This window comes from Daphnia carinata, chromosome 5 (genome assembly GCF_022539665.2).
Source record: "Daphnia carinata strain CSIRO-1 chromosome 5, CSIRO_AGI_Dcar_HiC_V3, whole genome shotgun sequence".
Classification (NCBI taxonomy): domain Eukaryota; kingdom Metazoa; phylum Arthropoda; class Branchiopoda; order Diplostraca; family Daphniidae; genus Daphnia; species Daphnia carinata.
The window spans coordinates 9289040-9361128 of NC_081335.1; the positions used below are offsets into that span (position 1 = coordinate 9289040).

At 40.2% G+C, this 72089-nt stretch overlaps 13 non-coding genes and 4 pseudogenes across 13 annotated transcripts; 8 read left to right on the top strand and 9 right to left on the bottom strand.

Moving 5' to 3' along the window:
* Positions 1-9855: 9855 nt before the first annotated feature.
* On the bottom strand, positions 9856-9975 carry LOC130685790 (U5 spliceosomal RNA). The gene has a single exon (XR_008999678.1). It is a non-coding gene; the product is annotated as a U5 spliceosomal RNA (small nuclear RNA).
* Positions 9976-10451: 476 nt separating this feature from the next.
* LOC130685783 (U4 spliceosomal RNA) lies at positions 10452-10593 on the bottom strand. The gene has a single exon (XR_008999674.1). It is a non-coding gene; the product is annotated as a U4 spliceosomal RNA (small nuclear RNA).
* Positions 10594-10995: 402 nt separating this feature from the next.
* On the bottom strand, positions 10996-11079 carry Trnah-gug (transfer RNA histidin (anticodon GUG)). The gene is given in 2 exon segments: positions 10996-11030; positions 11043-11079. It is a non-coding gene; the product is annotated as a tRNA-His (tRNA).
* A 7790-nt stretch (positions 11080-18869) lies between these two features.
* On the bottom strand, positions 18870-18982 carry LOC130685772 (U2 spliceosomal RNA; annotated as a pseudogene).
* Positions 18983-20473: 1491 nt separating this feature from the next.
* LOC130685775 (U2 spliceosomal RNA) lies at positions 20474-20613 on the top strand (annotated as a pseudogene).
* A 3349-nt stretch (positions 20614-23962) lies between these two features.
* On the top strand, positions 23963-24104 carry LOC130685782 (U4 spliceosomal RNA). The gene has a single exon (XR_008999673.1). It is a non-coding gene; the product is annotated as a U4 spliceosomal RNA (small nuclear RNA).
* Positions 24105-24581: 477 nt separating this feature from the next.
* On the top strand, positions 24582-24704 carry LOC130685791 (U5 spliceosomal RNA). Its single transcript, XR_008999679.1, has one exon. It is a non-coding gene; the product is annotated as a U5 spliceosomal RNA (small nuclear RNA).
* Positions 24705-30169: 5465 nt separating this feature from the next.
* LOC130685776 (small nucleolar RNA U3) lies at positions 30170-30392 on the top strand. Its single transcript, XR_008999667.1, has one exon. It is a non-coding gene; the product is annotated as a small nucleolar RNA U3 (small nucleolar RNA).
* An 844-nt stretch (positions 30393-31236) lies between these two features.
* Positions 31237-31430, top strand: LOC130685794 (U2 spliceosomal RNA). Its single transcript, XR_008999682.1, has one exon. It is a non-coding gene; the product is annotated as a U2 spliceosomal RNA (small nuclear RNA).
* Positions 31431-32070: 640 nt separating this feature from the next.
* LOC130685793 (U1 spliceosomal RNA) lies at positions 32071-32234 on the top strand. Its single transcript, XR_008999681.1, has one exon. It is a non-coding gene; the product is annotated as a U1 spliceosomal RNA (small nuclear RNA).
* Positions 32235-38458: 6224 nt separating this feature from the next.
* Positions 38459-38600, top strand: LOC130685778 (U4 spliceosomal RNA). The gene has a single exon (XR_008999669.1). It is a non-coding gene; the product is annotated as a U4 spliceosomal RNA (small nuclear RNA).
* Positions 38601-39946: 1346 nt separating this feature from the next.
* On the top strand, positions 39947-40169 carry LOC130685777 (small nucleolar RNA U3). The gene has a single exon (XR_008999668.1). It is a non-coding gene; the product is annotated as a small nucleolar RNA U3 (small nucleolar RNA).
* A 4215-nt stretch (positions 40170-44384) lies between these two features.
* On the bottom strand, positions 44385-44563 carry LOC130685771 (U2 spliceosomal RNA; annotated as a pseudogene).
* Positions 44564-45681: 1118 nt separating this feature from the next.
* On the bottom strand, positions 45682-45804 carry LOC130685789 (U5 spliceosomal RNA). Its single transcript, XR_008999677.1, has one exon. It is a non-coding gene; the product is annotated as a U5 spliceosomal RNA (small nuclear RNA).
* Positions 45805-46282: 478 nt separating this feature from the next.
* On the bottom strand, positions 46283-46424 carry LOC130685780 (U4 spliceosomal RNA). Its single transcript, XR_008999671.1, has one exon. It is a non-coding gene; the product is annotated as a U4 spliceosomal RNA (small nuclear RNA).
* Positions 46425-46806: 382 nt separating this feature from the next.
* Positions 46807-46989, bottom strand: LOC130685788 (U4 spliceosomal RNA; annotated as a pseudogene).
* Trnah-gug (transfer RNA histidin (anticodon GUG)) lies at positions 46826-46910 on the bottom strand. The gene is given in 2 exon segments: positions 46826-46860; positions 46874-46910. It is a non-coding gene; the product is annotated as a tRNA-His (tRNA).
* Positions 46990-72089: the final 25100 nt, after the last annotated feature.

Consider the following 72089-nt stretch of genomic DNA (forward strand, 5'->3'; position numbering starts at 1 on the left):
TAAAACCTCCTGAAACCTCAGTCTATAAATTTCAATTAGCCGAAGTGTTTTCTCCATTTTAACTGGGGTATATGTGCTGAAATGAGAATTATTTAAGATTAGAATTTAACAATCAAGTATAGGCATGACAAAATGATAATAACATTTTTTTTTAAATCTAAGTTCCCCTTGGGTGTGAACAATCCTAACGATCTACATGCGTTCAATTCGTCGATACTTCGCAGTGACGTTTTTTTTTTTTTTTTTTTTTTTTTACTGTTAAAAATGGAACGTAGGTCGTACGCCATAGGACCGTCGTCTTGAACGCGGCTTACTAATTTCCCCGTTAAATTAGCGAAAGTATAATCTTTCCATAGAGCTTTTATCCGGCATCGCGCCGCCCTAGGAACCGACCGAATTTTAGAATTTTCCTTAGAGCTTCTGTCGACATCGCGCCACTCTAGGAACCGCCGAACTAGAATTTTCCGTAGAGCTTTCTATTGGCATCGCGCCGCTCTAGGAACCGCCGAACTAGAATTTTCCGTAGAGCTTTCTATTGGCATCGCGCCGCTCTAGGAACCGACTTACTCAGTCTAATAGAGAGTAACTTATAGGAATGATTCTCACCCCCTCCCCTCATGAACCTTCTCATTGATTATTCCGGTTCGACGGACCATGTAAAAAATATCGGGAATTGCCCAGCTCTATGGTCACAATGAGTAGCATTCGTGAAAAAAGGGGGTTTGATTACTTACTTGTAGGATTTAGGGATTAAGCCTAGGAACTTAAAACAACAATAATCCCGTCGACTTTACACCCACGACTCAGGCACCGTGATGTCAATTGATGAAGAACACAATTCGAACATCCAGTTCCCGTCACCGTGGGTGAACGCACACAAGTCGCTCACTATCACCCACGGGCCCCGAAGGGAAGTATTGATAACACTTACGACACTATTCTATTTTAGTTTTAATAACTCTAATCCACCTAGTTAAAGTACACGACTATTTAATAGTTCGCACAAATAACGCACAAGATTCTTTAGTTAACACTATGATACTTCACCTTCTTCCGATAAAGGGTCTTGGTCACTCTGATTTTATCCTCAAGATGCTCCTCTTTATAAGTTCGGCAAGACGCAATGTCGTCTACCGCTTCGCAACGTTCGCGTTGCGTCCAATTGAAGTTGAAAAGGGTCAATGGGGACGCTTTTCTTCACCTCCTCTTCCTTTTTTTACAAACACTTTAGCCACTCCCCCTGCCACGCCCTCAACAGAAAAATCCACAACAACGAAAAGCGTTACGACGACTACAAAGCCCACAATAAAAACAACCTTGGGAACAACGACAAAAACAACGGTAAAAACCACGACAACAAATAATCCAGCTACAAGCACAGCAGCCAACAAACCGACAATAACACATAAAATAACAACGAAACCCAGTATAACAACAACATCAACAAAACCATCCATAACTACAAAACCAATAATCACGTCAACAAGCACTAAACCTACCACTACTACTAGGCCTACGACAACTATTAAAATAACTTCAACTTCAACTTCAACAACCACTACAACCACAAAGCCTACGTCAACAACAACAACGGCTACTACGACAAGCTCCACAACAACAGCAACAACAACAACGCACCAACCAAGCACAACTACGCAAAGTACGACGACAGTAAAAGAGATTCCAATGACCCCACAATCGTCAACACAGACAGCCAGAATGACCCCATTAACTACAACAGAAACAACGTCTACCACAGAAGAAAATCAAATTCGGGCCATCGAGAACAACTTTCCAAATTTACCACCCGCTGAGTCCCTGTTAATGGATAAAAAAACTAAAGAGTCATTAATTAATGATCATGTGGAAAGCGGTCTACCTAAACACATCGAAGAATTCAACGACAAGATTAAATACGAAATAAGCAAAATGCACGACCAATATAAAATCAGCGTTGAAACAGAACACGAGAACAAACTCGCAAAAGAAATTCGAGATGTTTATTGTCAACTATCGACAGTCAAAAGAACACAGGCCGTTATCTTAGCTCAAACCAACGGAATTTTGGCCGCAGCAGTAATAGGTTTACCTATCTCTACGAGACTACAAGGCTTTGGTCAAGCAATGACACTTCAACAATGCGAAGCCAAAAGAATTTTTATATCAGCAAATGAAACAAAATGTGGATTTCAATCGTTCTTTACTTACGAAGGAAAGAACTGTACGATCGGAACAGATGGATGGTCAATTCACCCATTTTCCGATTTTTTTGGAAAACACCGTTAGTGAATTTGAATGGAAATCCACACACCTGGGAACGCAACTCTACAACAGGAGATTGGATACGCCAGAAACCTAGCATTCACGTGCCTAATCTAGACCTCATTACAGAATTTGAAGAACTCCACCTTAATGATTTCCACTTCTCGCTGAAAAGTCACCCAGCACACGAGACAATGGAGATGGAACAATTAAATATCCTAAATGACCTAGTAGGCAGAATGCAAGAAGGAAATTCGAAGTCTGTTGGAGATATTGTGATGTCAGAGCAACAAGATAATCAAATAGGCCACATGTTATCATGGTTCGACAAATTGAAAATAATAGGTCTATCAGCGATTGGACTTGTGCTTTTCCTCGTATGCTTACGGATATTCATCATTTGCAATCCCATCTCGAAGATTAAAGAACATATACACAGAAAACGGAAGTTTACAAGCAGATACGATGATGGCATAGAGGAAGAACACGAACTCAATGATACCAGGACGAGAAACAAATTACCATTCAGACATAGCAATCGAACAACCGTTCATAAGAGCGGCCGCCCCAGCACAACTGACAACAGAAAGACAAGGTCAAATGCGCTCTCCACGGCCAAGCGCACCAAATTCATTAATATACCCATTTGTCGAAGAAACTGACACACCCAAACGATGTACAGGAAAACATACCACGTGCACTTACGTCGTTGGGTATGGGATGGTCTGGGAAGACCTATGTCGTTGCATGTCAGAAGCAGATAGCGGTAATTCAGCCAAAAAGTGAAAATCCCCAAAGTCACTGAAATTAAAAGTAGCCACAAAACGTAGCCCTTGACAAGTTAGTTAATTACATAATAAATTAACAGCCCCCAATAAATAACGCACTTACCAGAATTTAAAAGCTCCAACAATTAAGTTGATTATCATTTTTTTAAATCCTTACCATTATCCAATACTCTGAAACTTTATAGTAAAAACAAACAAACAAACAAACTCAAAATAACAATTATTGTATTTCCAACTAACACCTTATCTCCAAAATCAAAAATTGAACAGGCAAACTAACAAACTCGAATAACAACGTCAAAATCCCAATTAACAGCCTAACTACAAAATCAATAACAAAACCAAATAATAATACAAAAGAAGAATTTAAAAAATTTTTTTATATAAAGCAAAACAACACTTACGAATAATAGTAATCGTTGTGCGCCGGACGTTTGTACCCGAAATCCAGTGTCACCAAACCCGACACTTTAAATGCCAGTCGAAACAAACCGAAGAAGAGGCTCCGATCCTCTTCGCGGAATTTCCAGAAAAGGCTCGTAGAAAAAATCGCGTCATCAAGCCCACGCAAGGCCATATCAATCTGTGGTCGATAATGAAACACGTACACGTTTAGAAACACCCCACTGGAAAACGAAGGAACAAACATAACGACGGCACAAGCAGTGTAATCTTCAAAGTAACGAAGAAAACTAACTCACAAAGAAGAATGAGAACACAAGGACCCCTATAAGAAAATGACAAAGACTAAAAAAGTAATAAAGAAAGTTTGAAACGAACAGGATCGCCCTGCGGCAAATCCGCATGTCAGCGCGACACAAGAAGCAGACAACATATTAAATGCACGAAAACCTGTTATTAAATTAAGAAAAATAGAAACAAGAACTTAAGGGAAAAGAAAAAGCAATGCGACAAACTTTGAAAGATTTTCAAAAATGCGAAACTCTTCCCAGTGTTTCAACGGCATAAATCCAACAAAGTTTCACAATTCAGAGTGTGCATCACATACCATTAATTCATCTCAAAATGGCAAATAATTTCATCACCAAAGTTTACGACTGTAAATGTACCATCATCCCCAGGAAGATGGAAAAGGTATACGAATTAATCACCATCAACGACACCGAAAGTGAGGATAGTCAACAGGACTGCAGAGCAAAAGAAAGTGCGAAAAGTGCGGATGAAAACAAGCAATTAGTGCAATACATGGGATGGAATGGAATAGAAACAGAAAAGAACGACTTCTTCGCAAATAAAGAGAAAGCGAATGACAGCAGTGAATCAAGTGAGGATGAAAACGAGGGTTTAACGGCGTATAGTGGAATAGCACCCGATTGCGAAAGTGTCTACAGTGTTGATTTTATATTAGGAAATGACAGTAACACTTATCTTCAGTGTGAACCTTCCCAAAAACGGAATAAGCCGGACGACCAAAAAAGGGAAACAGAGGCATGCAAAAATTGTCGGATGAAAACGATAGCATCGCTATCAGCAGCCCAAGCAGAAAAAATCCAACTACGAAGACAAGCCATGATAGACTTAGAAAACGGAAAACTTTCATTGACGATGATGGGAGCTCCAATGCAGGTAATAAGAAGGTGCATCCAAAATAAATTCAAAAGGCAACAAGGTTGGCCGAGACAGAAGATGGCCACATTCCTCAATGAAAGATTCGAAGAGACAGACGCTACTCCACACCAGCATACGAAGATGTAGGTACGACATTACCGATCTTTTACTGTCCTTCGGAGCGGACCCAGAGATACTCTATCACGGCAAAACAATTGGCCATATCGCAGCGGCCGAAAATGATCTACTGTTACTGAGGATCCTAAAGTATAAGAACTGCGAATTTACAGCTCGCAACTACAACGGAGAAACTCCCTTAATGTTGGCAATCTCACACGAAAACCAAGAATGTGCAAATTTAATATGGACACCAACTAACATCAACATTGCAACACCTGACGGCAGAACCGTTTTGCATTATTTAGCCATGTATGGCCTAGAGGACCTGGCCACCCAAATTTGCGCAAAGAGAATCATCAATATCAACCAACAAGAAGACTCAGGCAAAACCGCCTTACACGAAGCAGCCGGATTCAACCGAATCGACATGATCGAGCTTTTACTGCTACACGGAGCAGACGCAAGGATGAAAGACTCCCATGGACGCGCGGCTGGATCAGAAACATGCAGCACAAGAGCGCAAACCATATTCCAAAAATGGGAACTAAAACATAACAGTAATTCCCTGGCTAAAACTAGAAGAAAAGAACACCAACAATACAGCCGCGAGGAAAATGATCAAGCCGTAATCAACATAGCCGAAATACCAGGCAGAAAGAAAAGCAAGAATAAAAGAAGAAAAGAAAGAAGACAATACACCAACAACCTTATTAAAATCACATACAACTTTTTTTCTTAAATTTTAGGTGAAGGAACAAGTTTTATTTTTCAACCATAGCAACAACTGTAGTCGGTGACGGAAAATGCAAATTGGAGGACCAATTCTTCTTACCGTAGAGGGGAAGGAATGTAACGAGCCCAAAGGCTATCCAAAGGAAGCCACACCTCATACATCCCTCAAGCGTTTCACAAGTGAAAGTGAACGTATCTCCTCCCACTTCACCTTCATAATTTGTATCCTTTACTAGTATAAATACTGCATGATTGTAACATGTAATTCGGAGTTGTTTCGGCAACTCACTGAAAATACACGAGGTATTAGAAACTTTACAACGCAATCAACGACGTTCGTCTTCCAAAACAGCCTTTAGGTCAGCGGCTTGCACGTCGCATTCTTTAGCAGTCCTTTGTATGCACTTAGTCATCTTTACTAAGATGTTCATTTCTTCATAATTTTCAACGTTTGCAACCTTCACTACCGACGATAATCGGGCTCCGAGTGATACATAACGGATAATGTGTTGAAACGAAGTAACTGTAGGATGTGAGTCCACGGATCGAACTATACCAAATAACCTCTAAAAAGCGATGAAGGAAATTATCATCATAACATAGTCAAGACATAACATTTATGGCAATTACCTCCACAGGATCCTGGTTTAGTTTACCAGTTAGGACTACACTATAATTAGCGTTAAACAATTTTTCGGTGAGTGCAATGACACTCTGAATTGTAATCCTCCATCCGCGAAGTGTTGTATAGGAACAAAACATTTCTTTACTTTTATCCTTTTAATAAACCCTTTCGGTGTGGGCTAGAACTGCTAGCATATTGTCAAGAATGTTTTTCTTCTCAGCCCAATTTGCTATTGTAATACTCTCTTTGCAAAAGCGTCCATTCAGGACATCGAAGATGTCATTCAGCAGTTTCGTTAACCTTTCGATGGTATTTGAATCTGAAAAAATAGGTTCAAAATTGACGAAATACATTGCTATGATTGATTCCTTTTATCTCTAGTTGAAAGGATCGGTTACCTGCAAACAGTGCCGTAATTTTCTCCTCCTCGGGTGATTCGGCAGTCTGATTGTGATACAAATAAAATCCTAGTGCATTGGTGTTTGAAAACAATCGCGCTGCCAACCGAACATTCATTTTTTGAAAATTATTTGGATGTAGCATGTCATTTGTAAGCCGACAACAAACCATAAGTTGTTTTCCTCTCTGAACGCAGAACAATCTTCATAAGACTTATAGTTCACTTCTAATTCTTGAAACCGGAATCAAATAAAACGTTAATACATTCTCGACAGGTATAACGTTGAGTAAGAAATTTTCAATTACCTGAACAATTCTATGCTTCTCCATATGACTGCGTGTACATTTAAGAAGGTGTGGCACATCGGTTAACTAGTGAATTAAGATTTCGTCGTCCATTGGATGACTTATGGCATTATTACCGCCTTTGTCACCAGAAATACAAAAATTACCCATAACTGATTTGTTGGTGAAACACCGTCACAAACAGTAGCTATGGCAATTGCACCGGCACGGTCATCAATTCAAGAAATTCCTTTCGTTATCAGCTCAATCAGAACCATTGCTGGAGCAGCGCCCTCAGTGCCCCCACACGGCACGACTGGCTCCTAAGTACCTCCGCAGAACATCCTACTATCCTCCCCAGTCTTCCCCATAACCGTCTTCAATTCCTCTTAGAACCTTCTTTTTGGTTACCTGGCAGCTGCCTGACAGGCTCTTCAGTCCCTCTTGCATCATCCTCAGGTAGTACCAATAACCTGCCATGGTATTAGCATATAGAATAGAACCAATACAGAAGCAATTATAGAACCAAGCATTTAAAAGTTATTAAAATAAAAAATGAATATTAAAAGGCAATAGAATATTTGAAATGGTTAATTCACATTCAAAACCTTGATCTTTTATTGGAATTGGCGATGAAATAGGACTGACTTAAAATATTTTAGGTCAATTCTATTTTTCCAAGGCATTAGTCCTATTTCTACTTAGAGATGGGACTATTTACACAAATTGATTCAATTGGAACGATGAGCCTCCAATCCGGTAGGCAAGGCGTAAAAATCGTCGGCTTATATGCATCTTCCTTTTTAAAATACCGATGGTGTTTACTCATTACTTAAATGATTCACAAAACCTTTTTTTCTTGTGCTATTTTAATTAAAATTACAGGAGAACATGGACTATGTTGTATTTCCTAGAGTTCATTTAACAAAATACTATTAGAGCAAAATTTGAAATATGTATTTCTTATATTGCACTTTATAGTGGCCATAACAAACTTTTCCAATTTCATAAAATTTTTACTATTTCATACTACTATCGTTACCTAATTCTAAATTTCTAATTTTTCATTCTAATTTGAAATAGTAAACCCAAAATTTACATTATCTAACAATTCTACTTGAAATGTTTTTGTGATACTTTAAAACTCACTAGTTTTACTTTCATGGAGGGATCTCCTAAAGCACTCCTAGCATATCACCAACAATTTCTTGAATTGAAAATATTGGCATGTTTCTCCACAATTTTCCAGCCTCTTGTGGCCCTCCTCAGTACATCTCAACGGTTTGATTGATACGCTGGGGAGGCTAAGAGCCTTTTAGGAGGTTCCCAGGAAGGAGATGTGTCGTGTGGGGAGGACTTGCATGCGGAATGTGGCAATTGAAACAAGGTGTTCCATTCCCACGTGTGTTCAATGTGAATATAGTATACTACAACGTGGTTTATGAAGCAAATCTAAACAGTATCAAATATACGTGTATTCTGTGTGAATATAGTGTGATACAATGAGTTGCGCGAACTACATTGAAATAGGATCAAATATACGTGTGTTCAAGGTGAATATAGTATGATACGATCAGTTTTATGAACTACATTCAAACAGTATCAAATATACGTGTATTCAATTGGAGTATAGTGTGGTACAATGAGTTTCATGAACTACATTCAAACAGAATCAAATATAAAGTACCCACCAGAAGAATTGGATCACCTCGGTCCAATTTTCCTGTTTTAACACGCGTAGGATAGTCCCAACGGTGTCTTATGCAGGAATTTTTTTTTCGTATAGAAATATTTGCACGTAAAATTATCGGGTTTGTTGCATTAGAAAGATAAAGGAATGTTCTTTATCTTTCTAATTTTTTATTTAAAATCCGTTCAGAATTCTATGAAATAAAAAGTAGACAAAATATTTGATCACCCCTACACAGCCACGTAGATTGCCCCTACCCGCGGCTTAGCCTTAAGATATGGGAGGTGGCAAAGGTGGGAGAAATCTATGCTATATAAAAAAACAAGGAAATCGGGAGAGGAGCCTGTCATGCTGTGCATTTGTTGTGATTGGCTGGAAACCACCGCCGGCTGCGGGATGTTGTGATTGTCTGGCGCCAAAACCGGCGTCTGCTACAGTGAATTGGTGGGATGGGGATTTGGAAAACTAAAATGTGGGTTGAAATGCGGTTTTAGGCAATTTTTCAGTCTACGGGCTTGGCTTAAAACGGGTTGGCGCTACAGTAGGTTAGCCGACGGGCAGGGATAGCGGGTGCGTTAAATAGGAAATAAAGAGGGGCATGACGGACAAAAGTTGTGGGATGGAAGATGGGCAGAGGCAAAGAGTGGGTGGATGGGCCACTAAAGCGGGCATTTCGACGGGCTGGGAATGGGAGGGAAGGGCAGGCCAATGCAACGAAAAGTTGATGGACCATACAGCATGTGTGTTGGCGAACAGACAGAGAGTGGGCGGACGGGCCGAGAGTGGGCCGACGGGCAAAGAGTGGGCCGACGGGCCGGGATTGGGTTCGACGGGCAGAGAGTGGGCCGACGGGCAGAGAGTAGGCCGACGGGCCGAGAGTGGGTCGATGGGCAGAGAGGGAGCCGACGGGCAGTTAGGGGGCCGACGGACAGAGAGGGGCCGGTGGGCAGAGAGAGGGTCGACGGGCAGCAACGGCGAGTTTCTTGGTTAGCAAAGTGGGTTGACGGGCAGAGGCAAAAAGAGGGTTGACGGGCAATTATAGCGGGCGTTTGACGGTTTTTTTTTTTTTTGAAGTTTTTCGCTTTCAATTCACTTCCTCGGATGGAACAGCGAATTGTGTGAATGTGAGTTCGATTTGAAATGTAGAATGTTTGAATTTGCGGCCATCGGGCGCTTCGTGCCCTCGGCCGCGTTTTCAATTGCTATTGTGGATAGTACCGTGCTTCACTTTACATTTACGTGAATTTGCAGCCATCGGGCGCTTCGCGCCCTCGGCCGCGTTTGCAATTAGACACCTCAATATTCTTTTATCGATTTTCATCCGAAATTTGCACCCAAGCTACTCCCTAGGTTACGTACAAGAATTTATTTGTGTTTTATTGGGGTGCCCAGTCTAAAGACCAGGCAATTCAAAAATAAGGTCATAGACTCATATGCTTCCACCCACGGAAATCTTTAGTAAAAGGCGAAAGATTTATCCGTTTATTGAGTGGGAGCCAGAGTGAATATCAACTGAAAGTAGTTGGTATTTATTCATTTCACAACTTCAAACCACTTTGGTAAAGTAACAATGGTAAACCCAAAAAATTCAACCATAAAGCAACTGCTGGTTTCTGTTAGATTTGAGACAGTGAGTAAAACAGACGATGCTGTGTAAAGCTCATGTAAACATCATTTTTTCGTTAGATTGTGCACTAAATTAATTCTGGTTAGATGAAACATAAACGAAGTCTAGGGCAAACGAAATCGGTAAGCTGAATTGGGTAAGAAAACGAAGGACAAGTCTTCTGCTAGTTCTTAAACCTTTGTATTGAACTCTTTCGCTTAGTTGAACAAAGTGCGATTCGTTCAGTAATTCTACAAGTTTTTCGGCCTTCGATATCCATGGGAACGAGTAACTAATCGCTTGCTAAATGCTAGAACCTAGCAGACAATGCCCATCACTAACGGAAAACTATGTTAACGTTCATTAAGGGAATAGCCCTCTGAGGAGCTATCAAAAATTGCCGACGACGAAGATTATTTCACTCCATCGTGGCGGGGTATTGGTTAAAGTTTTCAACTAGCAATAATCACATCTCGGTAGACCCTCATTGATTATGATATTGCCACTGCGCAAAGCTAACCACTACATGAGAGGGCTCTACTACTTGAACCTTTCTCTCGCCAATTCTGCACGGACGTTGATATCAAGAAAACCAAGAGAGGTGCTGCTTTTCATTGAAATCTAACAGTTCGCTGCCCTCATTTTTACATTCACATACCTACAAAGATAATAGTTCACTTTACAAATATTCCACCTATGACCACACCACGCCATGGACTGGTAAAATTCATTTAAAGTGTGCATATTACGGTGCATTTCGCCAAATCAAATGAACGTGCAGGAATTGATTCAATTTGGAGTACAATTCCACTGAACCCGTCCCCGTTAACTTGACAATAAAATCGATAAAATTCACATTAATACCGATCGAAACATTTCCAATTACTATGAAATAGTGTTTTACCTTCAAACTTCAGAATGCCGTGACCAGGATTCGAACCTGGGTTACTACGGATTATCGTTTCCCCACAACGTAGGGTCCTAACCACTAGACGATCACGGCCAAATTCAAATTATTTGGCATCTGTAAAATGCTCCACACGATCAAGTTTATGGTTCATCAACAAATTGTATTGGTGGAAACAAAAAAATTACTGAATGAAAGAAAAAGCAATGCCAACAGCATCCCGTATTCCCAAGCGGTCACCCATTTTTTTTTTTTTTTTGTAAAATAACCTTTTATTCACAATTAATTTTCATGGCAATACAGCAATTTACAACAAAACAGGATGAAATACAAATAGAACAAAAACAAAACAAAAAATAAACAAAACAATGTCGGGTTAGGAATCTTAAAAACAAACAAAAAAAAAAAACAAACAAAAAAAGGGTTCTTGGATGCAGACGATTTAAGGGAGCAGAGATAAATAAACAAAATTTGGCAATGCCGGGTTAGCATTCTTAATAAACAAACAAAAACAAACAAATGCAAAGAAAATTTGAGGTAGGCTAATTACAAAAAAAACAAAAATAAACAAATGTAAACAATTGGGAACATCGAAATCCATAGAATAACAACAAAACAACAATATAAACATAATAACATAATAACGAAAAAGGAAAGTCAAGGTTTTTTCCGGGAGAGCATTAAGGGTTTTCCATAAGCTCTCTACTTCTTCTTGACGAGGAGTGCGGTGGTGAAGTCTTGATTTCCAGGTGATGAAGATGTAAGCAGCCAGAAGAGTAAATGTTAGCCGGAGATTACCTATTGGCCCAAAATGGCCACGAATCAAATCTTCGTTTGACGACCTGCAGCCCATTTGACGCATAGTTCCCTCCAACCAGCTCCAAACGATGAGGCGTGCAGGACACTGGAACGTCAGATGCTCATCGGTTTCTGGATGTTGAAGGCAGATAGGGCATGTAGCATCCTTGGTGGGATCTAACCGATGGCATCTGGTCCTGGTAGGGAGAAGTCGCTGGTTGAAGAGGAACATGGTCTCTCGGATGTTGCTTGGCAGGGCTGCAGTCTCCTTCCAGATTCGTGGCCAATCCAGGTGAGGCCTTAGGATCTCCAGCTTTCCCTGAGTGATTACCTCCAGGATCCAATGGTTATATGTTTTCCTGTGAACCATTGGATTCCCCTGCACCAGGATGGAAGCGGCGAACAGTTGTTTAATCTGATGCAGGGGTTCCTGAAGGTAGTTGGGCCTCTTCATGACTGCTACAGGTGCGGTGTTGTTCTTGTAGATGGGAAGTAAGGTGCGGAGAGGGAAGGACATCCAATAACGAAGTAGAGAGCTTTCTGGACTACTGGGGCCTACAAGGATTCTATACGTGGGACAGAGGAAAAGTGAACGGTAAAAGAGGTGTGTGTTGACCATTCCCAGTCCCCCTTGGCTCACAGAACGATATATTACAGTTTTGTTCGGCCTTTCTACTTTTCCCATCCATAGGAATTTCATAACAGCCTTTAAAATCTGGTCAGACATATTTTGATTACATGGTAATACCTGTGCAATAAACACAGTTCCGGAGAGAGCCTTCGACTTGAGAAAAATTACTCTCTGGTAGAGATTGAAACGTCGACAGGCATTCTCTCGCAGGATACCATTTAGAGAGCCGAATGCATCACTCCAAACCCTATTAGCTGTCTCAACTATGGAATGGGAGAACTTAATTCCTAAGAGGGACAATGTTGGTGCTGATACAAGCCACTCAAGAGGCCAAGTGGACCTAGAGCTCCAATTCCCAAGTCCAAGGGCTTTCGTTTTCTCTTTATTCATCCTTGCCTTTGTCCACTGACAGAACAAGTCAATGACTTGTCCTGCCCTGGTAAAATCTTCGTCACAAGAAATGAAAATGGTGACGTCATCAACAAAGGCTCTGACAGTGAGTTTTTCATTAAATAATGATATGCCCTTGAGAACATGAGATAAACGCACTAGCAAAGGCTCAATGTATAGTACAAAAAGATGGACAGATAGGGGGCATCCCTGGCGAATCGATTGAATGTCAGAAATCACCCCAGCCACCTCCGATCCGTTGAGGATTGACATTCCTGTTACAGAGTACATCGTCTGCAACCAACGGACGAAAGTGGTGGGATAGCCCATGACATCCAGAATTCTCCAGAGGACTTCCCTGTTAACCAGGTCGTAGGCCTTTTCAAAGTCGACTCCAACAATGGCAGCGCCCATACCCCGAATCGGAAAGTTGGAAGAGTCATGGCATCCCCGGTCATCAACGTATTGAATGACATCTCTGTAAAGTACTAAATTATCGAAAATCAATCTACCAGGTACCCCACCTTTTTGGTGAGGCCCTATGGTAGATGACAGTGTCTGCTTCAAACGTCTCGCTAAGACAGATGCCATGACTTTGTAGTCACAGTTCAAGAGAGAAATTGGCCGAAAATTAGAAACCCCGCAAAGTCCAGACGACTTGGGTATTAGCCTAATCGCCGCTTGTCCCTGCGAAGACGTCAGAGTTTCCCTTTCCAGGATATGATTAAACATAGCCAAGAAATGGGGTGCGATCTCGTCCCAATATTCTACGTAAAACTCGTAAGGAATGCCATCGGTGCCAGGGGACTTGTTTGATTTCATGGCTGTCAGGGCAGATCGAATCTCAAAAAGGGAAATTGGTGCTGTCAGGTTTGGGTTTGGTTTCAAGCAATCTCTTACTCCCTCTAAAAAATCATTCCCTGCCAGTATGTCAGGAGAAGGTTGGTTTTTAAAAATTTTAGTAAAATGGGAAACAATTTGCGGAAATGTCCTCTTTGGTCGATAAGCAAGTGCCATTTTGGGCAATGATCTTATCAATGCGACATTTGCGGTAGTTAATTCTAGCTCTATTAACATGGAAGATATTAGCTTCCTCGACTTCTTCGCCCTCAAAGCAGCGGGAACGAATCCCATACCCTTTGAGTGTGCTCTCCTCCCAAGACTTTGAGAATTTCCTCAACTGGTGAAAGGCAACCCAATCAAAGGTATCTGCTTCGGCCATCTCCTGAATGCAAGTCTGGTAGAAAAACTTGGTTTCTCTAACCATTCGAGCTCTTTGCCTAGAATAATCTACCGAAATGCGCTTGATACCCGGTTTCAGGACACTCTCCCACCAATTTGCTACATTGCTTTCCCTAAGAGGATGATTGGCAGATTCCCGAATAAAGTTAATGACATATTTCTGAAAACCTTCTTCTGACAGTATGGAAGTATTTAACTTCCACAACCCAGCAGGAGATCTAGTACGATGCGGGAGATCGAGATTGCAAGTAAAAGTAGATTGTACTGACTGATGATCACTAATCGATAAAGATTGCAAACAAATATTTAAAAATTTGTCTGCAAAGGATCGACTAGCATATATCCTATCAAGCCTAGAAGAACCGGTAGGGTAGTGAAAGGTATGACCAGGTTCGTTATAATTTAGCTTTTTCCAGATGTCTACTAGATCAAGACCAGTAACCATCTCTTTCAAAGCATAGCTGACGACATTAGGTGAGATAGGGAGAGACTGGGTTGTTGCCTTATCTTGGATGTCGTCAACGCAGTTAAAATCGCCTATCAACACGAAGGGCAGTCGAGTAGTAAGTGTGTAGGCAGGGACGGTTTGTCGAAAGAAATTGTTTCTCTCAGTCTTAACGTGACTACCTGACGGGGCATAGATGTTAATGAACGTGAAACATTTCACGTCAATAGAAATTAGCCTTCCGTCAGGTTCTAGCAGTAAACGAGAATAGTTCAGACCATGTCTAATAAGAATGGCTGTTCCATTTTTGTTGGGACCGACATTTGCCAACAAATGGTAGCGGCTTTCAATAATTGGGCAAGTATGAAATGCTACCTCTTGAAGTCCCACAATATCTAAGTTTCCGTCCCTGCAAAAGTTAAAAAGAATTTGACGCCGCTCGACTGACTTAATTCCTCCGATGTTGATAGATGCGATTTTTAAGTTTGTAGTCATTTGGTGGGTTTCTTGGGTTGGGTAACGGGTAAGGTCGGTTTAGGGTTCTGGTTGGGTAAGGTGGGTTTAAATCTTTTGTTTCGGTTTGCAGGTGGGACTTTAACGTGGTCTGGTGTTTTGTCGGTTTCCATGGTCTCAATGTCCCCCATGTCGGGTTCGATCGAGTCCATGGAAACTATCATAGGTTCAGAGGTGCCGGGTTGGGTCTCGGGTATTATGGTTTGGAGTGGAATGATCTTTGGTAGGGGATTGTCGGTGGGTTGAACTAGTGGGGCTGGAGAGGATGGGGTTTCAAGGTGGGGAGCCCCTTCTGAGAGTGGGTCTTGCAACCCACACTCGAGAAGGGCTTTGGAAACTATGGGGTCTTCAACTAAAGGAATAGTGACGGGGATTACGGTAATTGTCTTTGTCTTTTTGGTGGCTTTTTCTAATGGTTTTTGGGCAATGGTAGGTTCCTTGTTTCGTCTCAAAGTTGGGCAGTTGTAACTAAAATGGGTTTCTTCGTCACACAGTCGGCAAGTAGGTTTCTGTCCATCATACTTAACCGTGGCACGATAACTGCCAATAGTTAAGTATGATGGAATATTTTTAGTTAATGTCATTCGTGCAATCATCCAAGTGGCAAGGACAGGGTATAAAACTTCGTCCTCTACCACTCGATAGCGTTCCCACCGAGCTTCTATTACTGTTCCAAATTCTTTTAGACGGGTTTGGACTACTCCCAAATCTAGATTCTGTGGGATTCCTGCAATCCGAACAAATTTCTCCTGAATATTACTATCCCTGATAACTACTGAAACTTCTTTCCCCTCCAATTCTGTCCTGACGATGCCACTGTGTTGGGACAAAAAGTTTGAGGTGTATGCCTCTGACGTAAACGTAAGCCTAGCAACCTGATTTCTCGTATCTAGCACAGCAACTAGGCCTAAGAGATCCTGCGGCTCAACTTTCAAACTACGTACGAAGCCATGCACCGCACGCATACTCAATCTCGGGCTTTGAAACCCGAAATCCACATCTACGCTATTGAGCCACTTGGCAGCCATTGTCCCTCAGACAATGAAAAACTAAGTGGCCAAAGTAGAGGGGAAGATCCCCACACACGAAACGAGACACAAAATAAGTAAAAAGGGACACGCGAAAAATAACGACAAAAAATACTTTTAAACACAGCATCAGAAATAAATGAAAGTGCGGTTACATTAACTTTTACTAGAACAAAATAATTTACAGTTTACAGATTAAATGAAGTTGTTAATGTGGGGGCCTAACAGTGACATACGTGTGGGGAATATGAAAAACGAAAAGGGGGTTGACGGCTGGATTGGTTACCGGAAGGCCGACGTCAATTGACGCCGCGCAGTTTACGCCAAACCACACCTTCTCGCCGGCTGCCGACGTAAGCGATTACCCAGCCGTCAAGAATTGAGAGCAGAGGAAAATGTTTGGAAGGAAGTGGGCCAAGATAACTTGAAAAGGTTTCAGGCAATCCGCAACACCACTTGGTCGAAAAATCAATCAATCTTAAATACCGGGGTTCATTTGAACCCGGTATTTATATACCTACTTACCTGACTCTGAAACAGACAATTTAGAATCGGGTGAGGGATCGATCCAAAAGCATTGGAGAGGTCCAACCAGGCAATCACCATCTCCCTCTTTGACTGTTTCGCCTGTTCGATAACAGTGTGAAGGAGATGTGTGTGTTCCTGGATGCCCCTGACACCTGGAAGAAACCCTTTTGGCTCTGGTGACATCCATCCTAGTTTCGTCGCCGTGGCCATTATTCTCGAGGAGAGTATTCCTGAGAAGATCTTGTACATGGTTGGCAGAAGAGATATTGGCCGGAAGTTCCCATACTCTGACGAGTCGCCTTTCTTGTATATGGGGACTGTCTTCGATGTTTTCCAACAGGATGGAACCCCATAAGTCCATACAGAGCGGTAGATGACAGCTAAGAGGTGGCCGCTCGCATCCAGAGCACGTAGGTGTCTGTATTCCAGGCCATCTCCTCCAGGCGCTGTGTTGCAAGCTTTACCGAGTTTGAGCTTGATTTCCTCTGGACTAGGGGGCGAGGAAAGAATTTCGAGTTCCTCTTGAGTCGGGTTTTGCCATTTGCATTCATCGAAGTGAGTCTTGGCGAAGTTGATCTGTTCAGTTGGTGGTGGTTTTTGCGAGTACGTTGATTTGAGGAATGCGGCAGCCGAATCCTTGGTTCCCGTGTAGCCAATGGTTTGCTCCTCTAATATCTTTCTGACGGCTTTGCGAGGGTAAAGCGAGTAGAGACGTTGCAGTTTGCCCTTTTTTGCTGCTTCCTTTTTTCCTGAGCGCCTGATTTTCTGTTGTTGTCGGTTTTGATTACGCTTACTTCTTGTTCTCTCTGTTGAAGCTCTTGGTCTTCTCGGAGCTGGAATCGTGTCTTCTGGATTCGTTGCCAGTCTCAGCCACTCCGTTGTGCATTCGTTGAGAAGGGAATCAAGACCCTCTAAAGTGGTGCACAATTCTATCTTCGATGCCCACAACCCCCTAAACTCGTCTTCTGTTCCCACTATGTCGACGGTGGCTGGTGAGTTCACAAGTTGGCTCGTTGATGATAAAGGGGAAGAGAAGGAGGTGTTTGTACTAGAGTTAGGGGTTAAAGCAGGGGAACTAGAGGGTGTTGCGTTCGGATTGGGTGTTTGGACGCGCAATTCTGGTGGGGTATCCAGATTGGGTTCTTGACTATGGACGTGAGGTGATGGGTTGGCGAGGTGAGCAAGGACGGGTGACTCTGTTACGTTTGGTGAATGGGCAGTTGGAAATGGGGTGCTAGAGGCTGTGGGTGAGGTGGGGGTGGTTGGTTGTTGGGAACTATGGATTTTAAAGTACTCTCTCATGGCATGACCGTGTAGTATGACGTTGCACGCTCTGCATTTCCATTTCCTTTTAGTGGACAAACCGTGTTCGCGCGCTACGTGGTGTTCGATAGATTGCGCTGCCACTGTTCCCCGGGCCGTTGTAGACCAACGGCAAAGTGGACATCTACAGTTTCCACAAGGATAGGGAAGGATGAGATCCTCCCCTGCAATTTCTGATTGCTCTATGGAAATGCTTTCATCGCTACTACTATCTACGCTACATGCTTCGTCGCACACCGCGTGGTGTCTTTTGGCTCTGACTCGTTCTTCACAAATATGATTGCACGATTGGCAATAAAAGTTAGTGATGACGGTCAGACCATGCTTTGATTTTAAGTGATCGACGGCATTTTTAATATGGGTCTTTGAACCATATCTTCCACTTGGGCAGAGAGAGCACTTTAGAATGGAAGGTACAGGAAAGGGAAGCTTGAGAAAACCATCTACGACGTTGTAGAAAAACAACTCTGTTGACGACTCAGTCATTATGGTCGTAACATTGTTATTTTTTGACAGTTTTTGTAAGCGAGTGAGACAAAAGTTATTTGGTTGAATTTACGGTAAGGACAATTTGGAGTTTCAAAACAGACACAAAATTATTCTTTAAAGGTATTCAAAAGTAAGTTCAAGTGATAAATCTACATTTACTATTACTTTTACAAGTACAAATTTATACAGTTTACTCTAGAGCCAATTTGTGAACTTGTTAGTTTGGGGGCCTAACCGTGACGCACGTGAGGGGAATATGAAAAACGAGATGGGAGCTGACGGCCGGATTGGATACCGGAAGACCGACGTCAATTGACGCCGCGTAGTTTACGCCAAACCACACCTTCTCGCCAGCTGCCGACGTAAGCGATTACCCAGCTGTCAAGAATTGAGAGAAGAGGAAATGTTAGTGAGGAAGTAGGCCAAGATTGCCCGAAAAGGTTTCAGACAATCAGCAGCACCACTTGGTCGAAAATTAATCAGTCTATGATACCCGGAGTTCAGTTGAACCCGTATCAGATATTACGCTGACGATTAATTAAGCGTATCAGATATTAAGCTGATAAGAACAGATACTACACTTTGATATTAGCCAAAAGGCCGAGAAGCGATAACTGAGATTCAAGTTACTGGGTATTATATGCTATGCTGTTCTCGAAAATCTGACTGATGTACAAAAAAAGCAAACCCCTATCCAAAAACAATGAAACTCATCAAGAAAACAGGTTGTTGCTAGAGCACCACCTGGCACTGCTAAAAGCCAATACAACTCATAAGTTTTTATCTTCTATTTTGATAGGAATGCTATATTAGGATGAGTCGTTCAAATATTAAGTTATTTGGGAAGCTGTTGAATGCAAGCACCCTGAATTTAAGTCGATGAACTCCACCTAGTAGAGAGTACTGCAGACTTTAAACTGCCTATTAAACAGACAGAGGAAGGTGTTAGTTAGAAACTTGGTAAAACGTTTTGTACGTAACTCAAATCCACGGTAGACGAAACGCAGCAATATTTACAACTAAATTAAAGTTACACAGACAGAAAACCTAACAGCATTAAACAATGTTACATGAACCCAATAATGGACGAAACCCATCTAAATACTATGCCCCCAAATGTGTAAAATTCTCATTAAAAGTGCCCAAGGTTTCATTACTGAAATCTAAACATGGGTGCATTAGCAATTTCGACATCGATTATGATGTAATAGAGTTCGACGGGTTTACGTATGCCAGTAAATTCATTTCTTTTTGGGTTGTTTAAATACCGCTCTGAAAACGCTAATTTCCTTCCAGTGTACCACAAGGGAACATCGGAAACGGTCCTCAATAGCTACGAGTAGGAACCACAGAAGTAGTTACAACTCTCCTGCAGAACACCCCTAACATTTCAAGAATGGCATTACCTCCACCAAGCCAGACTCGGAAGACTACCAGTCAGAGGGTGTCCAGGATCTAAGTCCACAGTCAAGACGTGTCGTCTTGGTTGTGGCAAATTGGAAACAACAGACCATGTCGTCTGCTGTTGCCAAGTCAACTCAGCTCTGTCAATTAATCGACACAATTCTATTCTAGATCTTATGGTGGCAGAGGCGGAGGCACACGGCCACTCCGTCTCTGTAAATCGAGCAGTTGACTCCACTGGAATGCGACCGGACATAGTAGTTACCTCGACGAATCCTGCCATTATCATTGACGGAACGGTGCCTCTAAGCAGCGCAGAAGGGTTAGAGAAGGCGAGTGATAAGAAGATAGAGAAGTACAAACACCTCGGATCAGTACTCCCTCTAGTCGTTGGCTCACTCGGGTCTTGGCTACCGACCAACGACGCAATATCCCTAGCCCTCAGCATTCCTGGAAGACGGTGGAACAACCTGAAGAGGAAGAGCAAGCTCTTAGCTATACAAGGAACTAACAGGATAATAGCCAAACACTTGGCATACCAAACAGAAGAAAGCGATCCACTACCTGAAGAAGATGAAGAAACAGAAGACATCAGTCTTCTGCAACTTTCTCTTTAGGGGTTTTTTAACGTAGCGTCTCGCGTCTCGCGAACTTTTTCCCTTTACATAAAAATGTAAAAATAACATTGTATATAAATTTATTCCTAGTCCATTGGAAAATACAATGCATAAAATCTGTTCTTATCAGCTTAATATCTGATACGGGTTCAAATGGACCCCAGTATTTAAGATTGATTGATTTTTCGACCAAGTGGTGTTGTGGATTGCCTGAAACCTTTTCAAGTTATCTTGGCCCGATGGTCTTGGTGGGAGAGTGTCCTGAAACCGGGTATCAAGCGCATTTCGGTAGATTATTCTAGGCAAAGAGCTCGAATGGTTAGAGAAACCAAGTTTTTCTACCAGACTTGCATTCAGGAGATGGCCGAAGCAAATACCTTTGATTGGGTTGCCTTTCACCAGTTGAGGAAATTCTCAAACTCTTGGGAGGAGAGCACACTCAAAGAGTATGGGATTCGTTCCCGCTGCTTTGAGGGCCAAGATGTAGTAATATCTTCCATGTTAATAGAGCTAGAATTAACTACCGCAAATGTCGCATTGAGAAGATCATTGCCCCTAATGGCACTTGTTTATCGACCAAAGAGGATATTTCAGCAGAAATCGTTTCCCATTTCACAAAAATTTTTAAAAATCAACCTTCTCCTGACATACTGGCAGGGAATGATTTTTTAGAGGGAGTAAGAGATTGCTTGAAACCATCCCCAAACTTGATAGCACCAATTTCCCTGCTAGAGATTACATCTGGCCTGAAAGCCATGAAATCAAACAAGTCCCCTGGCACCGATGGCATTCCTTACGAGTTTTATGTAGAATATTGGGACGAGATCGCACCCCATTTCTTGGCTATGTTTAATCATATTCTGGAAAGGAAAACTCTGACGTCTTCGCAGGGACAAGCGGCGATTAGGCTAATACCCAAGACGTCTGGACTTTGCGGGGTTTCTAATTTTCGGCCAATTTCTCCTTTGAACTGTGACTACAAAGTCATGGCATCTGTCTTAGCGAGACGTTTGAAGCAGACGCTGTCATCTACCATAGGGCCTCACCAAAAAGGTGGGGTACCTGGTAGATTGATTTTCGATAATTTAGTACTTTACAGAGATGTCATTCAATACGTTGATGACCGGGGATGCCATGACTCTTCCAACTTTCCGATTCGGGGTATGGGCGCTGCCATTGTTGGAGTCGACTTTGAAAAGGCCTACGACCTGGTTAACAGGGAAGTCCTCTGGAGAATTCTGGATGTCATGGGCTATCCCACCACTTTCGTCCGTTGGTTGCAGACGATGTACTCTGTAACAGGAATGTCAATCCTCAACGGATCGGAGGTGGCTGGGGTGATTTCTGACATTCAATCGATTCGCCAGGGATGCCCCCTATCTGTCCATCTTTTTGTACTATACGTTGAGCCTTTCCTAGTGCGTTTATCTCATGTTCTCAAGGGCATATCATTATTTAATGAAAAACTCACTGTCAGAGCCTTTGTTGATGACGTCACCATTTTCATTTCTTGTGACGAAGATTTTACCAGGGCAGGACAAGTCATTGACTTGTTCTGTCAGTGGACAAAGGCAAGGATGAATAAAGAGAAAACGAAAGCCCTTGGACTTGGGAATTGGAGCTCTAGGTCCACTTGGCCTCTTGAGTGGCTTGTATCAGCACCAACATTGTCCGTCTTAGGAATTAAGTTCTCCCATTCCATAGTTGAGACAGCTAATAGGGTTTGGAGTGATGCATTCGGCTCTCTAAATGGTATCCTGCGAGAGAATGCCTGTCGACGTTTCAATCTCTACCAGAGAGTAATTTTTCTCAAGTCGAAGGCTCTCTCCGGAACTGTGTTTATTGCACAGGTATTACCATTTAATCAAAATATGTCTGACCAGATTTTAAAGGCTGTTATGAAATTCCTATGGATGGGAAAAGTAGAAAGGCCGAACAAAACTGTAATATATCGTTCTGTGAGCCAAGGGGGACTGGGAATGGTCAACACACACCTCTTTTACCGTTCACTTTTCCTCTGTCCCACGTATAGAATCCTTGTAGGCCCCAGTAGTCCAGAAAGCTCTCTACTTCGTTATTGGATGTCCTTCCCTCTCCGCACCTTACTTCCCATCTACAAGAACAACACCGCACCTGTAGCAGTCATGAAGAGGCCCAACTACCTTCAGGAACCCCTGCATCAGATTAAACAACTGTTCGCCGCTTCCATCCTGGTGCAAGGGAATCCAATGGTTCACAGGAAAACATATAACCATTGGATCCTGGAGGTAACTACACAGGGAAAGCTGGAGATCCTGAGGCCTAACCTGGATTGGCCACGAATCTGGAAGGAGACTGCAGCCCTGCCAAGCAACATCCGAGAAACAATGTTCCTCTTCAACCAGCGACTTCTCCCTACCAGGACCAGATGCCATCGGTTAGATCCCACCAAGGATGCTACATGCCCTATCTGCCTTCAACATCCATAAACCGATGAGCATCTGACGTTCCAGTGTCCTTCACGCCTCATCGTTTGGAGCTGGTTGGAGGGAACTATGCGTCAAATGGGCTGCAGGTCATCAAACGAGGACTTGATTCGTGGCCATTTTGGGCCTATTGGTAATCTCCGGCTAACATTTACTCTTCTGGCTGCTTACATCTTCATCACCTGGAAATCAAGACTTCACCACCGCACTCCTCGTCAAGAAGAAGTAGAGAGCTTATGGAAAGCCCTTAATCCTTCCCGGAAAAAACCTTGACACCCTTTTTAGTTATTGTTATGCTGATATTCGTTGTTTTTGTATAGATTTTCATGTTTCCAATTTGTTCGTATTTGTTTATCTTTGTATTTTTTTTTGTAATTAGCCCAACTCAAAATTCTTTGCATTTGTTTGTTTTTGTTTGTTTATTAAGATTCCTAACCCGGCATTGCCAAATTTTGTTTATTTATCTCTGCTCCCTTAAATCGTCTGCATCCAAGAACCCTTTTTTATGTTTTGTATTTTGTTTTTGTTTGTTTATTAAGATTCCTAACCCGACATTGCCAAATTTTGTTTATTTATCTCTGCTCCCTTCCATCGTCTACATCCAAGAACCCTTTTCATGTTTTGTATTTTGTTTTTGTTTGTTGTAAAATGCTGTATTGCCATGAAAATTAATTGTTAATAAAAGGTTTTTTTACAAAAAAAAAAAAAAAAAAAAGAAGGTAAAACACTGTTTCATAGTAATTGGAAATGTTTTGATCGGTATTAATGTGAATTTTATCGATTTTATTGTCAAGTTAACGGGGACGGGTTCAATGGAATTGTACTCCAAATTGAATCAATTCCTGCACGTTCATTTGATTTGGCGAAATGCACCGTAATATGCACACTTTAAATGAATTTTACCAGTCCATGGCGTGGTGTGGTCATAGGTGAAATATTTGTAAAGTGAACTATTATCTTTGTAGGTATGTGAATGTAAAAATGAGGGCAGCGAACTGTTTGATTTCAATGAAAAGCAGCACCTCTCTTGGTTTTCTTGATATCAACGTCCGTGCAGAATTGGCGAGAGAAAGGTTCAAGTAGTAGAGCCCTCTCATGTACAATTTAGCTTTGCGCAGTGGCAATATCATAATCAATGAGGGTCTACCGAGATGTGATTATTGCTAGTTGAAAACTTTAACCAATACCCCGCCACGAAGGAGTGAAATAATCTTCGTCGTCGGCAATTTTTGTTAGCTCCATCAGGAGCAGATTCCCTTAATGAACGTTAACATAGTTTTCCGTTAGTGATGGGCATTGTCTGCTAGGTTCTAGCATTTAGCAAGCGATTAGTTACTCGTTCCCATGGATATCGAAGGCCGAAAAACTTGTAGAATTACTGAACGAATCGCGTTTTGTTCAACTAAGCGAAAGAGTTCAATACAAAGGTTTAAGAACTAGCAGAAGACTTGTCCTTCGTTTCCTTACCCAATTCAGCTTACCGATTTCGTTTGCCCTAGACTTCGTTTATGTTTCATCTAACCAGAATTAATTTAGTGCACAATCTAACGAAAAAATGATGTCTACATGAGCTTTACACAGCATCGTCTGTTTTACTCACTGTTTCAAATCTAACAGAAACCAGCAGTTGCTTTATGGCTGAATTTTTTGGGTTTACCATTGTTACTTTACCAAAGTGGTTTGAAGTTGTGAAATCAATAAATACCAACTACTTTCAGTTGATATTCACTCTGGTTTCTAATCAATACCCGGGTAAATCTTTTGCCTTTTACTAAAGATTTCCGTGAGTGGGAGCATTGATGAGTCTATATGACTTATTTTTCGATCGCCTGGTCTTTAGACTGGGCACCCCAATAAAACACAAATAAATTCTTGTACGTAACCTAGGGAGTAGCTTGGGTGCAAATTTCGGATGAAAATCGATAAAAGAATATTGAGGTGTCTAATTGCAAACGGGGCCGAGGGCGCGAAGCGCCCGATGGCCGCAAATTCACGTAAATGTAAAGTGAAGCACGGTACTATCCACAATAGCAATTGAAAACGCGGCCGAGGGCGCGAAGCGCCCGATGGCCGCAAATTCAAACATTCTACATTTCAAATCGAACTCACATTCACACAATTCGCTGTTCCATCCGAAGAAGTGAATTGAAAGCGAAAAACTTCAAAAAAAAAAAAAAAAAAAAAAAAACTTCAAACGGCATTCAATATCTAGTATTCAGATTATTGTCTGTAAATTTTCGACATTAACTGTGGTGTTGACCTTGGTTTATTAGCTACTTTTAAGCAGGGGTAACAAAAAAATTTTAACGAGGGAATACGTCCCCCTTTTTACACTCAGACCTTTTTTAGCTCCAGCGAAAGGATGTTGTCGGACAGTAGCTCCTCCAGCGAATCATCTTCAAATTCTAATTCATCTTCAAGTTCGTCAAATAGTACATCATCTAGTTCAGAAAAAGGCAGAGACCGTACCAAGAAATTTTCGCTGTCTTCAGCTAAATCGACTTCAGTGGCAAGATGGATAGTGGCAAACTCTTCATCGCAAGACGCAAAGGTGGCAAGAGAAGCATACAGGCCAAAATTAAGAGGGAGACAAGACTTGCTAGAAAATCCTGTTCTGGACGAATCCCTCTACTTGAGACTGAAAGCGGCCAGGCGTTCACAAGCTTCAAAGGCTAACATCGACTCAACTGAGAGAGCGGGCCGGAAACTTTTCTTTAAAATTTTAGACCTCGCCAAACCTCTTATTTTTCTTTTTAAACGCAGCCACCAAAAGAAGAAGACACGAGAAGATGCCAAAGCGATTCGTACGGCGATGAAGCTGTGGGGCGCGTTGTACGGAGAAGTGTTTTACTCCCGCCGCCTTAATATACTCTCACAGTTTTATCCAGAGTTCGTCAGCCTGTTGGATCAGAAGAAAATGCCAAGTGGTGGAAAGAATTTGTTCGGGACCAAGTTCATGGAACAGTTGGTTACGGAGGCCAAGGCGCAAGCCGCACTAAATGAGATCAGCCCAATAGGATCATCGACCACACGTCGTCCCAACAGGATAAACGAGGGAGCCTCATCGAGCAGAGCAGCGCAACCCCCGTCAAACATCCGCCCCGAGTATCACCCGTCTGAGCGGTATGAGATTTGTCATTTAGCTTTTCCAGGGGCCTTTGGTGGGCAAGTTGCTCGTTTTTTGGATGCCTGGTTAAGGGTTACAAGGGACCCATGGGTCTTGCAATCAATCTCTTTGGGACTTAAGTTGGAATTTCTGTCTGAACCCATCCAAAGCTCTATACCAGAAAATTCAGTATCAAAATTTTCACAATGGAAGTTATGTACTTTGGAGGTGCATAACCTAGTTCAAAAAGGGGCAATCGTAGAAACAAACAATCCGGGCTTCGTTAGTGGGCTGTTTTTAATTCCAAAGAAAATGGGGGGTTTTCGCCCTACCATTAACTTAAAGAAACTAAACAAATATCTAATTTCGCGGCATTTTAAAATGGAAGGGATTCATTCTCTACGCCACATTGTCAGAAAGGGGGACTGGTTTGCAAAACTTGACCTTAAGGACGCGTACCCAACCGTTCCCATTCATTCAGACTTTAGAAAATTTTTGTGTTTTAAATGGGAAGGAAAATTTTTCGAATATATTAGCATGCCCTTTGGGTTGGCCTCCGCACCCCGAGCCTTTACAAAATTGCTGAAACGCGCGGTTGCATATCTTAGACGGGCGGGAATTAGAGTGGTCATATACTTAGACGACATTTTGATACTGAATTCGTCGGAGGAAGGAGCAAAGGAAGGAGTTAAGACAGTAAGGGCACTGTTAGAATCCTTAGGATTTGTTATAAGTGGGAAGAACTCTATAGAAAAACCCGGGCAATCTATTGAGTACATAGGTTTGAACATTAGTTCCATCCCTATGACATTCTCACTGACAGAAAAGAAAATTGAAGACATTAAAGGTCTTTGTAAGAAAGCGCGTAGGTCGGGGCAAGTTTCGTTAAGGGAAATTGCAACTCTGCTTGGAAACTTTAACTAGGCAACGCCAGCGGTTTGTTTCGCCCAAGCCCACTACAGAAACATTCAGGCGCTATACAATTGGAATTTAAAGAAGGTCAAAAGAAATCTACATTGCCAAGTATCCCTTACTCCGGAAGCTAAAGAAGATTTGGGTTGGTGGTATCGGCAGGCAAGATTTTCTGAAGGAAAACCAATATCACAGGCCAGCCCCTCCCTTATCATTTTTTCCGATGCTTCCAAATCTGGATGGGGAGCGGTGTGTGAGGATGTCAAGACGGGCGGCCCATGGACGATGAGGGAAAGTGACTCTCATATAAACGAGTTGGAACTTTTGGCCGCTCTGAAAGGTTTAGAATGCTTTACGGCTTCAAGCCGAGCAAGCGGGGTGGAACTAAGGTTGGACAATACTTCAGCGGTTAGCTACATTAACCGGTTGGGAGGCTGCAAGTCGGCCGCGTTATGCTCAGTAGCTCTGAGTATCGCCACTTGGTGTGAAACAAGACAATTGGAGGTATACGCAACTTTTGTTCCTGGCACAGCTAATGTTTTAGCAGATATAGAATCCAGGAGACAGATGGAGGCTGGAGACTGGAAGCTGTCAACAAGGGCTTTCGAATCGATCCAATTAATATGGAACACGGAGGTCGATCTATTTGCCAGCGACTGGAACCACCAACTACCCGCATTTGTGAGTTGGTTTCCGCAACAGAATGCCTGGAAGACAGACGCATTTTCGTTGAACTGGCGGAGCCTAGAAGGATATGCCTTTCCGCCGTTCGGGCTGATCCCTATGTGCATCTCGAAGTTAATCAAGGACCAAGCTTCAGTGGTGCTGATTACCCCGTATTGGCCGAGCCAGCCCTGGTTTCCTACCCTGCTGGAGCTGGTAACAGAGATCCCGAGACTTTTGAAGCCCAGCAGCTACCTGTTGACGTCACCGTTGGGGGAATGCCATCCGTTGACACAGAACGACTCGATGCGGCTAATCGTTTGGAAACTCTCCGGAATTGCCTCGGAGCCCAGGGTTTTCCGTCAGAAGTTGTTGAACTTCTCTTGGCTGCAACAAGGAGCAATTCACACGCTGCATACCAGTCGGCCTGGTCTGCATGGCGTGATTGGTGCCATCGAGGGGATGTTGATCCCTTGTCGGTTGGCGTAGTCGAAGTACTTAAGTTCCTGACGGATTCTTTCAAAACGGGTAAGAGTTACAGCTCGATCAACATTTATCGTTCGATGCTGTCGTCTACTCTAAAGGTAGCCCCATCCGGCTTGTCGGAGGTGGGCAAACACCCTCTAGTAACCTGTTTGCTTAAAGGAATGTATAACAGACGGCCGCCACGTCCGAAATATACCTACACCTGGGATACCTACACCGGCATTGGTGTTAGACCATTTTAAAGCCACAGAAGCTAGAGTCCTCTCGCCACTTATGTTAGCGCGTAAGCTGGTAACGCTGCTGGCACTGACAACATTGTTACGCTGTGGAGAGTTAGCAGCGGTTCAAGCAAATTCAATTACTATTTCTCATTCGGAAGCTTCGTTTGAACTGGGAATACCGAGAAAGTCACAACACTCGGGTGCCTTAAAGAGAATTTCAATCGCAGCTTGGAGTCGGAACGTCGCTATCTGCCCAGTAGCCTGTCTTAAGGCTTACCTTACGATGACGGAGGCTGTGAGGAACCCCGAAAACGCCCTATACCTCTTCATTGGCTCAACCAGGCCACACAGACCGGTTTCCAGCTCGACCATAAGCCGATGGATAAAGGATCAACTAAAAGAGGCTGGTGTGGACACCAATACCTTCTCGGCCCACTCAACAAGAGGAGCTGCGGCATCGATAGCCGTGGCATCAGGTGTTACCATCCAATCCATCCTAAATCAAGACCATTGGAAGAATGAATCTACCTTTGCGAGATTCTATCATCGTGAAAGGACTCAACAAGATCAGTTTGGATCTGCCATTCTCGGAGATGAAGAATCTTCGTCAGATTGAGCGCTATTTTTGTATTCGTCTCAATGTAAACATTCGCTGGTTGTGTCAGATGCTTTAAAGAAATCACAGTTAATGTCGAACGAATTTACAGACAATTGTAAATTGTTCGAGCGAGCGAAGCTCGCGACGGACAATTGGGATTGTCTTTAAATGAAAGAGAAGACATTTAACTGTCTTAAATTTCCTCCCACCCCACCCATCTCAATCAACAACAAAAACAACAACAACAAAAAAAAAAAAAAAATTTTTTTTTCTTTTTTCTCTTTCTATCTCAGATCGTTTCACCAAGGAACTGGAAACCACCAAACAAGAATGTGGCAGACGCGTGGCGCTTCTCGTGGTATTTTTCGTGAAGGAAGAGGAAGATTTGTTTAAGTTAGCACAATTCACCTAAGAAAAAAGGCCTGAGTGTAAAAAGCGGGGCGTATTCCCTCGTTAAAAATTTTTGGTTACCCATGCTTAGAAAGAAGCTAATAAAATCAAGGTCAACACTCAGTTAAATGTCTTCTCTTTCATTTAAAGACAATCCCAATTGTCCGTCGCGAGCTTCGCTCGCTCGAACAATTTTCAATTATTCCGCATGAGCTTTGCACATATATAACCCTTTTCAAAAGGGCGGAGGTCACTGCCGTTGTAGTATTTCACATCTGAAGTTCAAAGAAACACATAGAAATAACAATTTTCCTAATCGAAAAAAAGGAAGAAAAACGAAAGAGGTTTGACTGTTTCGCCGAGGCTAATCCATGTCGTACATTCACGGGCGCGATCCTACTACTGCCCGACACGGGAACGTTTGGCTGCTAAGTTTCCCTCCTGGCCCGTTTCGCTCCTCCTTAGCTAACCTGCACCCATCAAATTCCTCCGATGGGTCCATGTTGATGACGAGCTTAGTGCGGACGCTCGATCAACATGCACGATCACGAAGTAGGGCTCCTCGTCTCAAGTCATCCACACTATCAAGCCTCCCAGAAGCAGGATTACAGATGCGTGCCACACATCCAGCTGGAATATGTGTGTTCAGCTATCGAATGTATTTCTGCAAATGAGCACGATGAAAGCAATTGGATGCCCTTCAAGAGACTCCTACGTTTAATTTCCGTAGTGGTATAAATATCGTCGTTGTTTTGCCATCGGGTTGATAGTGGTAAATGAACAAAACGCAAAGTGTCGCTGTGTAGCGCTTTTTGACAAGATTCACTTCTAGAATGAACTCGTTAACTAGCAAAACCACGGCAACTTTCGTATAGATACGTTAATGCTGTTTCATTTTGCATAATCTATTTATTCTTTAGCAACTGAATTCAACATTAAGATCATACTTCACAGGATCATTTCTGTAGTATATCTTGACGTGTTTCCCACCAGAAACAATCCTCCATTCAACCCGCGATGACGAGTAATGACGCTGGCTTCTGAGAGTGAAACAGGTTTCGGGTGTAACTACTTCTGTGGTTCCTGCTCGTAGCTATTGAGGACCGTTTCCGATGTTCCCTTGTGGTACACTGGAAGGAAACTAGCGTTTTCAGAGCGGTATTTAAACAACCCAAAAAGAAATGAATTTACTGGCATACGTAAACACGTCGAACTCCATTACATCATAATCGATGTCGAAATTGCTAATGCACCCCATGTTTAGATTTCAGTAATGAAACCTTGGGCACTTTTAATGAGAATTTTACATATTCGGGGGCATAGTATTTAGATGGGTGTCGTCCATTATTGGGTTCATGTAACATTGTTTAATGCTGTTAGGTTTTCTGTCTGTGTAACTTTAATTTAGTTGTAAATATTGCCGCGTTTCGTCTACCGTGGATTTGAGCTACGTACAAAACGTTTTACCAAGTTTCTAACTAACACCTTCCTCTGTCTGTTTAATAGGCAGTTTAAAGTCTGCAGTACTCTCTACTAGGTGGAGTTCATCGACTTAAATTCAGGGTGCCTTGCATTCAACAGTTTCCCAAATAACTTAATATTTGAACGACTCATCCTAATATAGCATTCCTATCAAAATAGAAGATAAAAACTTATGAGTTGTATTGGCTTTTAGCAGTGCCAGGTGGTGCTCTAGCAACAACCTGTTTTATTGATGAATTTCATTGTTTTTGGATAGGGGTTTGCTTTTTTTGTACATCAGTCAGATTTTCGAGAACAGCATAGCATATAATACCCAGTAACTTGAATCTCAGTTATCGCTTCTCGGCCTTTTGGCTAATATCAATGTGTAGTACAGTACAGTAGAAAGAGTGAAGTACAGATGAAGAAACAGAAGACATCAGTCTTCTGCAACTTTCTCTTTAAGGGTTTTTTAACGTAGCGTTGACACGTCGTCTCGCGAACTTTTTCCCTTTACATTTAAATGTAAAAACCTCATTGCATATAACTTTATTCCCAGCTGGATGGAAAATACAATGCATTAAATCTGTTCTTATCAGCTTAATATCTGATACGGGTTCAAATGGACCCCAGAATATTAAACTGATTTCTGAAAATCGGTGGGAACGCTGTGCTTGCATAGCCCCCGCCACGAGTTGACCTGGTATTGCAGTACTTCCAGGATCGGCTCACCCTTTAAAAGGGATATCTCTATGAATGAAATAAATGTATATCTGCTCATCTTTATCACGCATCATCTTGTTGGAACTAATGATGTAACACCAATGTCTGTATATTTACATCTCATACATATTTGTCATCCCCAGTATGTCAATATTGCATCTGCAATCATGTGGCTGCTGTAGTGTTATGGTTGTACCTCTTTTATTAAGTGTCAAACATGGTTAACTAATTGCAGCCCAACGAGTTATGTTCATCTAAAAAGGACAAACTGCCTTTCAGTTCTAACTGTTAAAGTTGTCTCGATTTGAATTGATTGTTCGGTAATCTGTCATGAAACATTTGTCTTACTGAATCTGTCGTTTACATCAGTTGAGCGTCTAACGAGGGTTAAACAGTGCCGTTCGCCGTCTGCTGTTGGGCGCAGAAATTTTTCGTCAAATGGAAGCATTTTTCTTCTCACCTAAGAATGGCTGTAGATTTCCTATTATTTCAACAAGAGCTTTATGGAATCAACTATGCTCAGTGGGATCTTTCGATTCTTTGCGCCATTCTATACGCAATGGCTCTTTGTTAAGCTCTTTGGTTTAGTGTGCTTCGTCAGTATTGTTTGGGTACCAAAAAACTATGAGTTATCGTCAAGTATTCACTAAACTCATACTTACCTGGCTCAGAGGCAACCTTGATCAACAAGGAGGTTCCTCCAGAGTGAGGCCCTACCATTGCACTACGGCTGGGCTGACCTTTGCGATTAATCCAAATGTGATTAACTCGGGAGTACTATTTTTGGTAGTGGGGGACTGCGTTCGCGCCGTCCCCTGATAAGCAGAACCTATAATATCAAGTGTACCATACATCACGGGATCCTGTTCATTAGGCAGATTTGTCAGTTAAGGTATGTCATTTGATTTAATAATGTTTTATTTCTTTAAGTATAGAAATCGTCAAGGAAAATTCTAACATTTAGTTGATCATGCACAATTACTAAGTGTTTTTTTATGTAGTAAACGAGGCCCAAGCGCTAAGCTAGAGGATTTTTAAGGTGACTGCAACTACACAATTTGCAACGAAACAGACGTTGTTACCTTTACGGTCGAAAGTGTCAACGGCCATACCACGTAGAACTCACCCGGTCTCGTCAGCACCCGGACGTGTATTTGACAGCTCCCAAAATATCATAAACTTGAAAATTTTTCCAATTATTTTTCTCATTTCTTAGTTTCTATCTACTTATCTAAATTCTTTTTTCTCTTTTCTTTAGTTTTTGTTTGAATAATATTATTTTCACTTCAAAAGTGAAAATAGTATTACTCTGTTAGAATAAATTCGTCTCTTCTTCTTTTGTTAGTTAATTTTCTCAGTTTTTGCATAAATTTTTGGTTCAATCAGTTTTCTTTCATATCCTTGCATTCTGTTTTCTCCTTTTCTCAAGTTATATTCTTTACTCTCTTACAATCTTGCAATCTTCTGTAGTAAACCTATTTATATCAATCTTCACCTCATCTTCACTCATTCTTACTTGTTTTCAACATATTTCATATTTATATTTCCCTCTAAGTTCACACACAAAAACATAAAAACAAAATAAAATACATATTCATCTTCACCCTAGCACAAAATAATAGCACCCTATTTGTAAAATGGAAATAAAGAGAGAAAGAACAAGTTTCTTCGGTTTCAAAGAAGTCGAATACGTCCCTTTAGAAATTGAAATTCATCGTTGGTTTGGGTATAGTTGATGATCAACTGACGGTAATAGACTTACATTACCATACCAAGCAAGTAGTAGCCAAATTTAAAACCCGAGATCTTTTTGATAATTTTTTACAAAAACATGCAAATGGAATATTATATGAAAAAAGTGGGAAAATTTACAAAATCCCTGTAATTGTTGCTGGAAGCCCGTGGAAAAAAATTCAGGTTAAGTATGTCCCGGATGAAATGGACTTCAAATATATTTACACAGCATTCGAACAATATGGGAAAATTAAGGGGATTGAGTGGGAAAAGCCAAACTTGGATTTATTAAAAACCAAAAGAGAAAAGTTAAGTGTGGAAATGATGATCCATAAAAACATACCTTCATTTATTACAATTATGGGAATAAGATTTTCAGTTAATTATACAGGGCAGATTAAAACATGTGCCAGATGTGACTCTGATCAACATGAAGCTAGAAACTGTGATGGAGTCAAAAGGACCTACAGCCAAGCTTTAGGAAGTAGTCCTGCAGTTACATTAGCCATTAGGACGCTAAAAGAAATTGTCAAGGATGCCGAAAGTATAAAAAATACCGGAAAACATGAGCACAGTGATGTTGAAAAGACAGTGAAAGTGATTGAACAGATTCTGGAGAAGAAGCTGAATGGAAACAACAGAAAAAAAAAAGGGCGTAAAGGGTCGAAAGAAGAAGTAAAAGGAAACTATTATGGAAAAGTAAAGGAATCAGAAAGAAACGAAGTAAAAGGGCAAACGAAATTTATAAATACAGGGACTCGAAGACAACTCAAAAAATTAAAACCAAATTTAACTACATGTCGCCAAAGGTTTACTAAAAGAAATGAGATTCCATGCGAATATAAGGAAGACGGAGGAAATAGGAAAAATGGAACCAGCGGATTTCCTTGGGAAGATAATGGAACTCAAATCATAGGCCCCGGAAAAAAAATGAAGAAAGTAATAGTATTGAAAGACAAGACACCGATGACGACTTATGCTTCATGATGCAAAAACCATGTATGGAAATTGTAGAGGAGATGGAGAGTAATAGAAAGGAATACAATTTTTGTCAGTCTACTCATGAAGAACAAGAATTACAAAGAACGAACCAGAAGCGACAAAAGAAAGTGAGGCGATATCAGATAAAACTCAATTTGTAGGACTACTTACAGGGGGAATAGAGGAACCTCAAAATTATACCAAAAACCAGTTAGACACAAACAAAGGAAATGCAATGGAAGAAGAAGAGCCAGAATTCTTAGAGCCAAACCTTACCCCTTTTTTATAGTAAAAAACCCTGTATTTTATTAAACATATGGTTAGAATAATTACATTAAATATCAATGGTCTTAAATCAAAGAATAAAAAAGAATTTTTAAACCAATTTATAATAAAAAACAAGCCTGACATCTTAGCCTTACAAGAAACTAATATCGACGAAATCCCAGAACTACATACAGATTTTATTGCGATAATCAACAATAATGTTGAAAACAAAAGATCAGGAACCATAATATTATACAGAAAACAGCTAGAATTAATTAATGTAGAAAAGGCAGCAGATGTGAGAATAATAAGAGCACATTTTAAAAATTTTATTGTTGTCAATATTTATGTTCCAACCCAAAATGAAACAACCACCAACCGACACAAATTTTTTATCCAGACACTTCCAAAATTTACCAAAGCAAGTGATGAAAAACTTATTATTTTAGGAGATTTTAACAGCATAATTGACTCAAGGGATAGAGAAGGTGTAAAAAAGAAAATAAATAATCAATTAAAAAACCTAGTTGACAGACTGAAATTGGTAGATGCCTACAGAATCAAATACCCAACAACCACTGCCTTTACTTTTATAAGTCCCAATGGAAAATCTAGAATTGACAGAATATATGTACAGTGTAAAAATAAAGATAATATTCACGAATGTAAGCATTTAAATTTTACTTTCAGTGACCATCAAGCAGTAATGCTAAATCTAGAAGGGACAATAGAAGAACAGAAGAAGAAGAAAAGGCTGTGGAAATTAAATACCAGTACACTTTATGACCCAGAATTCCAAAATATTTTAGAAAATTTTATTTTAAATGCAAAACAAAAGAAGCAAGAGTACAGAAGCATAACACACTGGTGGGAAAAAGAAAAAAAGAAAAATTTTAAAATAGTATGCACACAATATTCAAAAAATAAATGGAAAGAAAGGAACTCAATGAAAAATTTTTATACGAAATGTCTCGACCAAGTAAAAGCCGAGATAGACCAAGGACAAAATAACTTTGAAGATTATTACTTTTTAAAAAATGTTTAAAAAAATATGTATATAAAAGAGGAAGAAGGGAAGAAAATTAGAGGTAAATTAAATTTCCTTATTGGTAACGAAACTATTAGTGTGGCAAATTTAATTAGGGAAAAAACAAATGGAGAAGGCAGAATAATTACAGAATTGGAAGAGAATGAAACATTAACAAAAAACCCAGATGTACACCAAACAATTTTTTCATCCTACCAAAGATTATATTCCCTTGATAACCACAACCCAGTGAAAAGGCAGGAAATACTAAAAAATTTAAATTGTAAAAATAAGCCAGGATATGAATTTTAATCTAGTTAAAAAAATTAGGGAAGAGGAAGTATGGAACGCAATTGAAACAATGCCACAAAATAAATCACCAGGAATAGACGGACTGCCTGTTGAATTTTACAGAAAAATTTGGCCTTGGTTAAAGGAAGAAATTACAATAATGTTTAACCATGTATTAGATATCGAGGAACTTAGCGAAACCCAGACTACCGGAATTATAACTTTACTGCACAAAAAAGGAAGCCGAAGTAATTGGAGACCTATTACCCTTTTATGCTCCGACTATAAAATTTTAGCAAAAATTTTAACTTAGAGACTCAAAAAAGTTTTACCTTACATAATAAGTCAAGAACAAACAGGAGGGTTAGCCAACAGGGACATTAGCCAAAATTTAACCACATGCCGTAATGTTATTGAATGGTTTTCAACGCAGGACACATATAAGGGGGACAAGGTAAAAGAAAAAGGAGCGGCAATTTTAAGTTTAGATTTCGAAAAAGCATATGACATGGTAGATCGCACTTTTTTATATGAGATTTTATCAAAAATGGGATTTAGCCAAATATTTATTAGAAATATAAAATCCTTATATGAAAGGTCTTCAAGCAAGGTGTATGTAAACGGGGAAATGGGAAAAAATATTAAACTGAAAAGAGGGGTAAGGCAAGGCTGTCCATTAGCAATGTTTCTGTATATAATTTTTATCGAGCCATTTTTAATTTCCATCAAAATAAAAATTCAGCCAACTTTTATTGCAAATTCTATGCATCTAGTCAACGCCTTCGTGGATGACGTATCTATTTTTATACAAAATTTTGATGATTTGCAAAATCTAGAACTTTGTATAGAAGAATTTGAACAAGCAACCAACTCAAAAATAAGTAAAAAGAAATCCAATTTAATGAAACTAGGAAGTTGGGTTAAGGAAAAAAACTTGTTTTTAACGTGGATAGAGGAAAGAGACTCAATAAAAATGCTGGGAATAGAATGGCACCAAGACATCGAATCCACCATAAACAAGAACTGTGCTCATTTACTGTCAAAATTAAACAGAGCTTACATGGAACTTTTAACAGAATAATGACGCTGCAACAAAAAGTTGCTTTCTTTAATAATTTTATATGCCCAAAATTTTATCATATTGCAAAGATTTTACCAATACCCAAATTTTACACAGAAAATATACAGCAGCTGGGACACACTTTTATTTGGCAACATAAACTTGAATCACTTGCCAAAAGTGAACTTTACCCAAATGTTACAGAAGGTGGATTAAGCCTCCTGAATGTAAAGACAAAGTACGAATCCCTATTTTTAAAATCAATTTTAAAAGATTTAACAAAAGATCCAGTGAATGAAAATGGGAAACTGCTTAAATATTGGATAGGACTCAAATTAAGAAACATATTCCCAGTAAAAACAGGACCAAATAGCGAAATTAGTACCAAATTAAGTAAAACGGTAACAATAAACCAGTGCATAGAAACCAAAGAAATATACAGTGTTCTAATTTTAAAAGAATGTAAACAACCAAAAATTATTTTGAAAAATCCAGGAACAAATTTTAAATCAGCTTTTAAGGCATTAAAACAAAAATTTTTATCTCCTCAGCAAAAGAAACACCTTTTTTTACAAATACACAATGCCCTTCCAACAAAAGACAGACTTATCAAATGCAAACAACCACTTTCAGTAAAATGTGACCAATGTGAAGAGGAAGAAAATTTATTACATTTATTTCAATGTAAAATTACTCAGCCAGCAGTCAAACTAATACAGAGGCGCATCAGTAATATTTATGAGAAAACGCTTTATCCAAATATTAAACAACTTTTTCTTTTAGATTTTCCAAACACACTGAGGAAAAAGAAAAATTATGCAACATTTTTAGCAGTAAATCTAAGTCTTATAGTCTGGAAAAAAAGAAAGAAAGCAAATTTTATGAATATTTTTGTAACTTCCCTAGCAAACGAGGAAAAAATAATAAAAGAATGCGAGGACTACAAAAAATGGTTTTTAATTAAGTCACAGCAATAAAAAAAAAAGTCAAGCTACGTCGGAAAAAAAAACAGTTAAGCTACGTCGGGTCTCGTTAGTACCTGGATGGGTGACCGTTTGGGAATACGAGATGCTGTTGGCATTGCTTTTTCTTTCATTCAGTTAATTTTTTGTTTCCACCAATACAATTTGTTGATGAACCCTAAACTTGATCGTGTGGAGGATTTTACAGATGCCAAATAATTTGAATTTGGCCGTGATCGTCTAGTGGTTAGGACCCTACGTTGTGGGGACTGATAACGCAAATCCATAGTAACACAGGTTCGAATCCTGGTCACGGCATTCTGAAGTTTGAAGGTAAAACACTATTTCATAGTAATTGGAAATGTTTCGATCGGTATTAATGTGAATTTCATCGATTTTATTGTCAAGTTAACGGGGACGGGTTCAGTGGAATTGTACTCCAAATTGAATCAATTCCTGCACGTTCATTTGATTTGGCGAAATGCACCGTAATATGCACACTTTAAATGAATTTTACCAGTCCATGGCGTGGTGTGGTCATAGGTGGGATATTTGTAAAGTGAACTATTATCTTTGTAGGTATGTGAATGTAAAAATGAGGGCAGCGAACTGTTTGATTTCAATGAAAAGCAGCACCTCTCTTGGTTTTCTTGATATCAACGTCCGTGCAGAATTGGCGAGAGGAAGGTTCAAGTAGTAGAGCCCTCTCATGTACAATTTAGCTTTGCGCAGTGGCAATATCATAATCAATGAGGGTTTACCGAGATGTGATTATTGCTAGTTGAAAACTTTAACCAATACCCCGCCACGAAGGAGTGAAATAATCTTCGTCGTCGGCAATTTTTGTTAGCTCCTTCAGGAGCAGATTCCCTTAATGAACGTTAACATAGTTTTCCGTTAGTGATGGGCATTGTCTGCTAGGTTCTAGCATTTAGCAAGCGATTAGTTACTCGTTCCCATGGATATCGAAGGCCGAAAAACTTGTAGAATTACTGAACGAATCGCATTTTGTTCAACTGAGCGAAAGAGTTCAATACAAAGGTTTAAGAACTAGCAGAAGACTTGTCCTTCGTTTTCTTACCCAATTCAGCTTATCGATTTCGTTTGCCCTAGACTTCGTTTATGTTTCATCTAACCAGAATTAATTTAGTGCACAATCTAACGAAAAAATGATGTTCACATGAGCTTTACACAGCATCGTCTGTTTTACTCACTGTTTCAAATCTAACAGAAACCAGCAGTTGCTTTATGGCTGAATTTTTTGGGCAAATTCACGTAAATGTAAAGTGAAGCACGGTACTATACACAATAGCAATTGAAAACGCGGCCGAGGGCGCGAAGCGCTTGATGGCCGCAAATTCAAACATTCTACATTTCAAATCGAACTCACATTCACACAATTCGCTGTTCCATCCGAAGAAGTGAATTGAAAGCGAAAAACTTCAAAAAAAAACAAAAAAACAAAAAAACTTCAAACGCCATTCAATATCTAGTATTCAGATTATTATTCCGCATGAGCTTTGCACATATATAACACTTTTCAAAAGGGCGGGGGTCACTGCCGTTGTAGTATTTCACATCTGAAGTTGAAAGAAACACATAGAAATAACAATTTTCCTAATCGAAAAAAAGGAAGGAAAATGTGTCGCACATTCACGGGCGCGATCCTCCTACTGCCCGACACGGGAACTTTTGGCTGCTAAGTTTCCCTCCTGGCCAGTTTCGCTCCTCCTTAGCTAACCTGCACCCATCAAATTCCTCCGATGGGTCCATGTTGATGACGAGCTTAGTGCGGACGCTCGATCAACATGCACGATCACGAAGTAGGGCTCCTCGTCTCAAGTCATCCACACTACCAAGCCTCCCAGAAGCAGGATTACAGATGCGTGCCACACATCCAGCTGGAGTATGTGTGTTCAGCTATCGAATGTATTTCTGCAAATGAGCACGATGAAAGCAATTGGATGCCCTTCAAGAGACTACTACGTTTAATTTCCGTAGTGGTATAAATATCGTCGTTGTTTTGCCATCGGGTTGATATTGGTAAATGAACAAAACGCAAAGTGTCGCTGTGTAGCGCTTTTTGACAAGATTCACTTCTAGAATGAACTCGTTAACTAGCAAAACCACGGTAACTTTCGTATAGATACGTTAATGCTGTTTCATTTTGCATAATCTATTTATTCTTTAGCAACTGAATTCAGCATTAAGATCATACTTCACAGGATCATTTCTGTAGTATATCTTGACGTGTTTCCCACCAGAAACATTCCTCCATTCAACCCGCGATGACGAGTAATGACGGTGGCTTCTGAGAGTGAAACAGGTTTCCTGTGTAACTACTTCTGTGGTTCCTGCTCGTAGCTATTGAGGACCGTTTCCGATGTTCCCTTGTGGTACACTGGAAGGAAACTAGCGTTTTCAGAGCGGTATTTAAACAACCCAAAAAGAAATGAATTTACTGGCATACGTAAACCCGTCGAACTCCATTACATCATAATCGATGTCGAAATTGCTAATGCACCCATGTTAAGATTTCAGTAATGAAACCTTGGGCACTTTTAATGAGAATTTTACACATTCGGGGGCATAGTATTTAGATGGGTGTCGTCCATTATTGGATTCATGTAACATTGTTTAATGCGGGTTCTGTCTGTGTAACTTTAATTTAGTTGTAAATATTGCCGCGTTTCGTCTACCGTGGATTTGAGCTACGTAGAAAACGTTTCCAAGTTTCTAACTAACACCTTCCTCTGTCTGTTTAATATAAAATCATAAAATCTGTTCTTATCAGCTTAATATCTGATACGGGTAATTAATCGTCAGCTTAATATCTGATACGGGTTAAACTGAACCCCGGGTATCATAGACTGATTAATTTTCGACCAAGTGGTGCTGCTGATTGTCTGAAACCTTTTCGGGCAATCTTGGCCTACTTCCTCACTAACATTTCCTCTTCTCTCAATTCTTGACAGCTGGGTAATCGCTTACGTCGGCAGCTGGCGAGAAGGTGTGGTTTGGCGTAAACTACGCGGCGTCAATTGACGTCGGTCTTCCGGTATCCAATCCGGCCGCCAGCTCCCATCTCGTTTTTCATATTCCCCACAAGTGCGTCACGGTTAGGCCCCCAAAACTAACAAGTTCACAAATTGGCTCTGAAGTAAACTGTAAAAAAAAAAAAATTTTGTTCTAGTAAAAGTAAAGCACGGACTTTTGAATACCTCTAAAAAATAACTTTACATCTCTTTTGAAATTCCAAATTGTCCTTACCGTAAATTCAACCAAATAACTTTTGTCTCACTCGCTTGCGAAAACTGTCAAAATAACAATGTTACGACCATAATGACTGAGTCGACAACAGAGTTGTTTTTCTACAACGTCGTAGATGGTTTTCTCAAGCTTCCCTTTCCTGTAGCTTCTATTCTAAAGTGCTCTCTCTGCCCAAGTGGTAGATATGGCTCATAGACCCATATTAAAAATGCCGTCGATCATTTAAAATCAAAACATGGTCAGACCGTTATCGCTAATTACTATTGCCAGTCGTGCAATCATATTTGTGACGAACGAGTCAGAGCCAAAAGACACCACGCGGTGTGCGACGAAGCATGTAGCGTAGATAGTAGTAGCGATGAAAGCATTTCCATAGAGCAATCAGAAATTGCAGGGGAGGATCTCATCCTTCCCTATCCTTGTGGAAACTGTAGATGTCCACTTTGCCGCTGGTCTACAACGGCCCGGGGAACAGTGGCAGCGCAGTCTATCGAGCACCACGTAGCGCGCGAACACGGTTTGTGCACCAAAAGGAAGTGGAAATGCAGAGCGTGCAACGTCATACTACAAGGTCATGCCATGAGAGAGCACTTTAAATTCATAGTTCCCAACAACCAACCACGCCCACCTCACCCACAGCCTCTAGCACCCCATTTCCAACTGCCCATTCACCATACGTAACACAGTCACATATCCTTGCTCACCTCGCCAACCCATCACCTAACAAACAACAGCATGTCGTCTGTTGTTGCCAAGTCAACTCAGCTCTGTCAATTAATCGACACAATTCTATTCTAGATCTTATGGTGGCAGAGGCGGAGGCACACGGCCACTCCGTCTCTGTAAATCGAGCAGTTGACTCCACTGGAATGCGACCGGACATAGTAGTTACCTCGACGAATCCTGCCATTATCATTGACGTAACGGTGCCTCTAAGCAGCGCAGAAGGGTTAGAGAAGGCCAGGGATAAGAAGATAGAGAAGTACAAACAGCTCGGCTCTGTACTTCCTCTAGTCGTTGGCTCACTCGGGTCTTGGCTACCGAGCAACGACGCAATATCCCTAGCTTTGAGCATTCCTGGAAGACGGTGGAACAACCTGAAGAGGAAAATGAAGCTCTTGGCTTTTGTTGCCTGAAACCTTTTCAAGTTATCTTGGCCCACTTCCTTCCTAACATTTTCCTCTCCTCTCAATTCTTGACGGCTGGGTAATCGCTTACGGCGGCAGCCGGCGAGAAGGTGTGGTTTGGCGTAAACTGCGCGGCGTCAATTGACGTCGGCCTTCCGGTAACCAATCCGGCCGTCAGCCCCCTTTTCGTTTTTCATATTCCCCACACGTGTGTCACTGTTAGGCCCCCACATTAACAACTTATATTTAATCTGTAAACTGTAATTTTTTTTTGTTTTGTTTTGTTCTCGTAAAAGTTAATGTAACCGCACTTTCATTTATTTCTGTTGCTGTGTTTAAAAGTATTTTTTGTCGTTATTTTTCGCGTGTCCCTTTTTACTTTTTTTGTGTCTCGTTTCGTGTGTGGGGATCTTCCCCTCCACTTTGGCCACTTAGTTTTTCATTGTCTGAGGGACAATGGCTGCCACGTGGTTTAATAGCGTAGATGTGGATTTCGGGTTTCAAAGCCCGAGATTGAGTATGCGTGCGGTGCATGGCTTCGTACGTAGTTTGAAAGTTGAGCCGCAGGATCTCTTAGGCCTAGTTGCTGTGCTAGATACGAGAAATCAGGTTGCTAGGCTTACGTTTACGTCAGAGGCATACACCTCAAACTTTTTGTCCCAACACAGTGGCATCGTCAGGACAGAATTAGAGGGGAAAGAAGTTTCAGTAGTTATCAGGGATAGTAATATTCAGGAGAAATTTGTTCGGATTGCAGGGATTCCACAGAATCTAGATTTGGGAGTAGTACAAACCCGTCTTAAGGAATTTGGAACAGTAATAGAAGCTCGGTGGGAACGCTATCGAGTGGTAGAGGACGAAGTTTTATACCCTGTCCTTGCCACTTGGATGATTGCACGAATGACATTAACAAAAAATATTCCATCATACTTAACTATTGGCAGTTATCGTGCCACGGTTAAGTATGATGGACAGAAACCTACTTGCCGACTGTGTGACGACGAAACCCATTTTAGTTACAACTGCCCAACTTTGAGACGAAACAAGGAACCTACCATTGCCCAAAAACCATTAGAAAAAGCCACCAAAAAGACAAAGACAATTACCGTAATCCCCGTCACCATTCCCTTAGTTGAAGATCCCATAGTTTCCAAAGCCCTTCTTGAGTGTGGGTTGCAAGACCCACTCTTAGAAGGGTTTCCCCATCTTGAAACCCCATCCTCCCCAGCCCCACTAGTTCAACCCACCGACCATCCCTTACCAAAGACCATTCCACTCCAAACCATAATACCCGAGACCCAACCCGGCACCTCTGAACCTATGATAGTTTCCATGGACTCGATCGAACCCGACATGGGGGACATTGAGACCATGGAAACCGATAAAACACCAGACCACGTTAAAGTCCCACCTGTAAACCGAAACAAAAGATTTAAACCCACCTTAACCAACCAGAACCCTAAACCGACCTTACCCGTTACCCAACCCAAGAAACCTACCAAATGACTACAAAGTTAAAAATCGCTTCTATCAACATCGGAGGAATTAAGTCAGTCGAGCGGCGTCAAATTCTTTTTAACTTTTGCAGGGACGGAAACTTAGATATTGTGGGACTTCAAGAGGTAGCATTTCATACTTGCCCAATTATTGAAAGCCGCTACCACTTGTTGGCAAATGTCGGTCCCAACAAAAATGGAACAGCCATTCTTATTAGACATGGTCTGGAATATTCTCGTTTGCAGTTAGAACCAGACGGAAGGCTTATTTCTATTGACGTGAAATGTTTCACGTTCATTAATATCTATGCCCCGTCAGGTAGTCACGTTAAAACTGAGAGAAACAATTTCTTTCGTCAAACCGTCCCTGCTTACACTCTTACTACTCGACTGCCCTTCGTGTTGATAGGCGATTTTAACTGCGTTGACGACATCCAAGATAAGGCAACAACCCAGTCTCTCCCTATCTCACCTAATGTCGTCAGCTATGCTTTGAAAGAGATGGTTACTGGTCTTGATCTAGTAGACATCTGGAAAAAGCTAAATTATAACGAACCTGGTCATACCTTTCACTTCTCTGCCGGTTCTTCTAGACTTGATATGATATATGCTAGTCGATCCTTTGCAGACAATATTTTAAATATTTGTTTGCAATCTTTATCGATTAGCGATCATCAGTCAGTAGAATCTAACTTTACCTGCAATCTCGATCTCCCGCGTTGTACTAGATCTCCTGCTGGGTTGTAGAAGTTAAATACTTCCATATTGTCAGAAGAAGGTTTTCAGAAATATGTCACTAACTTTATTCTTCTAACACTTGGTCAAATATCAATCAGGCTATATATCTGGGGTCCATTTGAACCCGTACCAGATATTAAGCTGATAAGAACAGATACTACACTTTTATCTTAGCCAAAAGGCCGAGAAGCGATAACTGAGATTCAAGTTACTGGGTATTATATGCTATGCTGTGCTCGAAAATCTGACTGATGTACAAATAAAGCAAACCCCTATCCAAAAACAATGAAATTCATCAAGAAAACAGGTTGTTGCTAGAGCACCACCTGGCACTGCTAAAAGCCAATACAGCTCATAAGTTTTTATCTTCTATTTTGATAGGAATGCTATATTAGGATGAGTCATTCAAATATTAAGTTATTTGGGAAGCTGTTGAATGCAAGGCACCCTGAATTTAAGTCGATGAACTCCACCTAGTAGAGAGTACTGCAGACTTTAAAGTGCCTATTAAACAGACAGAGGAAGGTGTTGGTTAGAAACTTGGTAAAACGTTTTGTACGTAGCTCATATCCACGGTAGACGAAACGCGGCAATATTTACAACTAAATTAAAGTTACACAGACAGAAAACCTAACAGCATTAAACAATGTTAGATGAACCCAATAATGGACGACACCCATCTAAATACTATGCCCCCAAATGTGTAAAATTATCATTAAAACTGCCCAAGGTTTCATTACTAAAATCTAAACATGGGTGCATCAGCAATTTCGACATCGATTATGATGGGTTCAGGTTAGCTAAGGAGGAGCGAAACGGGCCAGGAGGGAAACTTAGCAGCCAAAAGTTCCCGTGTCGGGCAGTAGTAGGATCGCGCCCGTGAATGTGCGACATGGATTAGCCTCGGCGAAACAGTCAAACCTCTTTCATTTTCCTTCCTTTTTTTTCGATTAGGAAAACTGTTATTTCTATGTGTTTTTTTTTTTTTTTTTTTTTTGAAGTTTTTCGCTTTCAATTCACTTCTTCGGGTGGAACAGCGAATTGTGTGAATGTGAGTTCGATTTGAAATGTAGAATGTTTGAATTTGCAGCCATCGGGCGCTTCGCTCCCTCGGCCGCGTTTTCAATTACTATTGTGGATAGTACCGTGCTTCACTTTACATTTACGTGAACTTGCGGCCATCGGGCGCTTCGCGCCCTCGGCCCCGTTTGCAATTAGACACCTCAATATTCTTTTATCCATTTTCATCCGAAATTTGCACCCAAGCTACTCCCTAGGTTACGTACAAGAATTTATTTGTGTTTTATTGGGGTGCCCAGTCTAAAGACCAGGCGATCGAAAAATAAGTCATATAGACTCATCAGTGCTCCTAACCACGGAAATCTTTAGTAAAAGGCGAAAGATTTATCCGGGTATTGATTAGAAACCAGAGTGAATATCAACTGAAAGTAGTTGGTATTTATTCATTTCACAACTTCAAACCACTTTGGTAAAGTAACAATGGTAAACCCGAAAAATTCAGCCATAAAGCAACTGCTGGTTTCTGTTAGATTTGGAACAGTGAGTAAAACAGACAGATGCTGTGTAAAGCTCATGTAAACATCATTTTTTCGTTAGATTGTGCACTAAATTAATTCTGGTTAGATGAAACATAAACGAAGTCTAGGGCAAACGAAATGGATAAGCTGAATTGGGTAAGAAAACGAAGGACAAGTCTTCTGCTAGTTCTTAAACCTTTGTATTGAACTCTTTCGCTTAGTTGAACAAAGTGCGATTCGTTCAGTAATTCTACAAGTTTTTCGGCCTTCGATATCCATGGGAACGAGTAACTAATCGCTTGCTAAATGCTAGAACCTAGCAGACAATGCCCATCACTAACGGAAAACTATGTTAACGTTCATTAAGGGAATCTGCTCCTGATGGAGCTAACAAAAATTGCCGACGACGAAGATTATTTCACTCCTTCGTGGCGGGGTATTGGTTAAAGTTTTCAACTAGCAATAATCACATCTCGGTAAACCCTCATTGATTATGATATTGCCACTGCGCAAAGCTAAATTGTACATGAGAGGGCTCTACTACTTGAACCTTTCTCTCGCCAATTCTGCACGGACGTTGATATCAAGAAAACCAAGAGAGGTGCTGCTTTTCATTGAAATCTAACAGTTCGCTGCCCTCATTTTTACATTCGCATACCTACAAAGATAATAGTTCACTTTACAAATATTCCACCTATGACCACACCACGCCATGGACTGGTAAAATTCATTTAAAGTGTGCATATTACGGTGCATTTCGCCAAATCAAATGAACGTGCAGGAATTGATTCAATTTGGAGTACAATTCCACTGAACCCGTCCCCGTTAACTTGACAATAAAATCGATAAAATTCACATTAATACCGATCGAAACATTTCCAATTACTATGAAATAGTGTTTTACCTTCAAACACTAATTGCCGTGACCAGGATTCGAACCTGGGTTACTACGGAATTATCGTTTCCCCACAACGTAGGGTCCTAACCACTAGACGATCACGGCCAATTTCAAATTATTTATCTAGCAATAATCACACCTCGGGAAACCCTCATTGGTTATGATATTGCCACTGCCAGTGTTTTCCTACTTTTTCAAATAGATCACATAAGATGAGATAAGATACGATAATATGATATGTTTTAGCATCTTTCATCTTCTGATTTTTCCTGCTATCTTTAACGTATCTTATTTGCATTTTTCGAGATACCGAAAAGATATTAAAAGTTACGTGACCCCACGTAACCTTATCACGTGACCTTATCACATGACCTCATCACGGGACCTCACACGACCTTATCGCGTGACCCCAGGTGACTGCAAATAAAGTGACTTTGCCTTTTGCTCTCATGTTGCAGTTTAGTCTGCCTACCAACTTTTTCACTGTTCTCATTCTAATTCTTAATGTTTAGTGTGTGAACAATGCCACGACCACCAAAAACCCCAAATCGAGGAAGAGGGACAACAGGTCAACAAGGAAGGTTAGAAGTAAGAAGTGTAGTTCACCAATCTTCATTTAACGTTGTTGACTCACTAGAAGAAATGGCACAAGAACAACAAGATATCGACAGTTTAGAATCAAGCATCACTCCGAATACAGAAAATATTTCTGATCTAGTTGAGGATGATGCAACAGAAAACAGTAGTACGTCTTCAAAACAGTAGCCTTCATTGCCACCAGGAAGCGAGCCAGTGCCATCATTTACTGTTAATTCTTGGCCAAACTGGCGCTCACAGTTTTTTGAAGACTGGCATAAGACCCCTAAAGGAAAAATTTTTGCCTGTTGTAAGCTGTGTCATAAATATTTTGCGGGGGATAAAACTTCCTTCAGCAACTTCAAGATCCACTGTACATTGCTACACAAAGAGGAGCTGGACCGTTTTTCATCTTCTGCTGCTCTACACCAAAGCAGGCTAAGTTCCACTTCTATGCTGGACTTCACCTACCCTAAAAAGCCAATGTGTAAGGCACGCAAGGAATCACTGGATGATAGTGTCATCAGGTTTCTGTGCGAAGAAAATCTTCCTCTAAACCTATTGAAACGTCCTGGATTTCGTGAATTACTTAAGGTATGTTTACTGCTAATTTCATTTGATCGAAGTATTATGTTCTTTTTCCAAAAGGCAGCTCCTGGGTACCAACTACCCTCTCCCCTAAGAATGCGACAGTGTTTTTTTACCAAATTTGATGGCAACCGTCCGAAGACATGTCATGGAAAAACTAACTACAGCTGTTAGCTTTACCATTATACTTGACATCTGGTCATCAAAGAACATGAATGGATACACTGGATTTACGTGCCTAGCCGTGGCCGCTAATTTCCAGTTGTTCAATTGCTTCTTGGGTCTCAAAGAAATGAGTGGTCGTCATACAGCAGATGCTATCATTGCAGAATACGAAGAAATGTTGCTGAAATGGAGAATTCTCTTTACAAAGGTGAGCTAATGCCTCTTATATTATACTTGAAAAATAAATTTTTTTGTCTATTTTTAGGTGCTTAAAGTAATGACGGATGGTGGCAGTAATATGATTGCGGCTCGGTTATGTGGTTTTCCTAGTTGGGAGGAAGATGAAGGAGGAAATCCTGATGAGCCAACTCACGAAGAGCAGCAGCAAGCTCAGGAAGCTGAAAGTGAAGGAATTCATTTATTTACGCCAATTGAATTTGTCGGAGTTTGACAGTGAGATGACGGAACTTCTAGAAGACAGGGAAGACGCTAGTGAAATGGAGGACGTCGAGTCAAGCTTAGAAGACACCTATCTCTTTCAACGACCCACATTGATGGTTAATGCAGACGACCAGCATTACGTTTTGACGTCGTCACTACGATCCACTTGCATTGCTCATACTGTCCAGTTGGTGATTAAAGACGCTTTGTCATCACTGATGGTAATTGTTATTGATATAATCTTATTTCAATCTTGGATTAATATTTGATATCTCATTTACAGGGCGTGGCACGCATAGCTATCATTCGCTCTAGCAAAATTGTCAATTTCATTCGTCACAGTGTGATTGATACTAAAACATTAGTAAAATCGGTAAATTTTCGCATACCTGAGAAGAATTTGACGCGTTGGAGTTCGCAGTACTCAATGCTCAGCAAGTTGGTTGAAGCATTAGAGAAGGATCCGTCTCTTCAAGGAAAATTAAACGCAATGAAAAAGCATGGAAAATTTACAGCGATTGAATTGAAAACTTTGAAAGAGTTAGTCATCATTTTGGAGACTTTCAAAGAAGCCACCGATGAACTTCAAGCAGATCATGAAACAGTTGGGATTGTGATTCCAGCATATCTTGATATTCTTACAAAGGTGTCACTAACAATTCTTGATGTGAACGGGCGAATTGTAGTGAATACTGCGTGCCCACTGCACAATGGGAATTCGCATTGCAAAGATTTTGTTGCAGCCCTTAAGGTTTCGCTTGAGAAAGTTTATCTTATGTTTTGCAAAACAATTTCTATGTCCTTGGTAAGACATTATCACAACTCTATAATTTTCACTTGTGTATTAATGTTTTATGTTAATCTTCCACTTTCAAGGCGCCTTACTGGATCCGCGTTTCAAGAAGACTTCTATAAGACCAACCGGAAACCTCTCTGAGTCTATGGTTTTGGGTGCCGTAAAATCTGAGCTGGAGAAGCTTTATCGCAAACATGGTGAGAAAATGTTAAATGAAGTACCTCTTACACATCTAATTTTTTAAAAATCATATTAGCCATCGAATCACCTGGCATCGACACGCAATGTTAACCATTGCAGGAACGAGAAAAGGATGCGAACGGCCCTACACCCTCTAAAAGGAAGCCGCGCTCTCTATACAGCACGGCTATCAAGCCACGACGATCGAGTTCAGTTGGTAGTACTAGAGCGATTGAGGAACTGGAAACATACCTGAACGAGCCGACTCTGCCTATGGAGGAGTACATTGATGCTCCTCTGACAAAGGGTGCTCCTCCAACAAAGGGAAAGAAACCAGTACGGCCGCTACAATTCTGGAGGATCAACAGCCATCGTTTTCCTATTCTTTCTCCTATTGCGAGAGACATTTTTGGGATTCCTGCGTCATCTGAAAGTATTGAGAGGGCTTTTAGTACGGCCACCGATATTCTATCGGCTAAACGTAACCGCCTTAAATCAGATTTATTTTCGTCGCTTTTGTTTGTTAAAAAAAATAACAAGTGGACCAAATAAATTAAAAAAAGCATTTGATCTGTCTATGTTTTTCTCTAAAAAAGCTCTGAAGTTTTGATACACGTTAACATATTACATTAATAATTCCCGTTCAGTAAGATTCAATTGTTGTAAAAACCAATTAAGCACTTCAATTCAGCTTGATTCACAACACCAAAAGATTCAGCATCAAACCATTTTTCCGTAAAAAAATCGATGTATTAACCTATTTTACCCATCAATACAATACCGATTTAAATTGTAGTATCGTAATCAATGAATAATTCTATATAGAAATCGATAAGAAGTTCGATATATAATCGATTCAAAATTCGATATATCAATCGATTCAAAATCGATTTATCTTTTTATTATCGGTATCTTTATCTTTATTTCACGATTTTTACGTTAACTTAACTGATCTTAATCTTCCAACTTGTCAAATTATCGTATCTTATCTAGATAACGAAAAAAAAGTTGAAAAACACTGGTCTAAGGGACAATGGCTGTCAAGTGGCTCAATAACGTAGATGTCGATTTCGGGTTTAAAAAATTCGAGATTCAGTATGCGAGCGGTACATGGATTCGTTCATAGTTTGAAAGTAGGGCCACAGGATCTCTTAAGCCTAGCTGCTGTTCTAGATACGAGAAGTCACGTCGCTAGAATTACATTTATGTCAGAGGCATATACCTCAAATTTTTGGTCCCGACACAGTGGGATCGTCAGGACAGAATTGGAGGGGAAAGAAGTTTCAGTAGTCATCAGGGATGGTGTAACGAAGCCATGAGAAAATACAATCTTTGAATTATATTGTTGTCTGTTTGTTGTTCTTATTAATATAATTATATGTTACGTCTATTGCCCTTCTTTTGTAAAACTACGTCTAATAAATATCCTATTTCAAGTGTTGATGCCCTTTCGTCGAAATCTATTTTTATATTATATTTGACATCCTGCTTATTGCTGATTGGATGTGCTAGATGCGTAGGACGTCGCGCCATGCATTTCCATGAATACGAAATCCGTGTGCGACATTCCGCATCCGGAGTCGTCTGTCGGAAATGCTATGTTTCCCTCAAACATGTAAAACGTATAAAAGGATGTCCTTTTTGTTCCCAAAAGTTAGTTCTTCAGTTCTTCAGTTATCTTGAGTTCTAGTTCCAGTTCTCATTCTTAGTGCTACAAGTGCTGTTCTAATTCCCCAAATCCAGCAAGTTCAATTTGTTCTTATTCAACAATATTGTGGGTGCTTCTCATCGCTCCTGGTGCGACCGACAAGCCACTGTTTTCTTTATTCTTTCTCTTACAACGTTTGACATCTTTATTCCATCTTCGCCACGGCGGTGACGGTAAGCCTGAATTCGCATAACTCCATTTGTATTTCTGTTTCCCATTTATGCCCTATATCTGTGTAATTCTTTTATTATCTCTTGGCCTATTAGAATAAAATATATTCGGCCTTGTGGTAACGCCTTCCGAGTTCATTTTCTTACAATTTGTCTTAAGAAACCTAAAGTCATTCTTTCAATTGCTAAAAGAATGCTTTACATAATGGTGGCAGCGATCTATCGAACTCATCGACAATGACGACAATGACGGATAATATTTTTGCTAGTCGGCCTAAACTTTCACGCACACCTGTGTCCGCTACTAAAAGTCCTATTGAGCCAGTTGTACAAATTGACGAAGCTGTAGCCAGATCTATTAATTTCGATAAAACTTCCACCTGAAATCTTGCTGAATCTGATACGTTTACGAGAAATAAAACTTCGAGAAGGGCAACTGAAGCTATTAGGAAATCTGCTTCTCCTGTTTTGAAGTCTAGTGCAATTTGACATAACCCCCAGTTAAGAAAGTTGAGATCGAACTCTGCCTATGAGTTGGTGACAGGAGTAGACCTTTCAAACGTTCGTAAACCTCGAGCTAAAAGTAACGCTAACACCTCGACTGTAAGGAACCCTCTTTCGGTACTAGCCCAACTAGTATCCCATCTCTCACCCAAGAAAACCGTTTCCACAAACACTTCCCCAACAACAAACGTTTTTTTGAACACCGTCTCGGGTTTTTTTTAAAAAAAGAAGACAACCAACGGAAAACCAGCTCAACGTCAACCTCCAGCATCTGTTCCAAGAGATCAAGAAGAAAGGGGACAGCATCTTCCAGCTACCGAACAGCCAGCTACCGTTCCTACTGCTAGCCATCAAGAGCCTCAAGGAGAGGGAGAAGGACTTCCAATCGAACGACCCGTAAATCTGGGATCACCTTGTCGCGTTGATGCGCGATCCAGAGGAATTACGACGCCGAAAAGCTAACACTGACGGATTGGAAACAACCGAGGACGCTTCTGAAGTATCTGACATTCATTCTGGAAGTGAAAGCCAGTGGACCTGTCACGAAGAAGACGAAGAAGCAGACAGAGGAAATTGTGGCGGAGCTCAAGGAAATTTTCACGCGACACGCGAGACACCAAAGTGAGCGACACATCAATTCATCTGGAGGAGATCTTGCTGGAGTCCCAACGAACGTTCCTGAAGGAAGTAGTCAACCTAGCGTCATACCTAATGAAACTACAACTCATCAACAATTTGGAGGTGGTACAGCCGGAAATCATATTCCTTTTGGAAAAACTGAACAATTTTCCGGAAGCCAACAACCCATTCTTTGCACAGCAGGCGAGCGACATCAAGCCAATAATCACGCAAACGGAACAAAAATTGAGACAATCGCTGACGGTCATACAAACGAGACCAACACAGCAGCAAAACACGCCAATCCAACAAACATCGCCTGTCGGGCAGCATTCCGAAGAGGAAACGGTCGCGCAGAAGAAACTATCGTTCCAATCCGTCACAAACTCTATACTGTCCTCGAGCACGCCTACTCAGCCGGTCGGATATAACGCAAGAGGATCTAAGGCAATTACGAACGACACTTCATAACACCCTCAGAATCCACAGGGAGGAACTTTAAAATTTTTAAGATTTAATCCAAACATGGCGGAATCTTGCTCTCCATCAAGAGCGGCCACGGTCGATGATTTGAATGATTTCCAAAATAATCAGCACACCTTTTCCCGTTTACAACTGCTTCCTTCTTTTTCTGGTAATCCCCTTGTGCGCTTTGACTCCTGGTTGGAATCCTTTGAAAGTATAGTTGGGGCAAAATTGGTTGATAAAGCTTTCTCGATTATTCAGGCAACTTTGAAGGTTCATCCTCACAACTATGCTCTGATTAAAGAATCTCTTCTTGATAATTTTCATGGTGATGAAAATGCGGACTTTTATCAAAAGAAGTTTAATAAAGCTAAGCGTAAGCCAGGGGAAAAGATTATAGAATATGCACATCGTTTGCAGGAAATTTTTAAACGCGCATATCCTGTAGGCTATTCAGAAGCATCCTTTGCTATAATCCTTATGCAAAAATTTATAGAGGGATTGGATTCCAAATTGCAATCGAAAGTTAAATATAAAAAATTTAGGAATTTTAATGATCTTGTTGCTGCAACGCGAGTGTACGCATTGCGCCTGGAAGCCATGGAAACGGATAGGGAAAAACACGATTTTATTAGGGCAGTGACTCAGCCATCTGACACCAAGGACGCAGAGTTAAAAGAACTCAAGGGAATAATATTGGAGCAGAAAGAATTCGTCAAAAATGCCATAGCAAATATCAGACAGGGAAGTAAACCAGTAGCTGACCCCAAAGCAGAGAAGGATGAAATCAAGAGCGCTCTCCTCGAACTAACGCAGGCGGTGAGGCAATTGCAATTTGATAAAAAAGATAGCGTATCAAGTGCACCCTATAAGAAACAAGTTTCGTTCCAATCTAGTAACAGTAACCAGGATAAAAATTGGAGACCTTATCAGCCGAGTAATAATAACGATGGCGCACAAACCTTCAATAAATTTCCAGATAGGCCTACAGCTCATAAACCCCCTTCTAGCTATAAGCCTACACCGACACAGCTAACTTGCAATTTTTGTGGATATAAGGGTCATTCTCAGACAGATTGTCGCAAATATCAACGGCAAAGTTTGGAACAAGCTCAGCCACCAATATGCTATTCATGTCGGGAAATTGGGCATAAATCAAACAACTATCCAAAGGCAAAAAACCAGAATAGGCCTAACATTCCAGGTCCACCCCCGAATCAGGGAAACCAATAGGTATCAACTGTAACTTCGGGTCAGTTGATAGGGAGCCTGCTTTTAAACCCCGACAAGTCGCAAAATTAACAACCATAACGAATGAATCGACACCGAGAATTCCATTGAAAATTCACCAGATCCCATTTCAAGCATTATTCGATACAGGCGCGTCTAAGAGTATTATTCATGAGAGATTATTTAGGGAATTACCCCAAAGAGGTCAAGTGATCTGCAGTCAACTTGACTTTGATTTATACGATGTAGGGGAGAAAAAATTACACACGCTGGGAAGAGTTACAAATGGTGTTTCTGAGGACTGTATCGTGTCCTTGGATGGGACGCAATCCAGAAACACGGATTTCGGCTTGATGGAGAAGCCAAGAGCATTTATTTAGCAAGAGATAAGCAGGGATCAGCTATTTCTAGCATTCCGGACATGGCAATTACGACGGTCAAAAAGACGACGTTATCTCGTCAGACGTCGCTAGTAATTGCCGCGCAAATGAAAGGGTCATTTCCGTTTGTTCCGCCTAATACAGCTTTTATATTTACCCCAGCAAAAGATTTGCCGGCCGGCGTTTTTATTGAGGAGTTCGTAGGAAAAGTATCGGGAGATGGAAAATGTAATATTCTGGTTGAAAATCATTCGTTAAAACAAGTCAAAATTCCTAGGGATACGAAGTTAAGTGGCATCGAAGTTACTACTCGAGCGATTGGAAAAATTTCTTTAAAAAAAGTTGAGGACAGGCCTAACGTAGTAAAAGAGCCAATTGTAATTCCGGAGGTCGACCCCGAATTTCAAACACAGCTCGCTGAATTATTAAATGACTTACACGAGTTGTTCGCTGCAAAATATTCAGAATTAGGCAACACAGACCTTATAAAACATACAATTGATACACAGGGAGGGGGCCCTATTCGACAATGTCCTTACAGGGTTACAAATAATCAAAGAAAATTATTGGAGGATAAGGTACAAGAAATGCTTGATGCGGATGTAATTCAGTATTCGCATTCGCCATGGGCTTCACCTGTGGTTTTAGTTGAGAAAAAAAGCAGAGAAGTCAGGTTTTGCGTCGATTATCGAAAATTAAATAGTATCACAAAGAAAGATTCGTTTCCTATGCCAAGGATAGATGAAACATTGGATAAATTATATGGGAAGAAATTTTTCACTACTCTCGATTTAGCTGCTGGATATTGGCAAATTCAGGTAGATGAGCCAGCTATAGAAAAAACAGCATTTGTTGTAGAAAATAATCTTTACGAATTTAAGCGTATGGCATTTGGCTTGTGCAACGCACCTGCCACATTTCAAAGGCTAATGAATTATGTACTGAAAGACGTTTTGGGAAGTAAGGCATTAGTTTATTTGGATGATGTGATAATCTTTTCTGATAATTTTGAAGACCATTTGAGGGATATTCGTGAAGTTTTTCAATTGTTACAGGATGGAAATTTAACATTAAAACTTAAAAAATGCCAGTTTGTTAAACGATCGGTAAATTATTTAGGCCATGTTATTTCGACTGAAGGGATTAAGCCAGATCCAGAGAAAATCGATAAAATAGTGAATTATAAAACACCTTCTTCTGTAGACGAAGTGAGATCATTTTTGGGATTAGCCGGATATTATAGGAGATTTATTCAAAATTTTGGATCAATTGCTAAGCCATTGACCAGATTAACTCATAAAGATCTTAGCAGAAAACCTTTTGTTTGGGGTACTGAGGAGCAAGCTGCCTTTGAAAAATTGCGAACTTCTCTAGTTACGTCCCCAGTATTAGTTTACCCCAATTTCAATGAAAAATTTTTACTTTTCACGGACGCATGCGATTATGGAATAGGAGCGGTACTTTCGCAGATACAAAATGGCCACGAACATCCGATAGCCTATTTTAGTAGACAATTAACGAAAGCTGAGATGAAATATGCCACTACAGAAAAAGAAGCTTTAGCAGTGATTGATGCGATTAAACATTTTAGACATTATCTTTTGGATAAGCCATTTGAAATTATTAGTGATCATCGTCCATTACAGTGGCTTAAGGATCAAAAAGATAATAATGGGAGATTAGGACGATGGGCTATATTATTAGCTGCGACCAATTATGAATTAAAGTATAGGCCTGGTCGTATCCACCAAAATGCTGACTGTTTGTCACGTCTAAAGGTGGCTAGTATCCAAACTGGGAGAAATATTAAGTTTATTTGTGAAAAACAATTAAAAGATGAACTTTGTATAGCTATTAGGAATTATTTAGAGAAAGGAGAGTTGGATGAAGTTTTTCAACAATCTAGGCCAGATTGGGTAAAAGAAATTGAATATTTTGAAATTATTGAAGGTACTCTTTATCGGCATGCGTTACCTTTTTCAAATAGCAAGCGCAGCGAAGTAAATTATCAATTGGTGTTACCTGTATCGCTTCGCCATCTAGTGCTCAAAGAATTACATGATGCACCGATGGGAGGACATTTAGCATTTTACAAAACTTATTTAAAAGTTAAAAATCAGTATTAATGGCCTAACATGAAGAGCGATATTAAAGAATATTGCAAAGCCTGCGAAATATGAATAGCTAACACCTCCTCCACATATAGGGCACTTTTGCACCCTCATGAAGTTGCCAAAGCGCCTTTTCAAGTAATTGGAATGGACTTTCTATGGTCTATTACTCCAATTTCGCCTAACGGAAATAGTTATATTTTAGTTATTACTGATTATTTTAGTCGATGGGTAGAAGCTGTCGCTTTAAAAGATCAAACTGCGTTAACAACAGCTGAGTGTATATATAAGACTATTATCGTACGTCATGGGATGCCAAAAGCCATTCTATCTGATCGTGGAACAAATTTCACGTCAAAATTATTTCGATATTTTTGTAAGAAATTAAAGATCGATCAACGATTAACTACTGCGTATAATCCAGCTAGTAATGGGGAGACAGAGAGATTTAATAGAACGTTGACAACAATGCTAAGAAAAGAATTGAAGGATGGAGCGCATTCCAATTGGGAGGATATGTTAGATGACGTATTATTTGCTTATCGTAGCTCAGTGCACGCCTCAACACTTGACACCCCTTATTATTTACTCCACGGTAGGGATCCAAATATTCCAATAAATGAATTTCTTGATGCATCTCCAAAAACATTTAAATCTTCTTCGGATTATGTAGGTAATTTAGCGGAACGTTTGCGTTATAGTTTCCAAAGGGTTAGAGTAGAAAGCGAAAAAGCTAGGGAGCGTCAGAGGGAACAATATAACAAACGAGCCAAAGAAAGACGATATGCGGTAGGCGATAGAGTGTTATTGGATATTCGCGTAGTTAAAGATGGGGATAGCAGGAAATTCACTTCTAAATATAAAGGACCATATAGGATAGTGAAAGTATATTCTAATAATACTGTAGATATAGCGGATAACTCTTATATCTGTCAACGTACTCACGTTAACAGATTAAAACCTTTGTACGAAACAATGCTTTGGAAGACCGAGCATTGTCCACCAATTGAGACTCCTTTTGAGTTTGAGAGTCGATTTCGTAAAACGATTTCAACTCAAACAATTGACTCATCGAAAAACGAGGATGGGCTTATAGATGAGTTTAATGATTTGTGTGATGACCAAGAAACTGTAAACCCTTCAGTCGTAAACAACGCACTTCTGGACAAAGATATGAAAATACACACCGAAAATGGATTTGAAAACCAGCAATTTCAAGCAACGGAAAACAAACCAAATACTATGGAAATACCAATGAAGACGGATTTCATTCAACGGAATTCACAAGATTCTGGAACTTCTTAAGAAAATTTGAAAAAAGATGATCCTCAAACAGTCTCGAACACCGGACGTCCACAAAGAAATCGCAGGAAGCCTATTCGATACACCGCTGTATTTTAATTTGAAACTTTTCATCTCTGATTTAATGATGAAAAAAAGGACTATATAAGCTCGTGACACATAGTGGCAGATATTCAACAGTTTGTGGTTAGTGATCTTGATTACGACATGGATTCGGACAGCACCGTTGAACTGAACGCCTGGGACGTCGCCCTAAACATTGGGGTGGCGGCGATGTCCCACTCACTCGTCGATAAGCAAGAACCGGCGAGCAAACGGCCTAAGTTGGAAGAAGAAGGTGAGCTCGAAAGCACCGACGAGGAGGAGGAAATAAAGCGGGAGAAGGCTGTTGAAGAATTTCTGAATCTGGCAGTGACTGAAGAAGAAAGGAAGAGGAGGGATGCAGCCGACATATACTGCGACCAATTATCGGAGATATACTGGAACCCAGAAGACCATTCTGAGGATTCAGAAGACGAACACAATTGGCGTAAGGAGAAGCGACGTTTTAATCGCGAGATGCGGAAGCGTACTCGGGATTTGGCGGACGAGCTGCAACTTCACATCCGTCAAGAAGATAGGAAAAAAGCAGTGATGAAGCTGAAAAGAATTCTGGATCTGGATCCGGAAAACAGAAGCCCACTTCTCTATGGATGGTTTCCGGAAGATTGGAATCCGAAGTATCGCTGCAGGTTCTGCAAACAAGATTAATGGAAGACACCATCTTGAAATTTTGTCGTCCTTATAATCTACAATTTCTTCTTTATTGTAGTTCTTTTGTGTATGTGCAATGTTATCTTCTTGTTTATGAGTTTCTAGGATTATTCTCTCTTATATTCATGTTTGTATAACTTATATGGCATGGCATCTCTTATACTCGCTCGTCAGACATTCAATATATTTACCGTGTAGTTTTCCGAATCTCATGTAATTTTTTTTTCTTCTCATTATTAGTTACTATTTCCTTGTGATGATAGAAGAGTTTCTTTTCTTCTATGATACGCGGGTAATGAGGAATTAAAAATATATAGATATAAAATCAAATAAAATACAATAATAAGAGTAAATAAAATTGGAATTCGAATATCGCCAGTTGAATGGTAGTATTACACTACTGTAATGGCTCCTGGTTATGACTACGGATACAAGAGATGTGAAGTCATAGACACGTATGTGTATGCAAATATACATGATAAATTGTCTCGTTTAGTTAGGTTCAAGTTATGTTACCCGTTATTTCTACTTGTATATCTGTTTCGCTATTTATATATATATATATAACCCCTCTGTACTGTACGTAGTGTATTTCGTGGAATTTGTAATCCGTTCTTTCGCTGTTGCCTTCTACGGTTACATGTCGCTTGCGTCGCGCTTACGAGGGTTCCGTGAACAGGAAGAAGAAAATTTTTGTTCGCAACATCGAGAAGAAATTAATTAGGGAAGAGACCATACGTATCATTGTGAACGAAGAGTTGGAACTCATTCACAAATTCTGGGAAGCTATTTCACGAAAGCTGGCGGCAACAATATCTTATGATATATTCGACGCTGTTGGATTAACAGGAATCAATCCTTCATCGCAACTTGTAACCTCGTTTCTGTCAAGAAAAGTTTTTTTTCCCTTTCCTGAAAAATGCCCAAGGATAACAACAAAAGTCATAGGTTGCCACCCTACACTACTCGTCGGCTTAGTTCCGACAGTACTTGGCGGCTAAGGCCAATTGATTTCGGTGAGCCGGAAGCGGGGCCATCTAGCCGCATTACCCCTCCACCTCTTCCACCCCGGGGCCGAACCGACCCGCCCTCAACACCGGTGCACCCCAACCGGCTCCGACTAAGGCCGCTCTCTGAACTCCTCGCTCTTTCTCCTACACGGCTTACCCGGCGCGACCTCAACCTGCACGAACTGAATCTTCAGACTGGAATTTTTAAGCTAGCGCTACAAAGCTCTAAACGAAGAGAATTGGCAGCGGTCTGTCGAAAAGCTTCAAGAAATTTTAGAACTCGATCCGCAGAACCGCATGCCTCCACCACAGAATTGGGCGCTATCCCAATGGTGGATACAAGACGTCTGCACTACCTGCGGACGGCCCGGAAGGCGCCCCAATGGACCGGTGGTCATAATCATCGATGATTAACCTTTCCTTGTATTGTTTTCTTTATGCTATTATTTTTCTCCACATTCGTTTCTTTTATAATTGTATCTTGTATTTTCTTTTGTAGTCTATTATCTATTATATACAGACTTTTGATTCTACATTTGTATTTGTATTCTCTTAACATTGAAAAAAAAAAGATAAAAAAAGGATCAAACATAAAGGTGGTCTTACGTCATGATATATATATCACCTGATGTATATACAAATCACCTGTTTGAAAAAAAATAAAAAATAAAAAATAAAGAAGACGAAAGAAAGAAATAATGATAATGGAATGGATAAGAGAATACATAATTGCTTTGATGTGTATTTGCACTTATTTTGTTTGTACATTATCTCTCATTTTGTCTTCCAACTTATTTTTCTTGCGAATTGGCAAACAATAACAATTCTGTCCTATCTTTATTTAAAATATAAAATTATTAACAGCCATTAAATTAGTGTTTAGGGTAGTTTAGAAAATTTATTGTTTCCACATTCCATAACAACACTAACACAATACATATTTTCACACACAATTCTTCTTTCGACTGCACCTCCAAGCCACTTTTTCTATACATCTTCTTCTTGAATGTAGCGAACGCCCAGATTTTTCTCCAACGCGTCTCTCGTTTTCCACTTCTTTTCACTTCTCCTTCCTGTTGAACACTAAAGCTATTCCAACACTACACAGCAAGTGAGGGAATGTATTTTCTTTCGTTTACTTTTATCAACTCCTTTTCACACTACTTTTCACTTTCCCCTTCTATCGAACACTGAATTTGTCCAAACACTTCGCAGCAAGCGACGAAAAAATATTTTTGCTCCCCTTTTTTGCCAGAGGGCAACTAACAAGCCTTCCCTTCGACTCGCGTTCATATTTCCAAAAATTCCTTGTTCCTCTTCAAGCGCGTTAGCTCCCCCACCTGTTCATGTTTCACATCTTTTCCCCTCCGTTTCTAGCAAAGTCCTTTTTCCCTTGCGTTGGACTTTTTCCACCGTAAAAATTTTAAACGTTTCTTTTCTTCTCCGCATAATTAAACGAAACGATCTTTTTCAATTATTTCTTTCTGATAAGTACGAGCATCTTCTCCTCTTTCCAATGATACCACTTTCGATTAAAAATAAATTTTCCTTATGCCCGAAAACACAGTTATAATGCGATGCCCTTTATTTTTCTATCTTTTGCCGTAGCGCAGCTACTGAAAAAGCCGACGGGAAACCGTTGACCTTTCAAAGCCGTCGGAAAATTTTTTCACTTTTACTTTCTTTTCTCTTCTTTCTTTGCCTTTTATTTTATTTCAACTATATATATATAATCAAAAATATAAAAAAAAACAAAAACAAAAAAAAAACCAATGTCGATGTAGAATATTTTTGGCCACTGCTCTGTTTAATTTTTTTTCTTATGTATTGTTTTTTTTTATATTTCTGACATATGTAGAAATATCACATTTTCCATTTGTCTTACTACTATGTCTTTATGGGCTTCACGTTCGAGCCTTTGAAACGACCGTATGCGATTGTACTGAATCGTCGAAAATGGGAATAATTCAATTTTCGGATGACGATTGTCATCCGGAAATAAACGATAAACACTCCATTGACGTACAATATTCAGTGCATAGTGAAGTTCGCGCTGCAGTTCATGTCACCATAAACTTTTTTGGACAATTGATGATTGTGCCTGATAAAATTCCACTTGACACTACACCAAATGAGTGCAACGATATGATTAACAGCCTTCGGTGCGACGATCAAAAAATGACTGCTGCGGAAAATAAATTTGTATTTGACCGTGAACCTGAAATTTTCGGTCATTGGTTACAAACGATCGGTGTGGAAATTACTAATTGTTTACTCGAGAAAATTCGCCTATATCAAGATGTGGACATGAAGACAGTAATTTTTCGACACCGATTGGAATTGCTTCTGCCTCAACAAGTCATTTGTCGCATAATCATCTGACATTAGTTTGGGACAAAACATATACGCAACGATCTGAACCAAAAGCTCATCTTATCGAATCTGGAAATGGGAAATTAATACGAAAAACGGGAAATGATAAAATTTTTCGTCTTCAGGATGACAAAAACAATTGGATTTTCATTTAACTTTTCAACCGCGTTGTATTCCCATACAAAGCTCTTGTTTAAAGAAATCTGATGCCTTTAATATTCTCGGCCAATCAAAACTCTCGTTACAACGGCGGCCATCACGGAAAATTTGTCGACAATAACATTAGCGGACCCCGCGCCACCTGGCGGTCAAAATTTGGACCATCCCGCTACCTTACAATATGTTTGTGATCAACTTACGGACCATGAAAATGAATTATCCCGATTAATTCAAATCTTACAGTGTGATTCCAGAAATGTCAAACACGTAAGAGCAATTATTCCGGCACAATATAATGGTTGGTTAGCTGCTTCGCATCTAGATCTACCCAAATGCATAAAATTGCAAGCCTTCGGAAAAACCGCCATTGTCATCTCGTGCAAACCTTTAAATGTGACTTTCGAAACCGTCGTAACATCTTGCGGACCCCAACAAAAATTTAAAAATTATACAATTAACCTAGACGGTTGAGAACTCGTTAAATATTCGCCATGTTATTGGACAAATGGATTTGTGAACTTCAATGACATACCTTATGCGTTTCGCAATAACACTTGGAAGCCCGTGAACGCAAGTATCGTGTTACCGGTACAAACTCTTGCGGATTCTTTTCGGTATCAAGATGTGAAATTTTTCGACTATGACCATAAAAGTAACCCTGCGTATAGTGAAACTATTATGGATCATATGAGTATAATGGCTGATATTGCCGCAGCTATGAATGAACATTCGCCGAGTGAGTTTTCAGCCAATAATCGACCAAGTGTGACCAACGTTTTGTTATCAGCCTCTGGAGCGAACACTTATACTAGCTGGTGGGAAACTATTAAAAACTATTTCTTCATCGGTGTACTCTGCCTCCTGAGTCTTCTTTTTCTACGCATCTGTTACGGTTGTGGATTTTTTGGACTTATCAGCAACTTATGCTGTCGCCCAATTCAAGAACCGGAGCCGGATTTCGCTTACCAAGTCTGAATACGGGACGTAATCTCGCACCGCCGGGAGTGATGTAACGAAGCCATGAGAAAATACAATCTTTGAATTATATTGTTGTCTCATTGTTGTTCTTATTAATATAATTATATGTTACGTCTATTGCTGTTCTTTTGTAAAACTACGTATTATAAATATCCTATTTCAAGTGTGGATGCCCTTTCGTCGAAATCTATTTTTCTATTATATTTGACATCCTGCTTATTGCTGATTGGATGTGCTAGATGCGTAGGACGTCGCGCCATGCATTTCCAGGAATAGGAAATGCGTGTGCGACATTCCGCATCCGGAGTCGTCTGTCGGAAATGCTATGTTTCCCTCAAACATGTAAAACGTATAAAAGGATGCCCTTTTTGTTCCCAAAAGTTAGTTCTTGAGTTCTTCAGTTGCCTTGAGTTCTAGTTCCAGTTTTCATTCTTAGTGCTACAAGTGCTGTTCTAATTCCCCAAATCCAGAAAGTTCAATTTGTTCTTATTCAACAATATTGTGGGTGCTTCTCATCGCTCCTGGTGCGACCGACAAGCCACTGTTTTCTTTATTCTTTCTCTTACAACGTTTGACATCTTTATTCCATCTTCGCCACGGCGGTGACGGTAAACCTGAATTCGCATAACTCCATTTGTATTTCTGTTTCCCATTTATGCCCTATATCTGTGTAATTCTTTTATTATCTTTTGGCCTATTAGAATAAAATATATTCGGCATTGTGGTAACGCCTTCCGAGTTCATTTTCTTATTACAATTTGTCTTAAAAAACGTAAAGTCATTCTTTCAATTGCTAAAAGAATGCTTTACAATGGCAATATTCAAGAGAAATTTGTTTAAATTCCAGGAATTCTGCAGAATTTGGACTTGGGACTAGTCCAAACCCGTCTGAAAGAATTTGGGACTGTAATTGAAGCTCAGTGGGAACGCTATCGAGTGGTAGAGGATGAAGTTTTGTACCCTGTCCTTGCCAATTGAATGATCGTACGGATGACTTTGGCTAAAAACAGTACATCATACATAACTATCGGCAGTTATCGTGTCATGGTTAAGTATGATGGACAGAAGCCTACTTGCCGACTGTGTGACGACGAAAGCCATTTTAGTTACAACTGCCCAACTTTAAGACGAAACAAATAACCTACCATTGCCCCAAAACCAGTTAGTAAACCAAAGAAAAAGACGGAGACAATTGTAGAAATCCCAGTCACTATACCTTTTGCTGAATACCCCATAGTTTCCAAAGCCCTTCTTGGGCGTGGGTTGCAAGACCCACTCTCAGAGGGGTTTCCCAACCTTAAAACCCGATCCTCTCCACCCCCATTAGTTCAACCCAAAGACAATCCCATACCAAAGACTATTCCACTCCAAACCATAATACTCGAGACCCAACTTGACACCTCTGAATCTATGATAGTTCCCATAGACTCGATGGAACCTGATATGGGGGACATTGAGACCATGGGAACCGACAAAACTAGAGATCACCTTAAAGTCCCATCTTAACCAACCAGAACTTAGATATTGTGGGACTTGAAGAGGTACCATTGCGCAAACCAGTAGAAAAAGCGACAAGAAAGACAAAGAAAATCACAGAAATTCCCGTGACTATACCTTTAGTTGAAGACCCCATAGTTTCCAAAGCCCTTCTTGAGTTTGGATTGCAAGATCCACCCTCATGAGTGACTCCCAACATGGAAACCCCTTCCTTTCAACCATTAGTTGAAGGAACCACTGACAATCCCTTACTTAAGAATATTCCCCTTGAAACGATAAATCCCGAGACCTAACCTGACACCTCTGAGCCTTTGATAGTTTCCATGGACTCGATGGAACCTAATATGGGGGAAATTGAGACCATGGAAACCGACAGAACTAGAGACTACTTTAAAATCCCAACCTTACACCGACATAAAAGATTTAAATCAACCATGACCAACCAGAGTTTCCGAACCGACCTTTTCCGTTTCCCAACCCAAGAAACCCACCAAATGACTGCAAAGTTCAAAGACGCTTCTATCAACATTGTAGGAATTAAGTCAGTCGAGCGACGTCGAATTCTTTTTAACTTCTGCAGGGACGGAAACCTAGATATTGTGGGACTTCAAGAGGTAGCATTTCGTACTTGCCCATTATTGAAAGCCGCTACCATTTGTTGGCAAATGTCGGTCGAAAACAAAAATAGAACAGCCATTCTTATTACCCATGGTCTGGACTATTCTCGTTTACAACTAGAACCAGACGGAAGGCTAATTTCTATTGACGTGAAATGTTTCACGTTCATTAACATCTATGCCCCGTCAGGTAGTCACATTAAGACTGAGAGAAACAATTTCTTTCGTCAAATCGTAATCAACCACATACCTGACAGCACTAATTTTTCATCTAGAAATTAGACGTGCCGTAATTACGACGAAATGAGGTTGCAATGACTCTTCCATCTATCAGATTCAGGGTATGGGTGCTGACATTGTTGAAGGTGACATTCAAAAGGGAAATGTAAAAAGATGGGAAAATTACAAAGGCTGAACTAAACTTTAGTATAAAGTCCTGTATACCTAGGAGGTCTAGGAATGATCACCAAACACCTCTTCTACCGTTCCCTTGTCTTGTGCCCCACCTACAAAATCCTGTTAGACCAAAGTCTCAAGTTCTCAATTTCGTTTTTTGTGGTTTCCACTCCGAAGGTTATTACCAATTTGCATTGCCCTGACCAGATTTATCTCCCACTTCCTGTGAATTTTTCAGTTTCAAGATTGTTGTATGTGTTCCTTTAGAAAGCGAAATGTGGATTATTGGTATGGGATAATAGAAGACCAACTGGCTGTTGACAGGCATTACCACAACAAACAAATACTCATAATGATTCCTTACTAGTTGATAATTTTCTAAAGAAAAACGTGAAGAGTATATGAAAAACTGGGGAAAAATTCATAAAATTCATGTAGTCGTTGCCGGGAGTCCATGGAAAAACATCAGATAAAGTATGTTCCTGACGTGATGCATTTTAAATATATTTACGCAGCATCTGAGCCATTAGAGGAATTCGATCAAAAGTTAAAGGAAGGAGAGTGGGACAAACCGAATTTTAATGTGGTATAAAACTAAAAGGGAAAAACTAAGTTCGAGAATGAAGGTAAACAATCATTTAGGAAACCCGATTTGGAGTTATCTATAGGGGCTCGGTTAAAAAAAAAAAACATGTGATGCGATCAGTAAGATGGCAGCCTGATTCTGATAGGACACTGAATTTGAAGGAGGGTAAATAAGAACTTCAAACTTGCAAAAAAAACCAACGAGTTCAAAAGAAACATAGAAACAGCGATCGAAAAAGAAGATTCGGGATTTTTAGAGTCGAACATAACCCCTTTTTTAGCTTAAAAACAATTATTTTATAACAATAGTTGTTAGAATAAATCCATTAAGATGAACGAACTTAAATCAAAGAAGAAAGAAGAATAAAGAAACATTTTAAAACCAAATTATAATGTAAGAATTATACAAACAAGAAAAAACAAGCCTATCATTTAATTTTAGTAAACATTTATTGCCAATACAAAACGAACCGACACAAATTTTTCCTACAGGCACTACAGACAGAAATATTTTTGGAAGCAAGTTATACAAGAAAATAAACAGTCAACTGAAAAATCTTGTAGAAAGACTGGAGCTGGGAGATGCTTATTGAAGAAAATACCCAATAGCCACTACCTAAATTTTTTAGTCCCAATAAAAATAGTGAGAAATCAAGGAAATATTTGAAAGTGGTAAACATTTAAGTTTTACTTGGGCTAGATCTGGAGGGCGCCATGAAGAAACAGGGAAAAAATTGAAGTGGAAACTGAATACTAGTACAATTTATGACCCAAAATTCCAAAATACATAATAAAATTCTATTTTGAAAGAACGACGAATAAGAGAACGAAAGAATAGGAGAAAGAATAAGAGAACAATGCAGTGGTAAAAAAAAGAAATATTTTAAAAATCAAAATAGTGCGCACATAAAGTTGGAAAATAAAATTGAAAGAAAAAAACAAAAATTCTTTATGAAATGTCTCAATCAAATCATAGCCGAAGTGGTAAAAAAAAATAATTGAAGAAACATTACTACTTAACTATATTTTTAAAAAGTATGCATAGAATAGATGAAAAGGGAAAGAAAATTTAAGATAAATATAATTAACTTATTGTTAATGAAACACTTAGTGGGACAAACCTAATTTTAAAAAGATAAAAGAGAAAGCAGAAGAATTAACAAATTGTAAGAGAATGAGACCGAAAATTGCCGGAAAGCCTGTGATACAGTGTACCAAAATTAATCACCAGAATACATGGATTTCCTGTTGAACTACAAAAAAGCGTGGCCTTGCTTAAAAAAAAATTCTAAAAATGTTTACCGAAATATTTGATATATAAAAAATTTCGAAAAACCTAAACCGCAGTTATCATATGGTAAGAGTTAATTGCCGTTTATTTATTGTCCCGGTACAATAACTACACGAGATTGTAGCACAGGCAACTCTAAGCTCAATAGTTGAAAACCACCGGTTTTGGCAACTGGAGTAGGTACAGTAGCGCACACCATGGTGGAAACAAGAAACGCGTTTAGGTGGCAGATGCCCGAGGTGGGTGTGGCACACAGGTTATACACTACGCCACATTCCTAAGTACAAGTCATGGAAACATACCGCTAACTGTACTTAGGGCGATTCCAATTAAATGTGTAATGACGTAGTATAAATACGCTACGCGTCATATCCACTTCATAGCTGGAGGAACTGCCACAAGGCATAAAGAAAGTAGTTGTTGCTCTTGATATCCCTTTCCCGATACAAAAGAAGAAGTTGGTCCGTCAACTGCTACACCAACAAAGATAACATATATGTGTGTTTTTACAATGGTGATCTATATCATCTTCCATTGTCAAAATTTAGTCAAAAGCGCTAATACACTGGATACCGAATTATTGTTTACATTCAAGGAATACGTTGCTTGGGTACCTGTTGCTGGGGTACCTGTGCCAATGACTTGTTGCTTAACGAGATAACCATACTCTGGCAGCATTTGCGGGATACGTTTTGGTAACGATTCTTGCCATATGTGTGTTCCCTCTGTCGAAGTTGCTTTTCGGGAACCTTTTCTTTTCTTCGATTGATATCTATTCCCTGATGGAAAATTAAAGTTTCCTGTCTTTTCCATTGTGATGTTGCATTCCAGCTCTGAACTATTTTTTGATTTGGTCATGCGTGATGTAATCCTGGGCGAATTTTCCTAGTCCGTCTTGCGCTGGTATTTCGCGCCATTGCGTAGTAATACATCTAGAATTTCATGATGTCAATAGGATGTACCAGCAATTACGGCAGATTAGTAGTTCCGCAAGGAGCTACTTTTTAAAACTGGTTATTATCTATTTTGTGTAATGGTCACACGCACTTCTGTCAATTGTCCTGCTTTAAAATGTTGCCGCGTTGCGAAGTACTGTTTCGCCGTTGCGACGTAGTTGTTGGTTGCATGGGCTGATCAAAAGAAACACGTCGGCTACCATTAGCGGTTTTTTTTCGAAGTTCCACGCACGGAATCTACAGTGGTGGAAATGTATTATATGCAGTAGATGGACGTGGTTATTGGTGACGGCTCTAGGTTCTCCTGGTTTAACACATTTCGATGTCGTCAAAATAGGTTACTAGAAGGTCCATTATGAGATATATTGTGCGACATTTCATTGCAGTAAGGTTATTTCGTTTTTGAATCTTTTGTTTAAAAGATTCCTCACATTCCTGTCCGCCTTTCTTCCTTCTTTTTCTTTCTTTGATTAGAACTTCCGGATAACTTCGCGGGGGGAGGATTGATAAGGTCGAATGTAAACTTACATTTGTTCAGTGCAATCGTGGTCAACGTCTTATTTTAGTCTCCCAGTTTCTGCGGATAGTAGTAGGAAATTTTATATTGTGCAGTTTTCCCAACTGCTTTACTATTTATATTCTTGCGGTATATTACTCACGTTGTTACTCTTTCAGGAGTCGAATTTTGCTCTCTATTCTCTTTCTTCTCGCATTTGACTATCTCCCTCTCATCCCTACGGTTTTCCTCATTTCCAATTTTTAACCCGTCTTCTGTAACAGATTTTCCGTTCCGAAGTGTTAACGACTTGCACATACCTCGATTAACTTGAAACCTAGCGATGGTGCGTGTACTCTATGGCGTTGAGAATTCTTTGCGTTTCCAAGACTGATTATCCTACTATGGCGATATAGTCCGCATATGAAGTGATTGTTACCCTAACTAAGCGCTGTGAATCCGGTGTTAAACGATTTTGCCATCCGTACGGTGGATTCAGCGGCAAAGATTTATACTACGCTGCTTAGCAGGTTGTATTGTCGAAAACCAGCCGTTGGAGGAATCTGAACAGAATCTTGCCAGGCAGTAAACTCTATGACATTTGTTTGAGCAGATTTCGGTGAGGATTCAACGAAGCTCGGCTGGTAGTGATAGACTCTTAAACAGACAATTTATAGTCGGGTGAGGAATTAATCCAAAAACATCAGAAAGGTCCAACCAGGCAGCCACCATCTGCGTCTTTGAATGTTTCGCCTGCTCGATAATAGTGAGAAGGATATTTGTGCATCCCTGTTTTTCCCTAATACATGAAATAAAACATTTTTTGCTATGGTGATATTTTTCTTTGTTTCACCGAAGTAGCCATTATTTTTTAAAAGAATAATCCTTAAAAGATCTTGCACGTACTGAGTATCAGGAATATTGGCTTGAAATTTCCGTGCTCTGAAGAATCACCTATGTTAGATACAGTAACTGTCATCGATGTTTTGCAGGAAGCTGGAATCCCATTAGTCCATACAGACCGGTAGATGACTGCTAGGAGATTGTTGCTTGCGTCCATTGCAATAAGATGTCGATATTCCACGCCATCTCGTCCAGGCGCTATGTTGGAAGTTTCCCGAGCTAAGCCTTGATTTCCTCTGGACTTTATGGTAAGGGAAGAATTCCTACTTTCTCTGGTGTCAGGTTGTGCCCTTTACACTTTTCCAAGTGTGTTTTTTTGCAGTTGATCTGTTCCATTGGCGGTGGTCTTTGGGAGTAGGTTGATTCGAGAGATGCAGTATCCGAATAGTTCGGTTCTGTATAGCTAATTAATTCGTATCCCGATACCCTTCCAATTTTCTACCACTATTCCAGGATAAAACGAGTACAGACGTTGCAGTTTACCCTATCCTTTCGCTTCTTTTTTCCGAAAGCCTAATTCTTTTTTGTTACGATTACTTCATGTCCTCTCTGTTAAAGATGTTGGTTTTGCGGTGCGGGAATGGTGTCTTCAAGATTCGTTGGCAGTCTAAGCCATTCAGCTATGCATTTATGAGAAGGGAATTAAGATTCAAAAGGGTGGTTCACAGTCCTATCCTTGAATTCTATCTTTCCCCCTAAATTTTGTAAAGATAATTGACAAAAACCTACTTGTGTAACGAGCCCAAAGGCTATCCAAAGACAGCCACACCCTTTACATCCCTCAAGCGTTTCACAAGTGAAAGAGAACGTATCCCCTCCCATTTCACCTTCAATTTGTGTGTTCTTAAGTAGTATAAATACTGCATGTTTGTACCATGAAATTCGGAATTGTTTCGGCAAATCCACTGTAATACACGAGGTTCGAAACTTTACAATTGGAGGTCCCAACGAGACTCACACTTGTTGTCCAGTACAAAGTTTCTTACCCGTACCTTATTTCAGTGATTGTGCTCTACACTTCCCCGACGAGTCTCCAACAACTCTACCAGACCAAGGAACACCATCAAAGGTAAGCGAATGCCGCTTGATCATATTGTACCAGAGACTACTCGTAAAGAGAATACCTTGTATCCGAACATTGTTGACGAACTATCTCCACCATTGTACCCCGTACTTCCCGAGTCAGACACAACCAACCAAAATCCCAACTATCCTCGAGAAAAATTTTTAGACCATTGGAAATCTCTTGTGGACTTCGAATTTGAACAAGAAGTAGAACAAAACAAAACCTATCAGACTACCACGACAAAAGCAAATATCCAACAAATAGAATCCAAGAAACAAGAAGTTATTAAAGAGACCCACAACGCATTACCATTGTATTCATATACGTTGTTAGAACAAACGTTGCAGGTACCAAATGGTATAACAGCAGAAACTATTACAAACACCACAAAGACACTTAAAAATTACGTAGAATCCCTTGGTGGAAACACCGAAAACCTTGACAGTTTACTGCAGCAAATTAGCATTGTACATGGTAAAGAGAATGAATTCCTATTAGGTATCAGCCGTATTTTACAAAGAGAAGTAGTACTTGCGCAGATAACAGAGAAAAAATATTCGTCTGACCTCAATTTTGAGCTACAGAGCTTACGAAAACAACTAGATAGCAACAAGAAAAAGGCAAAGAGTTCCAAATACACCCTAAGTAGTTCCCTTGAACAACTCCAAGAAAGTAACGAAACACTAAAAAACTCCCTTGAAAAATCTGCCAAACGAATCAGCGAATTAGAAACAAGCCTTGAAAGTGTCACAGCAACAGAAAACCAACTACAAAACCTTTTAAGGAAAAAAGAAGACAATAGCATAGCCGTTGAGAGAGAAGGGCAAGAAATAATTAGCAACCTTGAAAGTCAAAGAAAACAACTGGTAACGAAATTGGAAACCGCCGAGCAACAGATAAAAACAGCTTTAGAAACAAACAAACAACTTCAGACAGAAACAAAAGAAACAAAAGAGATCCTTGAAAAAGT